This window comes from Malania oleifera, chromosome 8, assembly GCF_029873635.1.
Source record: "Malania oleifera isolate guangnan ecotype guangnan chromosome 8, ASM2987363v1, whole genome shotgun sequence".
Lineage (NCBI taxonomy): Eukaryota > Viridiplantae > Streptophyta > Magnoliopsida > Santalales > Ximeniaceae > Malania > Malania oleifera.
This window is the reverse complement of record NC_080424.1, coordinates 68,847,279-68,919,367: the sequence shown is the minus strand read 5'-3', so window position 1 is coordinate 68,919,367 and position 72,089 is coordinate 68,847,279. Positions and strand designations below refer to the sequence as shown.

The 72,089-nt window shown below is 37.2% G+C and overlaps 4 protein-coding genes across 8 annotated transcripts; 2 read left to right on the top strand and 2 right to left on the bottom strand.

The window, feature by feature from the left end:
• Positions 1 to 15,575: 15,575 nt before the first annotated feature.
• LOC131162721 (auxin-responsive protein IAA13-like) lies at positions 15,576 to 22,607 on the bottom strand. The gene is made up of 3 exons (XM_058119325.1): positions 22,486 to 22,607; positions 15,986 to 16,309; positions 15,576 to 15,708 (listed from the first exon to the last, which is right to left on the bottom strand). The coding sequence occupies exons 1-3, from the start codon at positions 22,605 to 22,607 to the stop codon at positions 15,576 to 15,578; spliced, it is 579 nt and encodes a 192-aa protein (XP_057975308.1).
• Positions 18,120 to 56,958, top strand: LOC131161274 (KH domain-containing protein HEN4-like). Of its 5 annotated transcripts, none has more exons than XM_058116920.1 (9): positions 18,120 to 18,326; positions 25,555 to 26,308; positions 36,405 to 36,872; positions 37,011 to 37,265; positions 37,504 to 37,857; positions 38,034 to 38,113; positions 38,220 to 38,331; positions 56,354 to 56,512; positions 56,652 to 56,958. In XM_058116920.1, exons 2-8 carry the CDS (start codon positions 25,592 to 25,594, stop codon positions 56,495 to 56,497), a joined length of 2,130 nt encoding a protein of 709 aa, XP_057972903.1. In that variant the 5' UTR covers positions 18,120 to 18,326; positions 25,555 to 25,591; the 3' UTR covers positions 56,498 to 56,512; positions 56,652 to 56,958. The 5 variants fall into 5 exon arrangements, with proteins under 5 accessions (XP_057972903.1, XP_057972900.1, XP_057972904.1 ...); XM_058116917.1 differs by having other exon boundaries at positions 18,149 to 18,347; XM_058116919.1 differs by having other exon boundaries at positions 18,169 to 18,347; positions 25,590 to 26,308.
• LOC131161277 (uncharacterized) lies at positions 33,953 to 34,974 on the top strand. The gene is made up of 2 exons (XM_058116923.1): positions 33,953 to 34,238; positions 34,342 to 34,974. The coding sequence occupies exon 2, from the start codon at positions 34,504 to 34,506 to the stop codon at positions 34,843 to 34,845; it is 342 nt and encodes a 113-aa protein (XP_057972906.1). The 5' UTR covers positions 33,953 to 34,238; positions 34,342 to 34,503; the 3' UTR covers positions 34,846 to 34,974.
• A 733-nt stretch (positions 56,959 to 57,691) lies between the features above and the next one.
• On the bottom strand, positions 57,692 to 63,908 carry LOC131161275 (amino acid permease 6). Its single transcript, XM_058116922.1, has 7 exons — positions 63,210 to 63,908; positions 62,580 to 62,813; positions 62,262 to 62,355; positions 61,936 to 62,150; positions 61,609 to 61,751; positions 58,461 to 58,688; positions 57,692 to 58,368 (listed from the first exon to the last, which is right to left on the bottom strand). Exons 1-7 carry the CDS (start codon positions 63,319 to 63,321, stop codon positions 57,943 to 57,945), a joined length of 1,452 nt encoding a protein of 483 aa, XP_057972905.1. The 5' UTR covers positions 63,322 to 63,908; the 3' UTR covers positions 57,692 to 57,942.
• Between the last annotated feature and the right edge of the window lie 8,181 nt (positions 63,909 to 72,089).

Below are 72,089 nucleotides of genomic sequence, written 5' to 3'. Positions count from 1 at the left end.
ATGCATCTCTTGCTCGGCTAAAAAGCGCTAACCACGCTTGTTTCGACACTCTCAACGCAACTTTTGCCGCCCTGTTTGATCGACTGGGTCGCCCTCACGAGTAGCATGCTGTCTCGCTAACCCCCCCAATTTTGATTATGGCAAAGGGGGAGAAGTAGTTTTAGATTTAGCTTTTCAGATATATGCGGATGTAATTAGAAAACAATTCTAGTTGATACGATTAGCCTTAATCACTCGTTGTAAGCACAACCTATAATTAGTAATGGAACAATCATTGCATCCTTTTGAGTGTAAATGCTTTGTCTGCGTACTTGATTGATTGATATACTAGACTGTCATGGTTTATGTAGGATTAAATGGAAACTATCGCATTTATAAATGACGTGCTGCCAAAATTTAAATGAAATACTCTTTCATAAAATGCAAACATTAAGGGGGAGAATTTTATTTAAACTCTAAACCATTCTATTTAGTAATGGGGAGCATTTATTTTTTTAAGAGACACTAATGGATTGCTATCATCAAAAAGGGGGAGAATGTTAGACCAAATAGTTAGAGGTCTTTCATTCCTACTATGTTTTGATGTTATCAACCCTTTAGCTACTCTTAAGGTCACTAACGTTCTCTAAGATATGTTTCAGGTATACAGAATGGCATCTGAACCAACAAACAGTCAAAGCAACTCATGTCATGACCAGAAGCACAAGTCTCTCATAGCATTTATGAACAATACAAAAAATGTACAAAGTCATCTGAAAAATGAGTGTGTAAACTAAGAGATATCATCTTGTAAATATCTTGTACATAGAGTGAAACTCAATATTAAGAGCAAGAAAGGGGCGTATCGCACACACACAATAAAATACTAGTAAAGTCATTTAAAAGTGTATAAAGAAACCCCCAAACAGACAAGAACCTTCTTAGAAACTTAAAGGACAAAAATTGTAAGAAAAAGGATCTCGTCGACGAACACAGGGCTTCGTCGATGAGTGTAGCATAAACTTCGTCGATGAACACAGGTTCTCGTTGACGAAAAGATACCGAGGGGCATCTGAATTCAAAGCCACAACTCGTCAACGAACACAGGGCGTCGTCGACGAATTACATGAAGGACTCGTTGACGAACACAGGTTCTCGTTGACGAAAATATACCAAGAGGTACCTGAATTCAAAACCAGCAACTCGTCGACGAACACAGGGCTTCGTCAACGAATGTCGGGCAGCAACGAACATTAAATGCTGCAAACGGCTATTTTGGAATTTTGTCTTACATTCATAAATGCCCAACGGATCTCCAGCGTTGCACTCGCCCATTGAATGTATAAATAGGAGTAAATAGCATTTACTTCCTACCGAGAGAAATTATATTGTAAGAAGATCATTCACTGGTGTTGTCATCTCTAGGGTTTATTCACAAACTCACTTGCCCTCTTCTTGCTACTCTTAGTCTTGTATATACTTTATTGAGAGAGGAGGATTTTATTGGTTTAACTAGCTCAAGGGAGTATTCAAGCGAACATTTAATTTTCATCTACCTTTTTGTAAACAAGGGCTCTTTGTGAGCTGTTTTTGGGTGTCTCTAAGTGAGCACCTTATTGAAACTCTTTGTGAGCTGATGTGTATTGGCTTCTCCGCCCAAAGGAGGATTATAGTGGATTTTGGAAATCCTTGAGTTGGTCTCAAGGCGTGGACGTAGGCGGGGTGCCGAACCACGTAAATATCTTTGTGTTAAGCCTTTCTTCTCTCATATCTCATTTATATTTTCTACATTTCTTTTTACATGGCAATTTTATACACTTGCTCTTGGTAAGATTTCTGTGGTTGTAGAAAGTGAGCACATCACGGAAGAAAGTCTATTCACCCCCCCCCCCTCTAGACATACTACCAGGCTAACAATATCTATTCCTAAAAGGGTAAAGCGTGGGTATAGGGCTCATGAAAGTATGTGTGCTCACATAAATTTAAAAGCATATCCCCTTTTTCCAACACATCATCACATCCTTTACATACTTATCTGTTCATCCACAACATATATATAAGAGCTATATACAGAGGTAAAATATTCACAAGTACACAACAATTATTCATATTTATAGGTAAAATATCATGGAGTAATCAAAAGGATCATTAAATTCTTCTTTGGGACAATTCATAATTAATTAATGGCTCGGCTCTCTAAGTCCCCAACGGAGTTACCAAGCTATCACAATGTCCCAAAGAAGAGTCCGAAATGGCTAGGAATAATAATATTAAAGCAATAGAGTCGCCACTAATCTGTTATTTTCATAGGTGCAATTAGTTCACCTAATTACTACTCGTTGATTGATTTCTAAACTAATCTTAGGTCAAATAACCATTAGTCTCGATCTACATTTACCAAATATGGGATTACGAGTTCAGCTATGCGAGGAAAAAATACTAGCACCCCTTACACCCTCCCTCATAATTAATATAGGTGAGGTTTGAAACATCTCTTTACCCTTTGTTTAATCATTAGGATGCACATACACCAAAATATAATATATATATATATATATATATATATGCTAATAAAAATTCATTAAATTTGAGTAAGAAGAGCCTTTAAAATATTCCCGGATTTTTCAAATTTTTTAAAGAATTTTCTAAAAAAATTCCAACATTTTTCCACAATTATTTGGGATTTTAAAAGATTTTTACTTCATTTTTTTTAATTTTTGGTATTTTTTATTTTTCCATTTTTTTGTTATATGAGGTAAAAAAAACTCATAAAATTATTATTTATTTTTCCTTGATTTTTTGATATTTTTTAAGGTTTTTTTAAATTTTTTTACTATTTTTCTCAATTTTTAAAAAATTTAAAATCAAATTTAAAATTAAAGAAATAAACCGGTGGTTTAGGAATGTCAAAACGGTTCAACCAGTTTGAACCGGGTCAACAAGTCAACTCATATTAACCCGAGTCAAACCGATTTGACCCGATTGAGGAAAGGACTGCCATATGTCAGCCAACAATGGCAACATGTGGCACTGATTTTTTTATTATTTTTAAATCAATATAAATACCTTTTTCTATTTTCTTTTATTTTATTTTCTCCATTTTCCCATTCTTTACCTTTTACCTCTCTCTCTCTCTCTTTCCAAACTCATTGTCTCTTCTCTCTTTCTCTCTCCCATCACTTTGTCTTTTTATCCACTCCTCATTTTCTCTTTCTCTAATTCTGTCATCTCTCTCGCACCAGTGTCGCAGTCGTCCCTAGCTGGCAAAGACCTCTGCCACTTCCCACAGGTTCTATTTCAAGTAACCTCTCCCCATTCTCTCTCTAATCTTTTTCGTTCTGATCCTTATCTCACTTTCTCGGATCTCTCTCTCTCTCTCTCTATTCTTTAAACCTTCTGATTTGTTTCTAATATATCTAATTTTTCTCCAATCTCTCTAATCTTTCTCTATTATTTCCTTTTTTTGCAAGTCTTGATTCACAAATAGGAGCAAATAGCCTCAAGCTCGAATGGTAAGCCCTGATTTAGGTTAGGATAAGGTTGGGTCAGGTTAAGGGCTCTCGTTAGGTTGGTTTGATATTGGGCTAGGTTAGGCCAGGTTTAGGGCTCTGGTTAGGTTGGTTAGATATTGTGCTAGGTTAGGTTTTAGGAGATCAGGACCAAAATTGGTTGTGGGCTTGGACGGGTTTGAGCTCAACTGGGTCTAGTCATTAGGCTCAGGCTTTAGATGGACTGGCTCAGGTTTTTGGATTGAGGGTTTAGTTTTAGGCTGGACTTGGGACTGGGCTCAGACTTGGGGGATTGGATTTGGTTAATTGGGTCAGCCTCAATTGAGTCATGGGCTATTGGGTTCAATTAGGCCCAATGGGCTGTGAGCTAGATTAATTAGAACTTGGGCTTTAAATGGGTTTGAGCCGAAATGAATTTTGAGTCTAGGTCCAAGGTTTAGATTAATGGGTCAATATACCAGGACCCAGGTCAAGTTTACCCGGGTCCTCGAGTCAGATCTGGGTATTCGAGTATGGGTATTCAGATATGGTAATTAGGCATAGGTGTTCGGATCTGGGTATTCGGATCTAGGTACTCCAAATTCGAGTCAAATACCTGAATTTTGTTTGATATATCATGGGAAAATGATTGATTTTTGTTATATTTAAATTTAAACTCTAATTATAGAATCAAAATTCAACATTGCCGAAAATTAAATTAAAATTGACCATGAAATTAACAAGTACCTACCTCTGTTCCTGAATTTTGTAATTTGCAATTTCCTCTTCTTTTTGGCCGAGCGTCTTGAATTCCTTTCTTCCAATCTTCTATTGCTTATGCAACTCAAACCTTTTGTTCTTCTTTTATTTTTCACTTCCTCAATTTCATTCATCCACTCAGCCCTCTCCTTACGATTCTGTCTTAAAAGTTTTTAGTGAGCGATTCCTCTCTTCCTTTGTCTTTGTGTCAGTGTGCCCTACCCTTCTGAAACCCACTATTTATAGGTCTAGGGGATCACTTAATTAACATTGACTAGATCAATCAGTGCCTAATTGATCAATCAAATTTAATTTGAATTGACTCGCATGTTTAATTTACAATTCCCACATGTCTAATTGCATCTCTTTTTTTTGTGCTCACATGTTTAAAGATGAAGATATTGGCCCACTAGATTTTTGCTTCATTTTTTCCTCTTCTATTTTTTATTTTCAATGTAAACATTTTCATTTTCCATGTAGTTATATTTTCATTTTTCCTATGTTGAAATTTGTTTTCTTTATATTTTCTCATTTTATTGAATTAATGAATATTTACACAATTATGCATAAATTTCAAATTTTGGACTAAGGAAAATACCCAAATGGGCACTAGAATTAGGCCAAAAAACAAATTATGCTATATAAGTCCTAGACAAAATGGGATGTCTACACTTAGTGCTTCTCCTTCTCAAATTTTCTTTAATATCTACTTAAAATGATTGTCTATCCTTTTAAATTTTTCTTCATATTTTACCTAATGGGTAACATTCGCACCCATACTAATCATATTGTATGCGACTCCATCCTCCATCCTTGCCAGTAGAGTTGTCAACTGATTTGACTTTTGGTTCTTAAGAGCTGCCACCTCCTTTCATTTTCCTAAAAAAGGTATAAATTGCACCTTATCTTGCTTGATTGGTGGGTCCTTCCTTTGTTGAAGGTCTTCCCTTGACATGACTTCAATTTGTCTTTAAAAAGCCATGAATTGTTCCATTGGGATCATTCCTTCTTATGATGATGCCTTGCCTTGTGGTGAGCATACTGATGAAGGGGAATTAGCTTTCTTTGGTTGATCATGATGAGCATTGTTGCGTGATGCTGGCATAGTCTTTAGTAAAGGAATCCTGTCCTTGATCTATTGTGGGCACTAAACTATTGCCTTTAAAAAATGAAGGACCGTGACTAAACACCTGTAAAAACACAAAAGGCAATACTTGGAGGATCTAGAGTATACAAGTGGGGAGCACTTTAATATCGAAGTTAGTGGAGAGAATAAACTTGGAGCTAGCAATAGTAAAATGAGTGTAAGAAGGTTTGTTTACATGGCTAAGCTTATTCTCCCAAGTTTTTTCCTGGATTAACTTTTTTAAAAAAAAAAATAAACATATTAAATAATACCACATTCTCGGAAGTATTTCCCAAAATGACTCTGATGTAATATCACTACTCCAAGTAGCGAGAATTCCTTTTGAGAGACAATGCTCGTGTGGACGCGTGGAAAATCTCACTGGTTCATCCAGCGAGATTTGCTTCGGATACTTAAAGGACATCCAGCCAGCGTTCGACATGTGGCAAATCTTGCTGGTTCATCTAGCGAGATTTGCTTCGCATATTTAATGCCCATCCAGTCGGCGTTCGACGCGTGGCAAATCTCGCTGGATGAAACAACGAGATTTGCTTCAGCCATTACCCAACCCTTCCTCCTTCCATTGTCTTCGCGAATAGAGGGGAATACTCACCTTTTGCAGAGAGACGGGGAGGAGTAGCAAGTTACCGTTGAAGGAGACAGGGCCGGATGAGCGCAGGTAACCGTTGTGGCTAACTATTGAGGGTGTGCATATATAAAATTGAGGAAATGGGGTAAGACACATTCTGAGATTTAAGTTTGTTCATAAATTTTAAATTAATTTATTTGATCGAATAGTTGGTTTGATAATCGGATTTGAGTTTAGTGCTGTTCAAAAGGCTTTGTTCGGAAACGCCTTTATTTAAGGTTAAGGTTTTTTTTGTATTTCAATTATATTTTTTATGATACTGCCCAAACAAAAATATGCATGGAATTTTTTTGTGCCAAATTATATAATCGTTTTTGTATTTTTATTTTCTTTAGCATGTTTGTTTGATATAGTAAAAATTAAAATTCTGAATGCATGTTGTTCATGTGATTGTGGTATTAAATACAGTAGAGGTTATTGTGTTCAAAATATAAGGCCAAAAACCAAAAGTACATTTATGAATTGTGGGTGTGTGCAAATATATTAACTCAATTTATAGTGCATTTGTATAAGCAATGAAATTAGTGGTTTTGAAAAAATATTGCAAGATAAAATTAAATTTATTATTGGAAGATATACTAATTTTATTCTCAATGTTTGTCTTTTACAACTCAAATTATTGATCATCTATATGATATTATACAGTTTAAATGACAATAATTTTAGAGAGACAATTTAAAGGTTATTTTATTATGTTGTTTTTAATAATATACTTTCTTTATTTAAAAAATTTATTATACTATTATTTTATTGGCTAAATATAAATTTGCTTTCATTCTCTAAACTCAATAGGCTTGCAAAATGCAATTTTATCTTATTTAGATTAAATTATTTTTAAAAAATATTTTTAATATTTTAAAGATGAGAATTTTTTTTTTCAATTTACAATATTTATACTTTTTTATGTGGTGCAAGTAGAAATATATATTGGTAAAAGATCTTAAAGAAATGTTTAAATTACAAAATATTAAAACTGCAATAGTTAATTGACACACACTAAGATTTAGGTAGAATTGATTTATGTATTTATTTTAAAGCATGTATATGTCTGAAGTCCTGTGACACTTTAATGATTTTTACTATACAATTCTTATATGTTTTAATTTATATTTATACTAGTAGAAATCCTGTAGTATGGATAGGGTATGATCTCAAAAATAGCTATTAAATAAAAGTATTAAATTATGATATTACAAATAATGCAAATATAAATTTTGTATTTTAAATCACAAAATTTAACTATGAAATTAGATATAAGTAAAAAAAAAATTATAATATTGTATAAATTTTACACATTTTTCTTAGTGTCAAATTTGGTAGAAACCTTAAATGGGTGTTTGGTTTGCAACGTATTTTAATGATGTATTTTAATGATATATAGTTAAAGTTGTGACCCCAAATAAGTTAATGGTGGTTATGAATTACTAAAGTATATATAATTTTAAAAATTGTTTCACTTAAAAAAAAATTCTCATAGACTTATTAGTGATGCAAGAAACCACTTGCTTTTAAATGCAGTTTATGAAGAAAATTTTTTTGTCAAAGGTATTTACTGTAGCTGTTTTGCTAGGGCATTATTTCAATGCTAGGCTGGTGGGAACTAAGGTTATATGTGTTTAGTTCACAGATTATATAGAATATTAAAATGAAAATGAAATAAAAAGGTATACGAAAATGTAATAATTCTAAAAGAAGTCATCAAGAAAAAGTTTGTGTTGTTTCAGTTAACATGAAATAGAATGAGAACTAAAAATCAATATTATTGTCATCAAAATTGAGAATAATTTTTATTAAAAAAGAAGTGAGTTTGCAGTAGATGTCTGAATGTCATTAAGGATATTTATGTTAAAAAAATTTTATTACCTTATCTTTGGAGAGACCTCAGATTTGAATGTGAATTTGCATTGGATTTAAATAAAATGTAATGAAAAATTATATTAAAAATTATTCAAATACATCCAAATCCAAATTTAAGATCCAAATTTTTTTTAACGAAATAAAGACATTCTAAAATCTATATACTAAAAAATTTAAAAGTTATAAGATACTTTAATGATCATAATATAGTTATAAGATGATTAAACTTAGTGAAATTAATTCTTGATTAATATAAGCAATACATATCACTTATACATACAATTTTGTTTTGCATAGGTCTTTTTTATTTCCCGATTGTTGATTTAAATGGTAGGAAGCTCAAGCAGTGCTCTGGTCACGGTATTGTTGTACATAAGGGGGGACATCATAACCGAAGCAGATGATGTTAGTTATAGTAGTCTGCCAGTTCAACCAATTCGAATTGGCCATAGGTGAAAATTAAATAAATTATATATGAAGATATATAAATATTTGCATATTGATCCAGATTAATATGCATTGCAGGTGACCGCAAGATACCATTTTCAAGGGTACAATAACACAATCCTCTACGAGGTTGTTCCTATATCTGATGATTATGGTCTGTGCATTGTGTTGGATGCACACTACGTAGGTGAGACATATTTAACGGTGCAATTACATGTCGAAACCATTCCTCAAATGTGTGTAATCGTGGCTAGGCCGCCAGATGCGCCTGCCGAGCATTTGGATGAAATTGAGGAAGACACCCAACAAACACATCATCTCGATGTGAGTGCGAAGGTTAGTGGTATGCATACAGTCGATTTTAACGAATATCCGGGATCGTCATTCGATTCGTCAGCATATGAAGTACCTGTTCCTGACACGTATCTGCGGGGAGGTTACGAAGACGTCTCGATAGAGGGACCAGCATCATTGTTCGCCATTGCGAATGACGCATTAGACGAGGGCATGAATATTACGAACGATATTCATCTTGAAGATGAAGACATGCACGAGCAGGGAATGGGTGAAGCGTTAAATGAGGTGCTCGATGATGTGAACCCACCCCCCCATGACACGGACAACGCAACGTTCAACGCCCAATTCATGGACGAGCCTCCGATGTACGGTCATATTGACCTAGATACTGCAGATTTAATTGTGGTGGTTGAGCTTCCTATACGCATGACTCATTGCGATGAATCCTCTAAGTTGAGTAGAGGGATGCTCTTCAGATTGAAGGATCATCTGATCGCCGCAGTGCGAATATATCACGCTTGCACCCACCATGACTTCCACTTCGTGTGATCTACCCCAGATTTATGGGTTGCTAGGTGTAAGGACCACGATTGCGGTTGGAGATTGCGTGCCATGTATCGAATGAAATACCGTTTATACGAAATCACCCAATATGGTGATCCGCACACATGTTTGAACGAACTTCTCTCATAGGACCATAACCAAATCATATCGTCCCCATTGTTAGGGAGATAGTCAATATGATAAAGGGAGATGCGTCGACGTCGATCGCCACATTGAAGGAGTTCATAGATCGTGGCTTTGGCTATTCAATCTTTTATAAGAAGGTTTGGTTGGGCAAACATAAGACAATTGACCAAGTATTCGGCAATTGGGAGAAATCCTATGAAACGTTGCCGAAGTGGATGGAAGCGATGTGTGCGTACAATCCTGGGACTATAGTAAGGTGGAGGTGGACTCCTGTTCCAGGTAGTGAGAACACCACAACCTTCGTATCCGTATTTTGGTCATTCCCAGCATCTATTCAAGGTTTTCGTCACTTGTACGGTAAGTACAAGGGCAAACTCCTTATTGTGACATGTTCGGATGCAAATAGGCAAATATTTCCCCTTGCATTCACTATTGTGCAAGAGGAAAGTCTGGACACATGAAATTGGTTTCTATGTTATCTTCGTTCCATTACCAACAGGGACGACACTTGCCTTATATCATATCGACATCCATGGATTCTCGCTGCAGTGCAGCGCAATCTTAATTGGCAACCACCACGTGCCCACCACCGATTCTGCCTTCGACATGTGGTGAGCAACTTTAATACGAAAGTGTAGAGAGTCAATTTGAAGCGAATGACTGAGCGAGCGGGAAGGGAGCATCAGGTGAGAAAATTTGAAATGTGGATGGAGAGGATATTCGATGAGGGTGGGGAGCCACCGAAGTCATTTTTCGATCAGTTCCCTCCTCCTATGTGGACTTAGTACCACGACGATGGGAAGAGGAATGGGAACATGACCACTAACTTTGTTGAATGTTTCAACGTTGTCCTAAAAGGCGCTCGTAGCCTTCCCATAACGGTCCTTGTGCAACTAACATTTTATCGCGTTGCACATTATTTCAATAGCCGACGGGAGGCTGCTCGTAACGCAATATCTGGAGGAAATGCGTTGACTCCGCATATATTACTAGCGATGGAAAGAAGGAAGCTAAAGGCGACCGAACATCGAGTCACGACGTTCAACCAGTCTAGGAGTACTTTTAGCATCACGACAGCGCAGTTGGGACCCTATAAAGGAAACAACATCCAAACTTTGAGCATCTAGAGGTGCAAATGTTCGTGCGGGAAGTAGCAAGTTTTACACTTTCCCTGCTCCCACCTTCTCGCCGCCTGTGCGGAGACACGGCTAAACGCAACCCAGTATGTTGAGCCATGTTGGAGCACTGTTGAGCACTATGCGACATATGCTGCGGATTTTTGTCCGATTATGCACGAGACATATTGTCTTACATCCTCGTTGCCGAATTTGCAGGCCAATCCAGCATATACCCGACATAAAGGTCGGCCTAGGAGCTCACGTATACACAACGAGATGGACGCACGGGAAGGTAGGAAGAATATCATATGTAGCATATGTCATTAAAAAAGACATAACCGCACGAGGTGTCCAATAAGGACACAACTCGGGGATGCAGCTAGACCTTTGCACTGACATATCACTTTTAGGTTAATGTGAAGTCCTATTATTAACTTTAATTGCCAAAAAAATGGTAAAGGAACGATTCGGGGTACTATTCGACGTCCACACTTCATGCCTTGTTGCATCTCACGTATTCACCTCATTCTAGAAAAACTAAAGATTCTGAATGTTCCAAAGAGCCCTTGTGATTAAGGCTATGTTCAATGCATACTAAATTCCTTTATTTACCCTCAACGCGGCCAAAGGGAAGTTTTAGCGTCACAGTATGGACAGTCCATAATGCCAAACTCAGTAGACTCTCTAAGTTCCCTTATGTCCTTATTATTGTTATAGTGACTACTTAACAATGCTGTCTTTTTGTAGGATTGATCCAGGGCCATCTAATTCTAGTGTATTGACGATGGGCGATCGTCACCGGTCTAGTTGGGCGTGGACCGATTTGCACGCTGACGTCTTATATTGCCGAGGGAGCACATAGGTTGTACACGATAGGATAGGCGCGGACCCCCGCATTGTTGATTGGATATGAGAGGCGGGCTTCTACGGGATATACCGGATTGGCCATATCCAGTTGGATTGGCATCTCGTGACTGCCTTGGTGGAGCGATGGAGGCTAGAGACACACACGTTCCACCAATCGCATGGGGAGGCGACTATCGCCCTCCAGGAAGTGGCAGTGTTGTTCGGGCTGCCGATTGATGGAAGGCCCGTCACTAGTCGTACTCCTGGACCAGTACCGGAGGGGAGCGCCAGTCAAGGGGAGTATTGTGCTGTATGTGTTAGAGATTGTTAGGGGTGGTGCCACCCAAGGGTGAGATGGTTGGCGCTCGCATCTGCATGCGGTTTCTTGAGGGCTAGATGTTTCGCTAGCTCCCGCTAGTTGTAGATGATCATACAGTGGCATGCCATGCATGTGCCCACTTGCTGCGATTGATATGTGGGACATTGTTCTGTAACCTCTCAGGGAGTTATGCGCACTTGATGTTCCTTCCACTTCTTGCGGAGCGAGTAGAGATATGCCAGTACAATTGGGGCTCCGCGATGTTAGCGTGGCTTTACCGGGAGATGTGTCACATTACATCTCCTACTCACAAATCGGAGGAGCACTCCACTTAGTACAGGTTTGGGCGTGGGAGAGATTCACGTCCTTAGCTCCTACCCGCCGGGGTGTCTGGCGTCTTATTGAGAGGGACCAGGACGGTCGCCCGATTGACCCAACTCCACTTACATGGAGCTTAGTAAGTTCATTCTTAATGCATTCGTCATATGAATACTACAAATATTAATTCGTAGTATGTACTAGTCATCACATCTGTTCACTTACGTATTATTTTGTACAGGTGGAGGGATCAGTTGTTGGCGCCAAATGTTGCGCAACATACGCTACCCTGGTACAGGTTCGAGTTGGACATGCACCGGGAGCATGATGTATAGTCTCATTCAAGTGTACTCACCGTATTGCATATTTATCTGATATCCATACACACCTCTTACATTTTGCATATGTTTACGTGCTGTTCATATGGGTGCCCTACACGGTTGACATTTTAGCCGACCTACCCATTGATTATGAAGTTGGGAGGGACCTCTGGGTAGCCAGAGTGCCACTCATATGTTTTCATATTATCGAGTGGCATCTCCCTGACCGAGTGATGCGTCAATTCGACTTTCGACAGGGCATTCCAGACTATTTTTTGACATTGGGGGTCGATGTACGTGGGGACGACCTACACAAGATTGATGGGCGTGGTCGAGGGAACACGGATTAGGCTGCCGAGCACGCGATGTACGTGACTATGTAGGGGCATCAGCAGGAGTACATCGTACAGGGAATGGAGGCAAAGGGTCCGATGGGTTTGAAGGACCCATATTACACGTGGTATCGGTCGATCACACAACGCTTTATAGACAAGACCGCGACGGTTTACATGAGCCTCATAATAATACTCTAATGCATACATAATTTTTTAGCGTTTACATTAAGTTGTCAATGTGGTAACCCCTTTTTTTTGTATGCTGCAAGCGGATATACTACACCAGGTCGACCAGCTCCCTTCAGATCTCGTTGTGAGCGATTTAGCGAGAGCAGGTTTAGACATTATCTACGAGGATGGGTGACGGATCCCTGCACCACGCCGGGCCCCGGCACCACGAGGAGGTCGAGCAGCTCTAGTATGAGGAGGTTATGCAGCTTTCTCCAGTCGTCCCTTGAGTCCGGCCTTCTCACCTCCCATTGTACAGGCAGAGTACGTATTCGGGTCGTCCGCACCGTATGCCCCATCGACAACTGACGATATTGCGGGCCCATCTAGTAGACAGGCGGCCGCCCCATCTGACTCCGCCTGTGATACCCCATGGATGAAAAGACTTAAAAAGATTATATGTTACTACCCATATCAACAAGGTGCACCTTTCTTTTCGGGAGCTTTCCCATAAAAACTCCACGGTTAAGCATGCTTGCCTTGGAACAATATTGGGATAGGTGACCACCTGGGAAGTTTTCTCAGGAAGTGTGTGAGTGAGGACAAAACACACTGAAAAGGACACGTGTTGGTTTGTGGGGCCAGTCATTAGTCTGATAAAGCCCGCCCCCTATTGTCTGGTCTAGGTAGAGGAGGAGAGACGTAGTGCTCCCTGGCAAACACAGGTTGGGGCGTTACACTACCGCCACCCCATCAATGACGTACCTACTAGACGACCCTCTCAATGCGGATGAGGTGGATGCACCCGCGTTGCCACATCAGACTCATCCAAAAACTTCATACAACTTAGTTCCCCGGCCGCTTCGCATGGAGATAGATGATCCACTACTTATGGGGGGAGATGACGGGCATATAGCACATTGACGAGGTCAGACGCCTGACACGGAGGAGCAGTCAAGAGAGGGTAGATGCAGACATCAACCACCCCGACATCGGAGACAACCTCCTTGCGGCACCGATTAGGAGATCATTGTCGTATTATTTCATTTGCGCAACATGTATATGTTCATTCTTTCATTTGTACATCATATATTTGTTCATTGCTTAATTTGTACATCATGTGTTTGTTCATTGTTTCATTTGTATAGTTCATTGTATTATTTGAAGTCGCAAGCATCTATTTGTTCATTTTTTAACTTGTATAGAATGTTGTATTAATTCTTTTGTACATCATGAGGATGTCCATTATTTCATTTGCATAGATGAACGGTCTATTATTTCATTTGAACGAGATTATATTTTTTTTCTTCCGATCTAAAAGGATCATTGTATTATTTATGTATAATTTCAAATATTTATTCATTCTCCATAGTAATTTGATAGCTTGGATGTGTATGTAATTGGTGGATGTAACGTTGTGAACATACTCGTATGCCAAATGGTATGTAGGATAAATGTTTTCTTTGTATAGGTGCATGGATGGATATGTTGAATGTTCCGAAGGGGACTCTGCCAAATTTTTTTATAATAATTTGATAGCTTGGATGTGTATGTAATTGGTAAATGTAACGTTGTGAACATACTAGTATCAATTGTATTTGATAAATGTTTTTTTTGAACAAGTGCGTGGATGGAAATGCTAAATTTGTAAAGGAGACTCTGCCGAAATTTTTATAGTAATTTGATACGTTCGATGTGTATGAAAGTGGTGAATGTAACGTTGTGAACATACTGGTATGCCTTGTGTAGGATAAATGTTTTATTTCAACAGGTGCGTGGATGGAAATGCTAAATTTTTAAAGGGGACTCTATCGAAATTTTTACAATAATTTGATAGGTTGGATGTGTATGAAACTGGTGAATGTAACGTTGTGAACATATTGATATGAAGTGTGTTGGATAAATGTTTTTTTTTACTTCCAATACTCAACTTACTATTATTTATATTATAAAATATTGAGTCAACAACAACTAAAGAACTTAATATAACAATCATATGTTATAAATATACACTAACTCGTTGGAAATATATCATGGTTTATGTGAAAACAATTCATGCCTATAAAGTAGGTCAATAACTGCATACTTACCACAGAAGAAAAAAAAAAATGACGTCAAACTTCATGAATTGTCAATGAAAATTGCTGCCAAATGAGCATAGCATATTAGTGGAACTGCATACATAAAGGTTGACAATAATTAGAGGGTTGAACTTTTTCCTGAAATTTGAACCCTATATTTCCCCCCCTAAACTAAACTCAACATTCATGCTCAAACATTTACCAAACGAAGTCAAATTTCAAACCAAAAGGCTATCTTTTTTAGGTAACATGCCTACACATATGAAACATTATTACAGAAATTTATGATCACGTATCTATTTCAAATTAATTCTACGAAATAGTGTATGTAACAAGTGTAAAAAAAGGACTTCGATAAGCAGAAACATCTTTATAATTTGATCAATCTTAATGTTCAAAACCTGGACGAACTGATACTTGCTAACCCCATCTCTCAATTTCCAACTACAATATTGTCTTTTCTTATGTTGCTCTATTTGATATGCACTGCCTAGGGTACCTAGGAACTTGAATGAAACAGGCCTTAAAAGCATGGTCCAAAATGTTTAATATTAGGTTACTAGTAGTGCAACTACTACTCCTACACCTAAAAATGTTGCTCGAAATAAACCAGCTAGTCTTCCACAGGGCTAGCCTTATCATTTGACATCATTCCATTTGGGGCTTAGTAGTGCATATACAAACATTATACATAAATATGTGCATATATACACACACAAAGACACATTCACACAAACATATATACATAAGTATATATATATTGCACCATTATAATCATTTAGAATGAAATGAAAGGTGCATACTCCCAAGGAACATCTTCTACGAGCATCCAGTCCGCCTCCTTATCTTCATAAGTGAGCACAAATTCGGATGATCCATTTAAAAGGTTGTAGGCCATTTTTGCTTGCTCACTTTATCCACTCGAACGTAGTTACAAAATCATAATTACATTTTAAAACTAGAACATAATTATTTATGCAACTCATTACTGTCCTAGTTCTACTAATTTGACTTTGAAGTCAAAATGTTTATGCACTCTTAAACCACTTGGTTCTAAAAGCTAGTCGTTAGATTGAAATGCAACATTGATTTAACAATAGTCGCACATCAAAACTTTTAAGATCAAATTGATAGAAAATAAGTAAATTACACATTACTGATAAAAAATATAGAAAATAAAGAATTCACTTGTGAATGGAAGTGATGCCCGTGGTTGGATTAACAAACATGTCCTCCAGTGCTTGGGCTAAAGTCTCATAGCAAGCGTGAGCATTTAGATCCACTTTCCTCCCTATTGGCAATCCATCCATGTTAACCTTAACAAACCCAAGATGTCCTTTTTCCATAGAAGCAGTATTGTTTTTATTGCTACCATTGTACACTTTTTTCTTTGAAGTATCCTTCAATTTATCATCATCGCATGTCTCATCTTCTTCAGAGGTCAGAATCTTTGCCTGGTTAGCCAAACTGTTCATCCTATAAGCCCTTATAGGCGGCCATCCCACAACTTGACTGCTCCCAAGGAACAAAATGAATTATAGTAATGACTAATGAGTAATATATTAGTTGAGACATGGAGAGAGAGAATAAACAGTGACATGAAGCAGCAATTATCCCAATATTCAGTTTCAGCCATGATCCCAATCTTTTAACAATCCAAATTAATAAAGGCAGATTCTCATGAGTTACCCTTCTCAAAGTTAACTAAATTTGAATGGTTTCACGATAGCAAGAAAGAGACGGTGTAGGAGAGAAGGACAATTTCTCAATTACACAAAACTCCAAATAAAAAATAACTCTAGAGGATTAGTTGATATATGCTTTGCCAGGTTGTCGAGAAGATTAATTTTGCAACAAAAATGGATTAATATTTTAATAAATTGGTTTTTCTTTGCAGGTTTTTAAATCCGGGAAAATTAGAAACTTTACTTCGGTATTTTACATATGAAAATAATCAATATTTTATTCTCTACTTTTCATCATTTCAAATTTCTCTGCAATTTATAAAATGACGGTTAACCCTTAACAGAAGAAAAATTGAAACACCCATATCGGCAAAATGAAAATGACATTAGAATTTATAGGGAAAATGGTGGAACAGAGAGAGAGAGAGAGAGAGAGAGAGAGAGAGAGAGAGAGAGAGAGAGAGAGAGAGAGAGAGAGAGAGGAACAAACCAAAAATAGGAAATGTCAGAAATGTGGAAATTAAAATCCTAACTCCATCAAAGGGAACAGGATCCCTAAAACTCATTGCCAGAGAAAAACAAATTAATAATGCTAAAAGAAAACACGAGAACAAAAAGAGAACCAAAAGAGAATAAAAGAAGCGTTACACTTTCTTAAATATTTATGTTGACAACGCTAGCAGCAGCAACAATTTCTTGGGCAACAAAGCTTAGGCTCTTTTTGTACTAGAGATAGCGGCAACAGAAGAAGCAGAAGCTCTGTTTGGAACATGTTAAATTATTTAAATATTAATTATTTTCAATTAATATTTAAATACTTCCTACTCAAAAAAATAATAAAAGATTTCTCAATTTAATTAAATATAATTAGTGTATATTTATAGTGTATGACTGTTATATTAATTTTTGATAAAAAAAATATTTTTAACCAAATTATGAACTGTAATTTATTATATGTCAAAATTTAAATAAATAACTAAAGATTTCCCAATTTAATTAATTATTAATAAATAATAAAGGGAAAACCTAGGTGCACAGAAAATTTCGCTACTTGGAGTAGCGAGATTTAAATGCCAGACCTAATCTGGCACAAACGCGTGACAGTCAAAGATTTGCGTATGTGGGAAATCTCGCTAGTCATTTTGAAAAGTACTTCCCAAAATGTGGTATTATTTAATATATTTAAAAAAGAAGAAGTTAAAACAGGAAAAAAACTCTTATTCTCCCCTCTCTCGTGAGCAAGGGTTTTGAAAATGAACTCACAATTGAATTCTCTTATTGATGAAGGATATATTTTCTCGATTGAATGATTTTGAACCTTAATCACACTTTCTAACTTTCAAATAAAATATTTTTATTTTTTTCTGTCCTCACCAACCACAATTCATAGATGCAGAGTTTGATATTTGGTTTTTGAATTTAATAAGATATAATGTTTATTTTTTTCCATGTTTTGAGAATCTTATTATGCGAGCTAATAAAAATGTACTCTTAATAGATATAATTCCATGATAATAATTTTAGTACCACGATGGAATGCTTCCCAAATTCCATTTTTTTAATCTTGGGCCGCATTTAATTTCCGGAACGGATTGAATCCGGGTTATACATGAACCATGGTTTTGTCAAACGGACCCATGCGAACCGGGCCTGCGGGGCTGAAGAGCGTTCGAACAACCTCAAACGTCTCCATCTATAAAAAACCTAAACATGAAGGGCTTGGTAGAGTCGTGGGCGTCTCATCGCGCGACGGAGGGCCGAAGCTTCAACTGGTCCGAGCGCTGCTATTTTCGGTGAAGGAGCTCACGAATTCCCTTGAAATCAACGCAGTCAGCTGAGAATCCGTGAGTACTTTGAATCTTTAAGTAAGCCTGGATTTTCCTTTACTCGTTAAAGAAGCAAAATATTCTGTCTCTGTCATTCACACTTTCCAATTCGTTTGGTTGCCGAAAAGAAAAGAAAAGAAAAGAAAAGAAGAGAAGAGAATATTTGAATATTTATTATTCTTTAATATTTGTTTGGAGAACATACTTCTTTTGCTGAGTTAATTTGTTGTTGCTTTGGGTACGAATGAGCGGCGATTCTCGTTGTGTTGGTCGAATTTGCTTTCACCCATTCTTCAGTTTCTCGGTAACCAAAGGTAACTTTGGTGTTCAATTAAACCCATTTATATTTCTTTCTTTCTTTCTTTCGTCTTCTTCTTTTTATAATGGGAAATGAGATTAGGAAGAGGAATGTGTTTATGGACTGAGATATGGCAGTGTGGTGTATAAGTTGTTGGGTTGATTCGGTAACCACTGCAAACACTCAGGTAGAATTAACATTTGTCACAATGTGAGTATTACATAATGCGCTGTTGTTGAAATGTGAGGGTTGTATTCATCATCATCATCATCACCACCCCCACCGTAACCTATCCTTATTTCAGGTTCTGTTCCATGTGGTTTTCCGTCCAAGGATTTTGAGTCAACCAACTTTAAAACTTGAACCTGCTTATCTGGAGGGTCAAATATGTCAACTGGGGTGATTTGGATGTGTCCTAATTACTTCAGGCATATTGTTGGTTCTGCCGACTTCATATAGTTTGTGAGCAATGTGTAAATGCAATTGTTTGCAACTTTGAATTTCTTTATTTATTAATGACACTTGATTAGCAGGTTGGTTAAGTGCCATTATTTTCACATCTCTAATTGTTCTAGTGATGTGTGTTGGTTTCTTAGGGCTGCATCTGAGTTTTTTGGTGCTGTGGCGGCCTTGTACTGATTTATTTGTGACTCGTTCATGGTGGGTCACCTTGTTCGTGGTTGTTCCAATTGTTCCAGCAAAGAATCTTATTATCATTGGTCGAAATTTGTGTGTTGGGATGGAGTTTGCAAATCCCAAAAGTCTGGTTCCTTCGTTACTCACTTGTTTGAGTGAATCACATATTGTGACTATATCAAAGGAGGTGTATTTAAGGTTTCTAAAGTATCAATCATCTCAACAAGTATCTTATCACATTGCATCTTTTGTCCATAAGGGCAATCCTATAGTTTGTATGTTGTTTGGTACATTCCCCACTAGTCGTTGGGTATAAATTCTGCTGCCACCGACCATATAACAGGTGGTCAACTTATTTTTTGCCCTCCACTATCCTGAAAATCTACCTTAAGTTACCCTTGCTGATGGGTCCACTATTGCTATAAAGGGGATAGGAGCAGTAAATCCTACTCCTATCTCTTGTTCTTATTTTTTATACATTCCTAAATCCCATTTCAATCTCATGTCGATTAGTAAGCTTACATAGGATCTGAAGACGAGGAAGATAGTTGGCCTAGCACGTGAGGCTCGTGAGCTTTACTACTTTGAATCGCTTTCTCCTCCCATTGCCTGCACAGCCACAGCTACACCACTTCAAATCCATTGTTGTGTTGGTCATCCGTCCTTGGATAAGTTGAAACAGCTAGTTCCTACATTGAGTTCTGTGTCTAATCTTGAATGTGGGTCTTGTCAATTGGGAAAACATCATCGTGTTCCCTTTGCTTTCCAGGTCGACAAATGGATGGTTAGGCCTTTCATGCTAGTCCATCCCGATATTTGGGGTCCTAGTCGTGCCTTGGGAGGTGCTCATGTGAAATTCATTTGTAACAAGCTAGGAGCATATGCTATATATGCTCCAGCTTGTATATATGTTCCGGATTGAGTGAGAGTGTTAATGATTATTTAGTCATTTAACATTATTATTATGTGTTAGAGTTATGTTAGTGAGTGTGAGTTAGTAAGGGCATTATGATCATTGGTATTGTACTTGACATATATTATAAATAGAGGGAGAGACCTATCATTGTTGTTAGGTCATCCATTTTACCCAATTATTCAATAGGCTATTGCTATTCCTCGTCTTTATCGAGTTTCTAATATTCATGACACCCCTATTTATGATTTTTTTTTTCTTTTGCAAGGGGATAATCTTTCTTGGAATTTCCATTTTAGGAGAAATGTTAATGACAAAGATTAATGAGTTGATTCTCTTAAACACTTTGCTTGATTCTTTCCATGCTCATTTGGGGAATGATAAAAGGGTGTGGAGTTTAGATCCTTTTTGGGAATGCTCTTGTAAATCTTTTTTCTTCTACTTGGCTCATGACCCTAATGTGGATCCTTTTGGTTTGTACTCTTTGATTGGAAAAGCTAAAGCTCTTTGAAAAAATAACAGCTTTTATTTGGATTGCGATACTTGAGAAAATAAATACTAATAATTTGCTTCAAAAGAGAAGGCCTAATGAGGTCTTGTCACCTAATGTTTTTGCCCTTTGTTTGAGGAGTGGAGAAACTTGTTCGCATCTGCTTCTTCATTGCTCTTATACTTGGGCTGTCTAGAATGAATTATTTGATATATTTAGCAAAAACTGGTTTACCCATTGACTTTGAAGCCGTTTTGTACTATCTTGTTTAGGTGTTTTGGCAAGGGAAAGGATAGGAAAGCCTTGTGTTGATGCACTATGCCACTATTATGGCTAGTATTTGGTGTGTTTGGTTGGAGAGGAATGCTAGAATTTTCAATGGGGTTGGCTATTGCTAATAACTTGCTTTGGAGTAGAGTGGTTTATCTTGCATCTTTGTGGGTGTTGGGCTTAATGCCTTTTTTTTTTCTTGTTTCTTTGGAAGACCTGCACCGTGATTGGTTGACTCTGTTCTATTGAGTTGGCTTTTAGTATATGATGAATTTTGTTGTAATTTATTGTTATTGATGTAAAGGAATGATTTCTTACTCTCCTCGTGCTTTCTTTACCTTTTCTTTTTTTTTTTCTTTTTTTGTTGTACATTCTTTAACCTTCTAATCAAATTCTTTGTTTATCAAAAGAAAAAGAGTGACTAATGGGTTGGCTCTTTTGACCTTAGATTTAAATAATAGTAAGTGCAATGGTGACAGTTGCGGTTGTCGCGGATGTTGTGTAAAAGGTGACGGATATCATGTCCGTGAATTCATTTTTTGCATTATCAAACATCTTAAAAACGTATAGATGCACATGTTTTGATCCCATCTTCCTTTATACTAATGCTTTAAATGAATTTTTTTTTTTGTAAATTTTATAATTTAAATATAACATATACTACATGTATTGGATGTCATCTTCGCGTAGTTGCTATTGGCGAGAAGAATAGCATATTTGCTACTTTTCACTACTTTATTGATTATATGTGAAATTTAAGCTAAGAAATCATAACTATAAAGAAATATAGAAAATATAGAATGCCATCTTTTGTACTCTTTTAATCTTTAATGGAATTTTTGTCATCCAAAAAATAAAGTATAGAAAATTCATTTGTTAAACAAGAACAAAAAAGTGCATCGCAATAGAATGTATTTTTGTCTCCAATTTAGGTGTAACAAAAACACAAAATTACAAGAACTTGGAATATGAACATATGTAACTTAATGAGAGAAAAGTTGAGTTTATTTAAATGGTAGTTATTAAAAAATGGCATGCTAAATGTCAAGGAAAATAAACCCAAAAATAAATTTTTTCTTTGCAAAAATCACAACTAAAATAAACCAACTTTAAAGTTGAGTTTAAAGAGGAAAATATGCAAAAAGAAAAAAGGGACTTAAAACCCTGCTTTAGTCATTCACGACAAGTTTGGTATTGTAAGGGTTTGTTATTGTCGTTATCGTACCGTAATGGATTATAATGACTGTTATGGTTGTGAATTAGAGGACCTTCAAGATATTGCCCTGTAATTGTCTCAAAAGGAAAATGCCCAACAACACAGGCCTGTGATGACAAGGGCCCATGGGCCCACATGGCAGCACCTCACTGGATAAAGTTATCTAGTGAGATGCTGCCATGTGGGCCCGTGTCATCATGCGCCTTTTTTATATAGCATGACTTGTCTCGAAAGTCACCAATATCATCACATAGTGGCCATTATATACCGATTTTTAGAACTATGCTTTTGATCAACTTGCTTGACCCTTCATATTCATTTAGGGAGTGATAAAAGGGTTTGGAGCTTATATGCCGTAATGGATCATAACGACTGTTATGGTTGTGAATTAGAGGACCTTCAAGATATTGCCCAGTAATTGTCTCAAACTGCCCAACAACATGAGCCTGTGATGACAAGGGCCCATGGGCCCACATGGCAGCACCTCATTGGATAATGGGCCCCACACTGCTTTATCCAGTGAGGTGCTGCCATGTGGGCCCGTGTCATCATGCGCCTTTGTTATATAGCATGACTTGTCTCGAAAGTCACCAATATCCTTACATGGTGGCCATTATATACCGATTTTTAGAACAATGCTTTTGATCAACTTGCTTGACCCTTCATGTTCATTTAGGGAGTGATAATAGGGTTTGGAGCTTATATTCTTTGGGGAAGTAAGTCCTTTTCTTTCCTATCTAACTTGTAATCCCAAATCTTCTTTTGCTTGTACTCTTTGATTTTGGAAAGCTAAGAGCTTGTTTAGTTGTACAAAACATTTTCTATTTCTCTTTTGTGATTTGTGAGTCCTTTTTTTTTCCTAACTCATGATCCTAATGTGGCTCCTTTTGCCATGTACTATTTGATTTGGAATGCTAAGGGTCTGTTTAGTAGTGGAAAACATTTTCCATTTTTCAATTTTAGTTTTCCTAAGAACTATAAAAATTTCTAATTATTTTTTAGTTTTTCAAGATTTGTATTAAAAGGGTAGAAAATAGGGAGTTTGTTTAGTTGAGCAAAATAACTGTTCATTTTTGTTTATGGATTTCAAAATAATCACAAAAAAACAACTTGTTTCCAATTTTCCAAAAATTATATAAGGTAGTATTTGAGATCATGGATTTTGGGACTTAGATTTGGAATGGTATGGATTTAGAAGAAACTTAATACAATTTTATTCTAGATTTTATCATAATCCACACAAATTGAAATCCTAGATTCAAATTTTGCTCCCAAATACAAAGTATGAAATAAAAAATCTAGAAAAGAATAAAAAAATGTTTTCCAACTTATCTATTCAAATTTAGAAAATTGGAAAACGAGGTGGCATATGTGTAATTATTTGAAAAATTAGAAATGTGGAATGGAATTATTTACACAAGCTAAATTTTTAATTATTTTTCATTTTTTGCATACAAATGCTTGATGAAAAAGTTTAGGGGAAAGAAGAGGGACTTGCATATGGTTTTTATTGACCTAGGGAAAGTCTATAATAGGGCATCTAGAGAAGTCCTTTGGTGGGTTTTGGAAAAGAAAGGAGTGTGCAGTGGATAAACAAATGTCATTAAGGACATATATGATAGAGTAATGACTAGTGTTAGGATTGCAGGAGGAGAGTGGAGAATTTCCAATCATAGTAGGGGTACATCAAGGTTCTACTTTGAGCCCTTCTTTTTGCTTTAGTGATCTATGGATTCACTAGGAATATCCAAAACGATATCCTATGGTATATGTTGTTTGCAGATGATTTTGTTCTAATTGATGAAAGTAGGAGCAGGGTAGAATATAAGTTAGAACTATGGATAACAACTTTAGATAAGACAGAATAGATAAAATGTAACTTTAGCCACGTAGGGGGGAACATTGGAGATAAGATTAAACTTGATAATCAAGAAATTAATAGTACTAACAAATGTCATTACCTTTGGATTATAATGCAAGAGGAAGGAGAGACTGAAGAGGATGTAATACAAAGTTAATGCAAGTTGGATAAAATGGGCGAAGAGTCGGGGGGGGGGGGTTTGCTTTAGGTGTGTGTTGTGTGATCGTAGAATATCTATAAAATTAGAAGGAAAGTTCTATAGAACAACTATAAGACTAGCCATGCTATATGGATCAGAATGTTTATGCGACTAAGAAACAACATATCCAAAAGTAGAAATGAATGCCAAGTAGTGCACCAGTGAGGAAGAGTGAGTTGTTGTTATTGGAAGTAGAAGGGATAGATGTGGACTTAAAATAACGGGGAATGAGATAGTGAGAAGGGATCTAATAGCTATTAAGTTAGCTGAGGAAAATGTCCTTGATTACGTGAATTGTTGGAAAAAGATACATATAGCCGAACCCTCCTAGTGGGACTTAAGGCAACTTGTTCTTCTTCTTGTATTTTTTGCATACAAATATTGTAAAACTGATTAATTAGCTAACCTTTTAGTAATTGTTTGGAACACTAAAATGGAAAATGAGAACTGTTCCCCAAAACTAAACGGGCTCTAGAGTTCCCTAAAAAATAATAGCTTTTATTTGGAGTGTAGTACTTATAAAATCAACACCAATTGCTTGCTTAAGAAGAGAAGACCTAATAAGGCCTTTTCTTGATATTTGTGTCCTTTTTTTGAGGAGTGGAGAGACTTGCTCTCATTGGTTTCATCATTGCCTTTTCACTTTGGCCATTTGGAATAATTATTTGGTATCTTTGGTTGAAACTGGGTTTGCCCCTCCACATTGAAGGTTTTTTGTACTATTATGTTTAGGGGGTTTGGCAAGGGAGAGGATGGGAAAGCTTTGCGGTAGTGCACCATTATGGCTATTAAAATCACACCTTGGTTTCTACTTCAAAAATTGCACAAGAAGTTAGAAATCTAGAAATCAATAAAAAGATGTTCTCCAACTTTCCTACACAAACTTAGAAAATTGTAAAGCGAGGTGGCTTTTTTTTTTTTGGCGGAAAAAGATTCATATAGCCAACCCCACTTAGTGGGACTAAGGCTTGGTTTTGTTGTTGTTGTTGTGGTAATTACTTGGAAAAATGTAAATGGAAAATAAAACTGTTTTCTCTAGTCAATAATGCTAATACTTTTTATTGTTTTCCGGTTTTTTCTTATGCAAATGTTGCAAAACTGAAAAATAGTCTGAATTTTTTGTAATTATTTTGAAAACTGTTTCCACAGCTAAGCAGGCCCTTAGAATTTTTCATGTTGATGTTGCTATAATATAGTTCATCAATTAATTGCATGTTCAATTAATGATGTTGTCTTTTTTCTTTATAAATTTAATTTTTTTTTGAATGCTAAAAGCATCCATTCTCATATTTGATTTTTGATCATAGCTGCATTGCTCTCTGTATTTACTTTCATGTTCTTGATTGACTTTTTAATTGTGCAGATCACATTGTCGCAGCTTTGCTATTTATTTTGTAGATATGTCGTTTTCACTGACTCCTTCCAAGAGATCATATGATCGGGGACTGGCCGAGCCTAATGGCAAAGGAAAGTGGCAAAAGATTGCTGGTTCTTATTCACATAATCTGTCATTGAAAATCTCTCCTGGTTCCATTGTTTTTCGTATACTGTGTCCTGCATCCAAAACTGGTAGTGTTATTGGAAAAGGTGGCATGATCATATCACATATACGACAAGAAACTGGTGCAAAAGTCAGAGTTGAGGAAACTGTTCCTGGATGTGAGGAGAGAATAGTTGTTATAGTAGGTTCTGATAAAGGAGCTGAGGTTAGCAATGAGGTTGGCAAAGATGATGGGGAAGAGAGTCCAGATTCAAATGCAGAAACTGAAGATGGAGTTGATGAGAAGGAGCATGGTGAGAAAGACGAGGTTAAGGAATCTGTTCCTGTGGAAGATTTGCATTCTGAAAAGGGCACTTCTTCTGTGCAGAAGGCTCTGTTACTTGTTTTTGAAAGAATGGTTGAAGGAGAATCAGAGACAGATGGAGGGGATGATGAAAACAGTAAGTCTGCTGCGTATGTTGCGAGGTTGCTTGTGCTTTCCAATCAAGTGGGTTGCTTATTGGGGAAAGGTGGCAGTGTAATCAAGCAAATGTCGGCTGAAAGTGGTGCCCAGATTCGAATTCTTCCCAGGGACAAGCTTCCTGCTTGCGCGTCGCCTTCAGATGAACTAGTTCAGGTATCGTCTGGTGATATTTTATTTCAATTACGCTCAGTTAATGACACCTGTTAGCCTCAAATTTGGTGTATTATCTAATTACTATTTGAATGTAAAAGTTGTCAGAAAATGTCTATAACGAGATTTAACTGGTAAGAAGTCATGTTTCGTATTTTTACGCATGTGTTTTTAGCTGCAAACTTCATTAGTGAACTTGTTAAATACATTATTCATGGACCATTAGTTTGCCTGCAATTTAGACATTAACTGGTGTTGCTCTTTTACTTTCTTGTTGCATTCTTAAGCATTGAATATGGAAAAGATGTATGGTCATGCTTTCACTTCATAGTACTTATTGTGTCCTAGATGTGATGTGATGATACATGATCGTGATTGTCAAAAGTGGCTACCATTTCTCAAAATGTATTCAAGTAAAATAAGAAGAAATAGAAGAAAAATTTGAGCTGCTGAGAAAATTGAATCACAAAATAGTTACAGATTAAAGAAATAGAGGAAATAAGTGGTATTATTGTAGTTATTTGCATTCCACTTGGTTGTAAAAAAAGTGGAAAGAAGATAAAAGAATCTTTCACCGGAGAGAGAAGAGAAAAGAAGACAGGAGAGAAAGTGCACTTTTCTTTCTATTTTTCCATGTTTCCCCACTTTTGTTTTTCTTGATCCCCTTATGCCAGCATCCTATTTGACTGTACATTGCTACTATTTGTAAATGGGATAATCAAGAATTCTGAGTAACTGGCCAAGCCTTTAGAGTAGCTAAAATAGCAATGTATCATTGGTTCTATCGAAAGTCCATCTATTTCTAATTTGCAGTCCTTATCTCCAGTAGAGACTAAATAATTGATCTATTTATAATTCTTTACTGATTGGATTAAAGGAGTTTTTCCCCCCCTTCTCTTTCCTCCTTATCAAAGCAAATCAATTGAGAGAAACAACTTTTTTTTCCCTTTTTTTCCTCATAAGTAGAGCATACAAAAAATGCGTAATCACAGCGATAGGTCTCTCCCTCTACTTATAATATATGTCAAGTATACACCAATGACTATAATACCCTTCCTACGCATGCTTATGAACATAACACTAGCACTCACTAATAATTCTAACTGACCAAAATAACCATTAGCATTCCCCTCCAAGCTGGAGCATATTAATATGAGCACCCCCCAAGGCTTTAGTGAATAAATCAGCAAGCTGGAAATCAGACTTCACATAAGTGGTTGTAATGAGCTTTTTCACAAGTTTCTCCCAAACAAAGTGGCAATCAACTTCAATGTGGTTTCTCCTTTTATGTAAGACCAAGTTGGAGGCAATATGAATAGCAACTTGATTATCACACAACAGCTCCATAGACAAAGGATGTGGAAACCCTGTTCTCCCAACATGTTTACCAAACAAGTTCACATTTAGTGTGAGCCATGGTGCTATACTTTGACACAAAACTTTCACCTAGCGACCACAACTTGTTTCTTACTCTTTCAAGAAACCAAATTACCTCCAACAAAGATACAACACCCTATCGTGGATCTTCTATTGGAAGGTGACTCAACCCAATCTTCATTTGTATATCACTATATCCTTGAATATAAGGGCGACCGCGATCCTGATATAAGAGACCTCTCCCAGGTGCACCTTTGAGGTATCTCAAGATGCGAATTACTGAATCCCAGTGACTTGCTTTTGGAGAATGAAGAAACTAGCTTATAACATTTGTTGTGAAAGATATATCCAATCAAGTGACTATGAGATAATTCAACGTTCCAACAAGTCTCCAATATTGTCTTGGGTTAGGCGACAAATCACCCATATTTGACAATAACTCACTGTTAGGATCCATAGGTGTATCAACAAGTTTGGATCTCAATAGCCTAATCTTATCTAAATGATAAAAAACTTATTTCTTCTTGTGACAAGATGGTCCTCATTTGAGATCTCAATACTTCTATACCCAAAAGTATTTCAATGGTCCCAAATCCTTGGTTTGAAAGTTAGTCTACAAAAAATGCTTTAGGCATTGGATGCGTTGATCATCACCAATATCACAATATCATCCACGTACGCAATAAGTAGAATTATTTCGGATTCAATATGACGTTAAAATACAAAGTGATCTACTGCAAACTATCGGAGGCCAAAATCAAGTAATACAACACTAATTCAACCAAATCATGCTTTGGGAGGCTGTTTTAAATCATACAATGATTTCTTGAGCCAACACACAAAGCTTGACTCTCTCTGAGCAACAAGCCTTGGTGGTTGTTCCATATAGACCTCCTCGTGAGGATTACCATGTAGGAAAGCATTCTTCACATCTAGCTAATGTCGAGGCCAGTGACAAGTGGTGATTAAGGAGATGAACAAACATATTATAGTAAGTTTGGTGACCTGGGAGAATGTGTTTGAATAATCCAAACTATACACATGAGTATATCCCTTAGCAATAAAGGAGGGCCATCAATTGAACCACAGACCCATTTGGATTTATCTTCATAGTGTACGCCGAACGACAACCAAACACAGACTTATTAGGAGGAAGAGGTTTCATCTCCCAAGAATCATTATCCAAATTAGTGGGACCATGCTAGTATGACTGAATATGCATTAGAATTGTCAATCCCTCCCCTACATCTCTTCCATTATTGCAATCCTTGACGTAGAATGGGACAGGGCTTCATAAATAGATTTTGGATGAGCAATGAAGACATGCGTACTAACAAATAATAAGAGGATAAAAAGAAATCATAACAAATAAAATTAGAGATTGGATGTTGGGTACAATTGCATGTACCTTTTCGAACAACAATAGGAGGATCAACATCTTGGGAAATAGGATCGTCTAACGAGGGAACTAGAGGCATGGAAGTGGAAGCTAGAGGAGGCTCTCTCGAGTCTCCTCCCTTGAGTTGTTGTGTGTACTCTTGCAAATTGGGACAATCCAAGCAACGAGAAGGACTCAAACTAGATGAAGATGTAGGAGCATTGAGTGGAGATAATATGTCCTATCTACAAGGCTAGACAGAGGAAGGGACTAATCAAGGCCAACACAACTTAAGAAATCGGAATCGTATGGTGTAGACTCAAAAAATGCGACATTAGTAGAGACAAAGAATCAATGTAAAGTAGGGCTATAATATCGGTATCCCTTTTGATTAAAAGAATAGCCCCAAAAGATACATTTGATAGCATGAGGATCCAAGTTATGTGTTCCTGGAGTTAACTAACGGACAAACGACACAAAACTGAATATATGAGGAAGTGAGAACAAAGGAGCCTTAGGCTTCATGAATATGGAATTTTACCACCAAGGATAGAGGATGGCATTTTATTGATGAAAGAGCAAGTAGTGAGTATGACATCACTTTAGAATACTCTGGGGACATTCATTTGATACAATAGGACATCTAGAAGGAAGTCTATTTCCCTCATCCCCCTTGCTGTTTTCTGGACTGTCTAAAGGGAAAGAAACAGAAGAGCTTTTGAGGGAACATCTTCCCCTTTGTGGCTTGTCAAAGATTGCTAGTTAGCTATGATTTCTAATTGGCACAATAAGATGAGTGGGAGGGACATCAATGTATTGCTTGATTTTCTTGACACCATGCAATTTCGGTTGTGTACTTCTCATTCTCTCTATTGTACTTGGGTAGCATCACCTTGATGCCTTTTTCCCTATTTAATAGTCATTTTGTTGACATTTTTTTTTGATACAATAGGGCTTGAGTCACTTTGAGAATATGTTTGTTTTCTGCTCTGCAACTCTATTTTGTTGTGGAGTGTGGGAATAAGATGACTGGTGGATCATATTAGACTTAGTCATAAATGTGAATTGAGTACAAGCATGGTAGCTAAAGGCGTGCCTAGGCGCAAGGCGCAGTGAGGCGAAGAGGCTTGCGCCTCAAATCGGGTGGGGCGAGGTGACCTGCAAGAGGCGACGCTAGGCGAGACGAGGCACAATGGGGAGACAGGTGCAGTGAGTCACACCTTGTGAATTTTTAGTCATTTAAAGGAGAGAAATAGCCACAGGCCCACAAGCCAGACCCGTAGCTCTCAATCGACTCGAACGAATAGAGCCCTAGCCCCTTTTGGCCCTTCGAAGCCCTTCGTGAGTTCGTCTTGCACGGTCGAACGACTTGAGCCAGCCTTCGCGATCCTTCTAACCAGCAGTGTGAGCTCGTCTGCGAGCCTTCGAACTAGCTGGAAGCCTTCGCGACTTCGTCTTCGTTTCAAACCAGCAGGAGCGCTCGCGAGTTCGTCTGCCTGCCTTTGAACACGACATGAGTTCGTCACGTCGTCTTCGACATTTCGAACCAGCAGCGAGCTCGTTTTTGAGCCTTTGAACCTTCGTAAGTCTTCTTTTTCTTCTTCTTCTTCTTCTGCTGCTGCTGCTTCTCTTCTTCTTTTTCTTCTTCTTCTTCTTCTTCCTGCGTCCTGCTGACTGCTGCTTGCTGCTTCTCTTTTTCTTCTTCTTCTTCTTCTTCATCTTCTTTATGTGTAAGCTTATAAATTAAATATTTAGTTTAATTAATGTGAGCTTATAAATTATAACTAATACATAATAGTTATTCTTTTTACTGAAATTTAGCTACTGTTTTTTTATTTGTAATATTTAGTATAATTAATGTAAGTTTATAAATTATAACTAATACATAATATTTATTCTTATTGAAATTTAGCTACTCTTTTTCTTCTTCTTTATATGTAATTACTAATTAAATATTTAGTTTAATTAATGTAAGTTTATAAATTATAAGTTTATAACTAATACATAATATTTATTCTTTTTATTGAAATTTAGCTACTGTTTTTTAATTTGTTTGGAAATGCATTATATAAGTCTTAAATTTTAAATGGGTTATTGCCTAGATTAGGCTATTAGCTACTAATACAAAATTAGTTATTGCCTAATTTGCCTGAAATATAGGATACATTGTTTTTTCAGTTAGGATATGAAGTCTAAAATCTTAAATGGATTCTGGTTTTGGATGTGAGGCCTCGACAAAGAAAGATCTTGCATGGAAGTATGCACATTTGGATGATCAGAAAAATGGAAATAATTTGACTTGCAATTTTTGTGGTAAAGTCACAAGGGGAGGAATATTTCGGGCAAAACAACACATTGTCGGAGGATTTTGAAATGTGAAAGAATGCTCTAAGTGCCCTGCTCATGTAAGTGAGGAGATTAAAGAGTAAATGTTGAAGAAAGATATGGAAAAAGAGGTAAATGAGCTATTGCCCATGGTTTTAAATCGCGGTAGCGGGTAGCGTAACGTAACGGTAACAGGTGTAACGGGAAGCAGGAGTAGCGGAAGTTACATAACGGGAAGCGGGTGTAACGGCTGTGAATTTTTTTTAAGCACGCACAACCTTGTGCATATTAGCGTACTTGCATGTTTTAAGCTTTTGGCCATTCTTAGAAAGGGTTTTAGTGTATTTTGGATCCTTTAGTTCGAGTAACTAAGTTATTTGGTAAGGGCAACAAGTTTACATTTGTTTTAAACCATCATTGATAGAAAATTACGTGTGTGCGCGTATTTATACTTCTCATTGCTCTTATCTGTGATAAATTCTTATGTGTGCTAAATGAATTAATAAAATAAAATACATTATACACTCCATTAATCTATTAGACACATAAGACATACGAATAATATAAATATAAAATAACTAGAAAAGAAAGAAGGTTGAAGTTGAAAAATAAAGAACATAAATATCACATTACTAATATTATTAAAAAAAAATTTCTTAACAAGTTAGTATTTTGAAATTGTTAATTAATGCATCTATTGTGAGTATTTAAAGAAAAAGTAAATTTTGTATAATTGTCATCCTCATTATAATCTTTTCCACCTCTTGCCACTTGGTATATTGAGAATGATATATGAAAGAGAGAGAAAAAGTGAGAAGAAAAAGTAAAAAATAAAATATTTTTTTGGTGTAACAGTCCTGTAGCGGTTACGTAACGGCCATAGCAGCCTTTACATAACGGTCGCGGTCCGTAACGGCCGCTACGGCCGTGATTTTTCTTCCCACCGATTTCGCGGTGTGTAACGATATCGGTAACCCAAAAAACCTTTACGTAACGGCGTTACGTAACGGTTGCGACCTTTATTTAAAACCATGCTATTGCCCTACTTTGATGATATAGATCATTATGGTGAAGATGAAGAAGATGAAGTTCAAGAAATTGACACTTGTGGCAAGAGAGTGCTTTCTGGTTATGGAAGTAAAAAATCATACCAATCGAACTTGAAGAAACCAAAACAGAAGGGGCCTATAGACTTGTTTTTTAGTCCCAATCCAAAGAAAGCGGCTCAAGCTAGGAAAGAAGGGAAGATGAAGCAAACATCAATAAATGAGGTGTGCAAGAAAGAACTAAGAAAAAAGGTAATGGGAGATTTTGTTAGGTGGATGTGTGATGCTGGAATACCATTTAATGCTGTACGTCTGAGCAGCTTTGTAGTGGCACTTGAATCGATTGGACAATATGGTCTTGGAATAAAGCCACTTAGCTATCATGAAGTGAGAGTTCCTTACCTAAAATAGGAAGTTAGTCGAATGAAAGAGTTGTTGAAGGTCCATAAGGAGGAATGGGCAAAATATGACTGCTCAATTATGTCTGATGGTTGGAGAGATTCAGTTGCTAATAAGGACATAATAAACTTCTTAGTGAACTCTCCAAGGGGATCAGTGTTCATCAAGTCTATTGATGCTTCTAATCTTGTCAAGAATGCAGATAGAATGTACAAATTACTTGATGCGATGGTAGAGGAAATTGGAGAATCAAATGTGATTCAAGTAGTAACTGACAATGCTTCAAACTGTTTTGCAGCAGTTAAGAACTTATTTCTAGAACTACTTTCTATAGTGTATATATTGTTTATTTTAATATTTTAATGGCTTCATTCCTTAATTTTGAATTGGGGGATTGTTGGAAGCAAAGATGTCACATTTATATTGGACACCATGTGCTGCTCATTGCCTCGATTTAATTTTGGAGGATATTGGGAAGATGTCTTCAATTCATGCAACTTTGAAAAGGGCAATTTTTTTGAATGGTTATATTTATAACCGTGTTGGTGTGGTGAACTTGATGAGACAGTTCACTGGGGGAAAGGAGTTACTAAGGCCTGCAATTACAAGATTTGTAACTACCTTCATCACCATTCGTTCAATCCACCTTCAAAAGAACAACTTGAGGAAAATGTTTACTTTTGAAGATTGGAATACTACTAAATGGGCAAAGGAGGCAGCTGGCAAAAGAGCAGCTAGTATTGTTTTGATGCCTACCTTTTTGGAGTACTATCGTCTATGCTCTTAAGTTAGCAGACCCACTTGTTCGTGTACTCCATTTGTTGATGGGGAAAAGAAACCTGCAATGGGATACATTTATGAAGCAATGGATAGGGCTAAAAAAGCCATAGCTAAGGCTTTCGGCGAGAGAGAGGATAAATTCAAGGAGGCATTCGAAATTATTGATACGAGGTGGGGATGCCAACTCCATCAACTGTTGCATGTAGCTGCACACTACTTGAATCCAGAATTTTTCTATTCAAACCCCAACATTTTGCAAGATGAAGAAATTATGACGGGTTTGTACAAATGTATTGCAAGGTTACTGCCAACCCTTGAAATGCAAGATATATTTTCAAATGAGCTGGAAAAATACAATGCCGCTAGTGGCATCTTTGGAATTAGTTTGGTAGTGAGACAAAGGAAGACAAATGCCCCAGGTAAAGTGGCATTTGTACTACCTCTTTCTTTTTAAAATTATTTTTGCTATTTACCTAGTTGGTATTCATTTAAAAGTTATTTTATAACAGCGCAATGGTGGATAGCATTTGGATCAACAACTCCAAACTGGCAAAAGTTTGTTGTGAAAATTCTTAGCCTTACGTGTAGTGCTACCAGTTGCGAAAGAAATTGGAGCATACTCCAACATGTAAGTCATTAGTATATCGTAGATTAATTATTAAAGAACAAGAACTTCCAGTTTACAGCTTTTTAGAATCATTATTTACCATATTACTTTAATCCTTTTGCAGTTTCATAACAAAAGGAGAAATAGGCTATCCCAGCAACGCTTGAATGATTTGGTATTTGTGAAATATAATTGAACTCTGAGGCGTTGATATGAAAAACGTGACACCATTGATCCCATCCTCCTTAAGGACATTGATGATAGTAATGAGTGGTTAATTAGTAGGATGGATGGTGATTCCGATGAGGATGATGAACTTGTGTTTGAAGATGATATTTTGACTTGGGATTCTGTTGCTAGAGCTGTTGGACTAAATAACCCCCCGCATCACACTAGATCAAGAATAAGTGCAAATATGCCATCATCGTCTAGAGGAAGAGGAAGAGCTTCATCTAGCAGTGCAACCAGTACTAGGGGCTGGACCACAATGTTGGAACTTGTAGATGAGGATGAAATCCAAGTGGATAGTGCGGAGGAGACGGAAGAGGAAAAAGATGTTGGAGAAAACAATTCTGATGATGAAGAGGAAGATGATGATATCTTCACGGACTTAGTTGATGATGAGTGATGACTGATGATTGAGGAGGATTTTTAGATTTTATACTTTGAAATCTTTTATTGTACTCTTTTCTTTTGATGTTGAATTGTTGATGCTTTTGGGCTTTGTCCTGGCAATTTTATTAAATTTCCAATTTTGTTATTGAATGTTTTGCCATTTTAAATTCTAAAATTACTAGATATTTATATGTTCATATATCAATTACCCCAAATAGACATTAGCAGGATTAATGAACCTTTTTCCCTCCCACTTCTCTTCTCTCTCTCTCTTAATTAAAGTAAACGAACTGAGAGAAATAACTTTTTACCCCCCATTTTTTCCTCATTAGTAGAGCATACAGAAAAGTGCATTTATTTTGTCTCCTCATCAGTAATGCAATCAAACAAGAGATGCGGAGACCACTTCTCTCCTCCAGCCAAAAGATGCAGTAATGTCACTTCAAATATTTAGTAAGTGACCTGAGCAAATGCTTGAAATTGAACTACAATCTCAAGTGCAAACCAACCATGGCCTGTACCACGACCTGAAATGTACAGTATTCCGGTTAGCTATGTTCCAATCATAAATCACAAATTGGAAAATAGTTTGAAAAGTTGTTTTACTCTGAAAATATTCATGTGCACCTCATTCCTTGTTGTGCTGGAACTACATTTTGTTCAAAGGTTTATTAACAAATCAACCAAGAGTTTGCTGCGGAGACCTATACGCAGTTTCTTTTTTGCATTGTTACAATGATTATTTGTGGTTTTGATAAGATTGGGCTGATGTTTTGATGGTATTTATATTTTTAAGAATATTGTTATAAAATATACTAACTCAGCCATTTCAATTGCATAATAAGCCCTAATTTTGGGTGGTTGGAGTTATTTTAATTATTTAGAATTGACTGATGATTTATTTTGCATCGAAAACTTGCATAAGTACACATGCATCATAGGTTTATTATCTATAATAAATAAAGTGAAGATTTATTTGGTAATTTTTCCTTATTCAAATAATTTTCTATTTTCACTATTTTGTAAGGTATTGCAGCAATGCTTCCTGCAAAATTTTTTGTAAGTCCTTTTCTAATTAAAAAACATTGATTTTCTAAATAAACAGGTATCTCAGTTGATGCATAATACAAGTTAATTTAATTTAATAGATTTGTATGCCCTATTTATATGTATTTCTGTTTAATGAATTTACTTAATAGTTTAATAACATGAGTGGCATATTGTTATAAATATGACTTTTATGCCTTTACAGGTGAGGATAGATATGATAAGTTTAAATTTTGTGAAAGCGTAAGTGATATTTAGCATATGGTCATGATGCTATCTTGGATTGGGGAAATAAGTGAATACTTGAATGCATTGATTGACTATGGTGAACTTCAGTTTGGTGCTTTGCATCATCATTAGGCACATACTATCATCACAAGTTCAATTAGAATGGTCAATGAAGTTGTCTTGGATGGAGGCAATGTGTGCATATTCTAAAATTGATTTGTGCTCACCTTGATATTAATTTACATATTTTTTTTTGATGCGTATGGTTTTATTTGGTCATTATTATTTCCCATACAGATAACAGGGGGCTTAGATGCAGCTAGGAAAGCTCTGCAGTTGGTTTCTCAACAGCTTTTGGAGAATGCCCCTCGGGATCATGAGTCTTTTCCTGCCAGTTCTACTGGGTCATCATCTCATTCACAGGGTCATCCTCTTCCAAGGCTAGAAGGATTCCCACCAACAAGCTTTCCCTTCCCTGCTCAAGGAGCGTCCTTTGTTGCTGGGCCTCGTGATGGTGTTGATTATCATTCTGCTGCTCCATCATTGATTCCTAAATTTCATGAGAGTGGTGTCGCTGGTCGAATGAAGCCTCCTCAGGATATCCTAATCTTTCGGTTATTATGTCCTGATGACAAGGTGGGTAGTATAATTGGAAAGGGAGGAACAATAATTAAGCAAGTTCAGCTTGATACAGGCTGTGAGATCAAAGTTCTGGAAGGAGTTGCTGATTCGGAGGATCGTATTATTGTCATATCTGGTCCAGCGGTATGGTTTCAGGCTTTTACATAGATATGATAAATTTTGTTGTTATATGTTCTTTGGGTCGGTGATTTTTTTTTTGTTTTTGTTTTTATTTTATTTGCAAGTTCTTTTAGAGTGCTGACAACAGATCAACTGATGCAGCATCCTGATGATAGGATATCTGCTGCACAAGAGGCAGTGCTGCGCATTCAGAACAGGATAGTTAGGGTTTCACCTGATAACTTTGAGAAGTCAGTGGTAGCTAGGGTTTTGGTTTCTTCCAATCAAATAGGTTGCCTCCTTGGCAAAGGTGGTGCCATCATTGCCGAAATGAGGAAGCTATCTGGGGCTCATATTCGTATATTGGGGAAGGAACAGGTTCCAAAGTGTGCTTCAGAAAATGAAGAAGTAGTTCAGGTATCTATGCTTGTTGGTATATGTATTATTGTGTGCTTCTTTAAGCATGATGAAGTGTCAAGGTTGAACTCATTTTTCTTTCCCTGCATTTTTAAGTTAACTGTGACAATGTGAATTCTGATGGAATTATGATTTTGTATGGGCACCTTTTACTTTATTATTTCTAGTGAATTTTGACCTTGATGCCTATGTGCTCTCTGCTTAATTTGTTTAATTTGTGTATGATATTTTATGACAGGTAAATGGGGAATTCGAAGCAGTACAAGAGGCTCTTTTGCAGATAACTTCTAGGCTGCGGCACCATTTCGATCGTGATGCATTTCCTTCTATCAACCATCCTTCAAACGCAGCTTTTCCAGATCAAGTACCACCATTTCCTTTATATATGGGAAGGAGGGAACTTTCACCGCCTGGAATGTATTCCAATTTAGGCCCGTCATTCCACAAATTTGATGCTTTTGGTGGCTTACCTCCACATGGTGGGTTCCACACTCATGATGAACGTTCTCCTTTTATGCCCAATATTCACAGGCCAGTCATACCTCCTCAGATAGCTGAAAGAAAACCATCTTCAGCCCCATGGGGTCCTCAGGTATCTTAGTGTTTTCTGTTCTGCTAAATTTTTCATTACAATAGTTTGTGTGGATGAACATGAGATTCTCACTTGAGTACTACATGGCCTGATTTGAGTAGGGTTGCCTTAATGTTTTCTTATTCAATTCCTTTATTCGAGCTTTGAAGTTATTTGTTTCCTGAATTGGCTTGTAGGGACTAATTGAAGGTGCTGGTCCATTAGGTTTGCCTGACTATGCAGGAATTCCTCAAAGAAGAAACACTGGATTTGGAGGGTGAATTTTAGTTTTACATTATATCTTGTTCAACTTCTTTTCTAGATATGCCATTGTTGATTGCAGGTAATATCATTGATTTATTTATTTATTTGTATCTAAACAGAGGAAACCAGCCTGCTATTATCACAAACACCACTGTAGAAGTTATTGTACCTCGATCTCTTGTTCCTGTAATTTATGGAGAGGATGGTGGATGTTTGAAGCAAATTCGTCAGGTAACCCTTTAATCTGGTAATCATTTTTAGATACACATGCATGCAGACATACTTCCACTTATTTATTTATTTATTTTTTGTTTTTGTTTTTGTTTTTTTATGCAAGTATATATTATATATATTATTTTTTGTTTTTGTTTTTGTTTTTTAATGCAAGTATATATATATATATGTATGTATGGACTAACAGTATTCTATTCTCTGTTGTTTTAATTTCTATAAGGACATTTTTTTTGTTTGATAAAAATTTGTGGCATGATATTGCTTTAAAGAGTGCTTAAATTATATCCCAATTTGAACAATCTGGCTGTCGTTCTGTTAGACTGCCTAAATATATGGATTGTGATAGAGTTGAATTTCTTTGATAATATACTACATTTCATAGTGGATTGATTTTTCAAGATGCTATTAGCCTATTACTGTTCTAATCTGTTACATTTCATAATAAAAATTCTGGAAGTGAGTTGAATTGCCCATTTTATTCTTTCTTCTTTCCATGAATTATGCTCTATTGTGATTTAACCTGTTTCCTGCCCTTCAAAAAGGTTGCTTTTGAACACATCCTAATTTCTTTTTTGTTGAAGCAATGGTAAAGCAGAGTTCATTAATGCCTATTTCCAGATGGAACCAGATGTTGGTTGCTATTAATTTTTTTCAGATATCTCATTTTTTCGATTCTGTTTTCCTTCCTGCTCCAATGGGATTTTAACTGGAATTTTTGGACAACTCTAAATTTTTGTCGAGTATGTTATGATTTTAACTTTTGTTGAAATTTGAAAACTTGTCTCATTAAGATGCTTCCACATATTTTACCAGGCAATAAATGGCTTTTTAAGAATTGAAATAGTATTGAATGCCTAAATTCTCTAAGAGTGGTTTGGTGGGATTAGGTGTGGACCCAGGCCTTTTTGCTAGGTTATCAAGCTGCAGTGTTTTGAGTTGGCTTATTACCTATTGAGGAGTTCCTTTACGGGGTAATCCTACAGCTGATTCCTTTTGGGGCTTGATATTTGAGAGAACTGCTAGGAGGTTGCATGGGGAGCTTTTTTCACTTTTGGTTGTCGCATTACTCTTATTCATACTTGTCTTTCTTCTATCCCCTCAAATCATTTATCCTTTTTAAGAATTCTGGTGAGAGTTGCCCTGAGATTAGGGAAGTTGATGAGAGATTTCTTGTGTTTGGACAATGGCAAGCGGGGAGAGATCATTTAGTAGGGTGGAACAGAGTAGGTCTAATGTTGGGGAGGCCTGGGTCTAGGTAATTTGGTGTCTAAAAATATCACCTTGGTGGGGAAGTGTTTGTGGCATTTTTTCTTAGAATCCAACTCTCTTTGGCACAAAGTATTTGCAGTAAACTTGGTCTTCCGCAAAATCAATGGGATGCTATTGCAGGAGTTAAAATCACTTGCTCACATCCTTCGAAATTTATGTCACAAATCTACTGGTCTTTCTTTTCTAACATCCGTTATAGCAATTGGTTCCCTCATTTGTTTTGTCTATCTAATCTTCATGAATCTCCTATTGCGGTCTTCTTCATTTTGCTAGAGGGTGGCCTTCTTGTGATTTTCATTTTGGGAGGAATCTCAATAAGAGAGAAACTAATGCGCCTGCTTCTTTGTCCATCATGCTTGTCTTTTTCATGTCCAGTTGGGGAGTGATAAACATGTTTGGAATCTTGATTCTTCTGGGAGCTTTTCGTGCAAATTTTTTTTTTCTCATTTGATTCTTGACCTTAATGTTGGCACCTCTGGCCTTCATGTAATCTGGATAGCTAAAAATCCTTCAAAATCAAGGCCCTTTTTGTGGACTGAGATTCTTGAGAAAATCAATACTAATGATCTACTTCAGAAGTGAAGGCCAAACAAGGTCCTATCACTTTTGATTTTTGTGTTCTTCAGGAATGGGGAAACATGCTCTCTTTTTTACATTGTCCCTTAGGGACTTTGGAATAATTTGTTTGGGGTATTTGGAGAAAATTGATGCCCATTCTCTTTGGAATGTTTTTGTACTACTATGTTTGGAGACTTTGGTAATAGAGAGGAGAGGAAAGCTTTATGGTGGTAGAGTCTGTTCTCGCTATTATTTAGTGCATTTTGTTGGAAAGAAATGCCAAAATCTTTAAAGGTGTTGTCAATTCCAGTAATATGCTTTGGAGCAGTGTGGTCTTTTTTGGCATTCCTTTGGCATTTGGAAAGTGGGTTCTCTCTGCTTGTTTCTTTTGAAGACATGCATCGGGATTGGCTGGTGTTACTTTCTTGACTTGTCTTGTGTTTAACTTATTTTTAGTTGCTTTTTTGTTGTAATGGGAGGACATCTTGTTCTCCCTAGATTTTTCTTCTTGATTATAATTCTTCTTTCTTCCTTTAGTACCATTATTTGTTTATAAAAAAAAAAAGAAAAAGAAAAATAAGTTATTGCTTTCTCGTCTGAAACATCTCTGTCTGGTCTCCAGTCATGTCAATCAGTTATTCTTTGCACTTCAATGTACTCATACTGAGCTGGAATTCTCGCACAAGATGGTTCATAGTCTAAATGGAGAAGCATTTGAATTGAACGTTTTTTTGTCTCTACTTGGAAAGCCTTAAAAATGCTTCGTTCTCAAAATATTTTTTAATATTGGGTGTAAAACTTAAGATACATCTTTGAGATCTCATATCACACTGCTTTATTGAACCATGCATTTTTATGCTGCTTTTGCTTCTTCCTACTTAGAACTCACTTCAAAACATTGGTTCTCAGAAATCTTATGTTCTATCTTTAAAATTTTAGGGTATCTGACAAGTTGAAAAATTATGAAAACAAACATCAGAAACACAAACTAACTAAAAATAAACTCCTTTGGTTATATTCCAAAAACTGAAACAAATTAAAGATGTAATTGAAAGCGTCATCATTTTTCTAATAACAATTAATTATCATACATTCCTTCAGTCACCAAGAAAATTTTCATCAATTACTAAGCAATTCAATGGCACTGCCATTAACTTTTAATAAATTAAACATTACAAATAATTTTGGAGAATGCATAAATTAAGATAAGCTCTCTTTATTACCCCAAGTACAATCCTATTTTTTATGAAATATGAATGCCGGGGAACAGTGAAAATATTTTTTGAAAATTTTAGAGATTTTAGGAATATTTTAATTTTAAGAGTACTTAATTAAAAAAATTGTTTACATAATGATTTAATGTACGAAAGTGAACTTCAGATACTAGAAGTATTGGGGGTTGCCACAGCAGGTGAAAGTTTAAAAATCTGGTTTTTTCAGTTGTTGCCACAGCTAAAAACTGAAAATTAGAAAAGAAGGAAAACATGTCCTATTTCTTCACTCTAGCACAAAAATAGAGATTATTCTAGAAAAATGATACAAAAGACTCCTTTTGCTTTAGAATGGTAAAGTCGCTCTTTTATTAAACAATGCAACAATTATTACGGAAATAAAATAACTTCATTTAACACCAAGGTCCAGTTGGGGAGTTAACCAAGGTCGAATTGGGGCAGTTGCTATAGTTTTCTTTAGGTGGATAAGTGACTAATGATTTGCAATTTTTTCTTTAAAAATTGTCTTGGGACTTGGGAGTGTTTCCAATTTATTAGGAGTCAAAAAGATAATCTGTGTGTAGATTCCAGTTTGTATTTCCCTATGCATCTTTACACCCTAGAGTAATGGATACTTGCTGCCAGTTGATAGCCTACAAATGGATTTCCTACAGGCTACAACCTAATCTGTTCTTATCCATAGAGATTGCTAGTAAGTTTTTCCATATGGAAACTTGGGGAAGAATTTTTATGCTAACAGGAAAATATTAAACAAAATAGAACATCATTTTTGTGTGGTCTTTACCAGGAAGGATCCTATCCAATCATTCCCGCTTCTTAATAATCTATCTTTTAGTCAATTCATAAAGAGAGCGCTCTTGCTCTCCCCTCCCATGAAGCTCTCATTTCCTTTTTGTTTTTGTTTAGCTATGGTGATCTCTTGCCATGGGAGACTATTGCATTTAGGTGTGTAATTGGTTCCCTAGCCTAAAACTGAACTGAAAAAATTGGTGTATCAAAATTGCAAACTGACACCGAACTAATACCGTCGGTTTTTTCGGAAATGGTTAATGCAATTATTTGGTTTGGTTCGGTGTTTAACTGAACATCACAGCTGGCAAACACCAAGGCACAAAACTTTTACTCGTGGTAAGCCCAGTGTGAAAATTTCCCACATATTGCAAGCCAGCCCACTAATGAGCAGGCCCACAGGCAAGGACCGGAGGAGTTTTGAAGGCCTTCTGAGGCAGTGGGGTTTAAAGGAAGCCCAAGGGCTGATATTTTCTGGAGCTTCCGATGTGGGACAAACATCTCCCTAGTCCCAAGTCCCAAGTCCCAAGCATGCAGCAGCAGCGCTCTCCTCTATCCCCAATTCCTGTTCCCACATTGGATGATTTGATCTGGGTCTCCTCTACAACTTTATATACCCTCTTCCCCATATAAATGCTTCCACTACAGTGCATTTAAAATCATTATTTGGAAATATAATAATTTTAAAGCAGAAAATTTACTTAATATATAAAATTATAATGTAATGTACTAATTTTTAATCAATAAATATGAATATTTACAAAACTGAAGAATAAATGCAAAGATAAAATAAAATATTTAATATATAAAATTTAAATGATACATGTGTTTTGGTTTTTGGTTTTTTTTGTTTGGTTTATTTCTAAAACTGAAACTGAAAACTGAATTTAAAAAATTAAATACCGAAACCGAAGCCGAAAACCGATACTGAAATACCGAACCAAAATGTGAAATGGTTCTTTCCGATTCTCGGTTTTTCGGTCATTTTTGTACACCCCTAATTGCATTCACCATTCTGTACTGATCAAAGGGAAATCCTTCAATTTGCACCTAGGAAAAAATGGGAAATGGTGGATTTGTGCTTCTGTTCATATGAAATCCAACATGTAGTTGTCTGGTTTGGATTTCATTAGAGGCAGCCATATGGGTTGTAGAAGGCTTGTCCTTGGTGGTTGGGAGATTAGGGAGTTTAATGTGGAAACTAGATTCTTGCTAAGTTTTTGGAAATAGGGTTGAGGTGGAACTGCAACAGATTTACTATCTTTATTCTAGTTGGCTGTCGTGGTTGTGGGTGGAGGAATTTTGCAGAAGAGCTTCGAACAGTGTCGGAACAGAGAAGGAAGTCTCCCTTCTGGTGATACTGTAGCTGCTGTGCAGTGAAGAGCTCAGTCATGGAAGGAAGTTAGGAGGTTCCAAAATGTTCTTGTTTGTTCAATGTGTGGTGAAGCTGAAGCATGTTCCAGTAGAGAACTATGGCAGCTATCTGAGGAAGACAATTGATGTGACACACAGGCGGCTAGGGTGTGACTAATCTAAGTCGGGTTGAATTGTGTTGGGCTGGGCCTGAATCCTTAACATTTGTTTCGGATTTTAGGCCCTTGACTGAGGAAGATGGCTAGCCATGGATTTCTTTGTAGCTTGAAGTGTGCCAAAGAGTTGACCTAGTTGGTAAATGTCGAGCTCTAGTGTACAAGATTTAAATGGAGAGTTAATAAAGTAGCTAATGGGGCTAAGATCCATTGTGGGTTCTGAATAACCAAGGCCAAATTAAGAATCTGGAGGGCGTCTAAATCAGGCCCACTGCTCTGATGTACTTTAGAAAACTATTGGGCCCATTATTCTAAAACATGGGTCAGGGATCCATTTTGGGAGCATACTTTCTTGCTCCTCGACTAGATCTGTCTTCCAACTGGAGAAGAAGAAGAAGACGGGTTCTTCTACTCTGCAGATTAGGGCTGAGGTCTTAAGGATAAGGTGCATGTTACAGTACAGAAGTTAGCGCGCAATATACAGGGTTCAGAAAAGCATAGGAAACTGGCTGACATCTCTGTATTGTCAGTGGAAGAGGGCTGCTTTTGTCATGAGACTGGTGAGTTTTCATTGGCTAATGATGAGTTTTTGGGTGGGGGGTTGATTAAGGATCAAGAAGGGTGCGGGGACTGGGGAGGAGTTTCAAGGTAAAGGTGATGATGCATGGGGTAAGGTCCGACGATAAGGGAAGTTCTCGTGAAAATGATATTGGCAATTAGGTTATGTGTCACGGACCCCCAAAATGGGACTCAAGTAAGGGCCGTGTGACACTCGTTGAGAACTCTCCCTCGACAAGTCAACCAAATCTCACACGTTCAAGCCTACAAGCACGAGCACCAGGTGAGTCTCAATACTTAAGAAAAACAAGGAACAATAGGATATCACACGAGCACTCTATTCTTATACACTGAATAAGACTATAACAATAAGAGGCATCACAATCCAAGGCAACAAAACACCACAATGAAAATGACTACTTGTATTATTCAACTACAAGAGAATAACCATAAAAACGATAACACAAATAATCATATATTCATTCTAAATCCCGGGAGAATACAATTATAACAGTATCTCTTTCCCCCTTTTCCCCATTACATTGTCACTCCCTAACATCCTCCTCCACTCAATTTATCGACATCTTTGTCGATGTGTTGTAGAAGGCCTTCTCACTCTTTTGATGTTGAAGTTGATGTCGTTGTTTTCGAATTTATGAAATCTTCAATCTTTTGTATGACATGTTGAAGGTTTTCTGCCTTTTCCCAACTATTCTCTTCTTCCCCTAGTCTCAGCCATTGAACTAGAAATTGTTATTGTTGGCGACCTTCTGCATTGACGACTCTGTCTGCAATGATCTTCTGGACATCTTTGTTTACAGACTGCCTTCTGGAAATTGTTGATCTCCTTATCTTTTGTCGGTGCGGATCTGCTTCATCTGTGTGGAATGACTTTAAATTGCTTACATGAAATACGGGATGGACTGGACGTCTGTGGCTTTTCATCCACTCAGGTTGTTCAAGCCGATAAGATGCATGTCCCACCTTCTCGATCACTCTGATTGGACCTTCGTAACGGCGTAACAACCTTTTATCCTTACCGCGAAGAAAGCGAAATGTCTCTGGCGGCACTTTTACAAGAGCCAGATCTCCAGCTTCAAATTGTTGTGGTTGTCTCCCTTTGTCAGCCCATTTCTTCATGCGCTTTGATGCTTTTTCTATTGAGCTCAGGTGACTTCGATGTTTTGCAACCAATTTTTCGTGAATTGGTATGCTTTCGGGCAATTTCCTTTGTATGGACCATCCAGAGTGTGCGGGAGAGTCGGTTGTTGACCTGTCACAATCTCAAAAGGGCTTTTATTAGTCGTAGAAGATTTCATAGAGTTAAAACAAAATTGTGCCGTGTCCAGTAAAGTAACCCAATTCTTCTGATTGGAGTTAACAAAATGTCGCAAGTATTCTTCCAGCATCCCATTAAAACGTTCGGTTTGACTATCTGTTTGTGGGTGATAACTGGTGGACAGATTAAGGTTTGAACCCATCAAGCGAAAGACTTCACCCCAAAATCCCTTCGTGAATCTGACATCCCTATCATTGATTAGGCTTTCTGGAACATCTCAATATTTAACCACATGCTTGAAGAATAGTTGAGCTGTCTTCTCTGCTGAACATGGCTTCGAGACTGGTACGACATTTGCATACTTTGAGAACCGGTCAATCACCACCAAAATTGTGTCATAGTCCTCTACTTTTGGCAACGAGGAAATGAAGTCCAAAGAGACACTCTCCCATGGCGTGGCAAGAAATAGCAATGGCTCCAATAAATCTGAGGTCTTCTTTCTTTCTACCTTGTCTTGTTGACAGATCAAGCAAGTTTTGGTATAACTCATCACATCATCTTGCATATTCGGCCAATAGTACCCCTGTGTAATCAATGCATGAGTTCTTCGTCATCCCAAATGACCAGCCCACAATGTATAATGACACTCTTTTAGTAAGGTTTTTCTCAAGTTTCCAGCTTTGGGCACATAGACTCTCCTGCCTTTAGTCATTATCAGTCCATCTTCTACCCAGAATTGTCATGTCTTCCCTTCTTCTATTAGTTTGCTCAGTGACTGCGCCTGCTGGTCTGTACTTAAATGTTCCTTGATAAGATTCTTCAAAGGTAACACCAGTAGTTGATAAATGACCGATGAGTTTCAATCCTGCCAATTCGGTTTTTCTACTTAAAGCATCGGCCACTTCATTTGTCTTCCCCGCTTTGTATTCAAAATCAAAATTAAATTCAGCTAGCTTCTCTTGCCAACGGGCTAGTTTTGAAGTTAGTACAAGTTGTGTGACAAGAAGTGAGTAACTGCCACATTATCGGTTTTTACCACAAATTTGGACCCCAAGAGATGGTGCCTCCACACTCGGAGACAGTGTACCACTGCAAGAAGCTTCTTTTCCTGTGCTGTATAGTTTCGTTCGGCACCCGTTAATTTTCTATTTTCAAAAGCAACTGGATGCTCTTCCTGCAAAAGAACTCCCCCTAATGCAAAGTCAGAGGCATCTGCTTGTACTTCAAATGGCTTTGTCACATCAGGAAGGATTAGCAAAGGATCTCCTACAATCTTTCCCTTTAATTCAACAAATGCTGATTGACACTCTTTTGTCCACCCCCATGGTACCCTCCTCCTCAGTAAATTTGTTAACGATACAACTCTTCTAGAGTACCCCTCTATAAACTTTTGATAGTAGTTGGCTAGGCCCAAGAAAGATCGCAGTTCTCTAACGGATGTAGGTGCTCGCCATTCATTGATGGTTTGTACTTTAGTTGAATCCATCCGTATCTAGCCCTCCTCAATGATATGCCCCAAGAATTTAATACGCTCTTGAGCGAAAACACACTTCTCCCCTTTTACATATAACTGATTTTCTTGGAGTTTTTGAAAAACCTTCCGAAGATGATCTTTTTGTTCTTCTAAGGATGCGCTGAAAACCATTATGTCATCAAGGTAAACCACCACAAATTGATCAAGGTAGTCCCGAAAAACCTGATTCATTAGAGAACAAAAGGTAGTAAGTGCATTTGTTAGCCCAAAAGGCATGACAAGGAATTCAAATGCTCCATATCGGGTGACACAAGTGGTCTTCGATTCATCTCCCTCTACAATGCGCACTTGATGATATCCCGATCTCAAAGCTAGTTTAGTGAAATATTTAACTGTACTTAACTGGTAAAAAATGTCGGCAATCAGTGGAATGGGATACTTGTTGCGAACCGTCACCTTATTAAGAGCACGATAATCTACACACAAGCGCAAACTACCATCTTGTTTCTTCTGGAATAACAATGGGGCCTTAAAAGGTGCTTTTGAAAGACGGACGAACTCTGTTGCAATTAGGTCATTCAGTTGCCTTCTAAGTTCAGCTAACTCAGGCGGTGCCATTCGATAAAGGGCACGGGCTGGCGGCTTTACCCCTGGCAAAAGCTCAATTTTGTGGTCAATCTGTCGTCGAGGTGGTAAAACCCTAGGTAGCTGTTCCGGGATTACCTCCTTGAACTCTTCTAAAACTTCCTTAATTTCAACTGGATATTTCCTTATCTCTTCATCTTCTGAGACTACTGGTAGAACTATGAAAGAAGGTTTTCTCCTTTTTACTTCCTTCTTGAATTGGAGGGCTGAAAGCAACTTCCCCTCATCGAAATTGTTGTAGGTAGCGGGGACCGCACAAGATGTACTTCCCATTATCACAAGACAATCCACAGCTGGGATCAGCATTGAGCGTGTCACTTTAAGAAAATCCATCCCCAATACCACTTCAAAGTCATCGAGGGGTGCCATGGTGAAATCAACTGTTCCAGACCATGACCCCATTTGGCATGCCACTCCCACCGTGGTTAACGCTTGAGAATTCATTGCTTTTAACTTCCCCACATCCTTATTTACTTGTAATTCTAACCGTTGGGCTTCTGAATCAGCAATGAAATTATGGGTGGCCCCTGTATCAATCATGGCCTTGATTTTCCTTCCATTCACAAGTATATCAACGTACATTAAGCCCTTCTCCTGAGACTTGTTGGTAACTACTTGGCGCTCTAATGCTCCCAAAAATCTCAATGCTCCTACCATATTCTGTTGTTCTTCTGGGGTTGCTGTCGGGGTTTTGGTTTCCCCTCGAAGGGCCTTTAAAGCATTCAAAGTCTTTCGTTTAGGGCGCTCTGCCACTCGATGCGGTCCCATGCAAAGAAAACATGAGACCGGTTGACGCTCTCCACCCCCCGTTCGTCTGCCCCTCCACTCCCTATTCATGGGCGCTCTTTTATCTTTTTAAGAACTATTTGTCTCTCTATCCCTTCCCCCATTTGTGGGTTTATACACTTTACTGGGCCTGGAATCATTATTGGTGGACGTAGGGAAATTTCGCTTCTCAGAATTGTCTGAAAATCATCCAACCATTTAGCAGCAGCAAGGGCAGAAGAGAGATCACCAGCACCTTGCCGACGCAGTTCATTCCTTGGCCATGTCTTCAAACTCCGAAGAAAATGAAACAATCTATTTGATTCGGTCATGTCTATGATGTCCAACATCAAGGCTTGGTATTCCCGTACATAACTCTTTATTGTGCCGGTCTGTTGCAATTCCATTACTTTGCACTTTGCTATGTATCCACATTTTTTGGATAGAATTGGGTCTTCAACGCCCGTTTCAACCCCTCCCAAGTGTTAATGACACATCTATTGTGCTGAATATCATTCCATTTAGTTCTTTACCACAATTTTGCATCCCCAACTGAGTATACCGTTGCCATATTTACCTGGTCCACTTTTAGATCCACTTGTGAGCACGTGAAGTAGTGCTCCATATTGAAGAAGAAATTATCTAGTTTCTTTGCATCTTGTGTACCCCTAGAACTTTTAGGTTCCGGTACCTTCAATCGAAAACCCTCACTTGGATCTGCAACCGGCTTTCGAGCAATCTGTGCCACTGCATTCACTTTCACCGTCATCTCTTGTAAATCCCTCCGAACTTGGTCCACAGCACTTTGGACATTGCCCATCTCCTTCAAATCAGAAATAGACTCCTTAACATTTTCTGCAAGGAAATCAAAATTATCCGTTAGCTCCTGTAAGGAGGCCCTCAAGCTCTATTGGCTCTCCCCGTTGGGACGAAAGAGATGGCAATATGCCCTCAATATGTTCCAGCCTACTCTTAAAGGCTTCCAATTGCTCGATACTTTTCTGGAAGGCCTCAAGCTCTCTTGTTTTTTTCTCTAGCGATTTCACACGTGGAATGAATTTTTCAAGTTTTTCAAGTCTCTCTACAAATTTTGATACCCCATAGAGATTTTCTCTGGGGTTTTCTTCAGCGGCCTCAAGCTCTGTTGGCACGCCTTTCTCCTTTATCAATGTTGCCACCAACCCTTGGAGTTCACCGCACGTTGTCTCCAGGGTTACAAGTTTTGTCTCAAGCGCCTCAATGCGCTCCACTTTTCCTGACTTGTTTCTCATATTACCACTCATGGTGCTCACACACACTGTGCTCTGATACCAATTGTCACAGACCCCCAAAATGGGACTCAAGTAAGGGCCGTGTGGCACTCGTTGAGAGCTCTCCCTCGACAAGTCAGCCAAATCTCACATGTTCAAGCCTGCAAGCACGAGCACCAGGTGAGTCTCAATACTCAAGAAAAACAAGGAACAATAGGATATCACACGAGCACTATATTCTTATACACCGAATAAGACTATAACAATCAGAGACATCACAATCCAAGGCAACAAAACACCACAATGAAAAGGACTACTTGTATTATTCAACTACAAGAGAATAACCATACAAACGATAACACAGATAATCATATATTCATTCTAAATCCCTGGAGAATACAATTATAGCAGTATCTCTCTCTCCCGTTTCCCCATTACATTGTCACTTCCTAACATTATGCTTGTGGCGGGTTGGGCAGATAGGCTTTGAGTCCAAGTGAGGCAATTCAAGTTGGAGATCGAAAAAAAATTAAGAAATGCTGGAGGTAGACTGGGCATTGTGGACTTTGAGTGATAAAAGGGGGATATAGGTGAGAAGGCTAGCAAAGAAAAAGAGAAGAAAACATGGGGTTATGTGTCGGATGGCAAAAGTGATGACACTAATCAGTTTGATCATGATGGGAATGGTTTAAAGAGGGGCTTTCTTATCTAGTTCTTTTTCTTTTGTTTTGTTGTTTTTCTATTATTATTATTTTTTTTATGCTCTGTTTTTATTTTTTTTATTTTTTTGGGAATTTCTTGCCCTTTCGTTTAGATTGTAGTCTCTTCTCCTTAATCCATTTTTTTTTTCTTATCTAAAAAATGGTGGTCTACTGGTCTGCATGTGGATGAGTCTTGGGAACAATATGGCCATGGTTCTGATTCATTTTTTACTTGGGGATTTATTGTATGTTCATCCACCTCTGGTGGAAGGTTTGGAGGGTGTTCCTATATTTGAAATTGATGGCATGGGTAAGGCGCAACAGGGAAAAATGGGATTTCTGCCTTCTCCTGTGGAGGAGCTATATGGGAAGGACTTAGAAGCTTGACAATTGCTGGATAGGATGGGTTTGTGGTTGTCCGATCTTGGAGGTAATGAAGTCTCTTTGGATGGGGGTAAAATGAAGATGATGAAGGGACAATGGGAATTTGCTAACCTGCAGTGTTCAGTGTATTATAGTGGGAAAGGTTTAAAGAGGGGCTTTCTGTTTTGGTTCTTTTAATTAGTTTTTCTTTTTGGTTGCTTCCTTTTTTGAGAACGTAATCTTTTTTCTGTAATACAATTCTTTTTAATCTAAGAAAAGAATTAGATAAATAAGTTATCCTTTCTTAATACAATTTTTATCTAAAAATATCCTTTTTACTTGCCATAAGAATTTTTATAGGCCCCTCTTTCAACTCCTATGCTCAACATCTCACATGATCATGGGTGTTGGGCTTTTGTGGAGCCTAGTTGTGTTTTAATTTGGATGACGACTCGACCCCTATTTAATTAGAGATTTCTATCCTAAGGCTTAGTCCATGGAACCCTAGGCGCAACATATAAAAGGGATGCTTTCGGGTGATTAGGGCGGTGTGTGTGGTTGTATCCGCGAGAGAGCGAGAGCGAGAGAATTGTATCGCCGCACTCTCTGTGCTTTCTTTCTGATAATATTGAAATCCCTGCAACTCCGTGGACGTAGGCAAAATTGCCGAACCACGTAAATATTGTCTTGTGCGTGTGATTGAATTTTTCTTTGGCGTTATTCTTTCTCTATTTGTTTCTCACAGGTTTCGGGAATTTGTTCGTTTATTCCCAACACATGGGTGGACCCAACTAACATGCCATGCATCATGAACTAATTTTCTTGGTGCTCTGAAAAAGTGTGTGCAGAATAAGGTTTGAGCATGCGCCTAGCATGGATATGGATATGGGTTGTGATACATAAAATCTTGAAAAATTAGGATCTTGTGCAAGGATACACTGATATATATTGGATAGCTAAATAAAATTTCATTAAAGAGTACCAAGGGGATGCAAAAACAGAAGCAGAGATGCAAGGCTTTCAAAATAAAAAAGCTAAAGCCAAGTCATGAGGTATGGAAAAAGAAGACCGGAATTCTGAAAATAAAAAAAGGAGCATGAGGATATGCTTGCAAATTAATAAATATTTTTTACTTGTATATTTTTAATTAAATTATTCTGTATCTATTTGAAAATTATGAAACATCAGTGGGATCCACAATAAAACCTATCATACTGTTGTGTCTGACGATGGTTTCTCACTATATTGTGTTTCTTTTCCACTAAAAGATGATCGCATGCTAATGCTTTGAAAAACAAAAGGAAAAAAGTGGTCACTTGAATATTTTTGACTTAAAAAATGTTTCAAATATCCAATGTACATAGGGGTGGTAACCACGTATACCTATAATGTTCTTATTATTTTATTTTAAGCCTTCTAATAAATATAAAGGTAAATTATCTGGTGGTTTTGGTTGAGAAGGATGTTGGATCTGTACTTCTGTAGCAAGCCAAACACACCAATCCCATTAATTGCTCATATTTTGAATTCTTTTAAATGTTATTTTCTTAATATGTTTGAACCATTTTTAGACTTCATTTCTGTTTTTATTGGATGGAAGGTTTGGTTGTTTCAAGGCAACCAATTCAAAATCTGCTGATTGCTGAAAGCCTAAACCCATCTACATCCTATTTTGACCATGGTTTTCTATAGTTTTTTAATGGATGATAAAATGGCTTGTAAGATTTAAGCAACCGGCATTTGTTGCAAACTCTTGGAAATAAAGTGATGGAGTGTTGGGTCTGGGTGAGCATATTGTGGTCATGGCAGGAACTGACTGATGATGTAGGATGAGAAATGGGTATTTGGATGGATCAATTTGACCGAATTTGGAGGCCTATGTTGAAGAATAGGGTCAATGGTTTATTGGATCCTAAACTTGAATGTGCTTAGTTGTTTAATTATGTGTGGAGTTTGCTTGTATTAGGATTATGTATGTCGAGGGCTTATTTCTAGCATTTGTGTATTCTAGGGTTTTGTTTGTAATGTGATGTAATTTTAGGGGTTTATATGTAATTTCATGTGAAGAGGCTTTCTAGTAAATAGTGTGTGGAAGCCATATTGTAAACAGTTATTGTTGAATTTGAATTTGAGAAGTGAGCCTTAGTTCCTCCTCGTATCTTGTCTCTACTCCCTATCCCTTCCTTTTCTCAACTTCTTCTAATCTCTCCCTTGGCTGCAGATTCTTGATGCTGCCCCTGCATCATTTGGTATTGGAGCCCAACGATGATCCCATTCTTCCATTTCAATTCCCATCTTTCCCTTTCACTCTTCTTCTTCCCCCTCTTTGTTTTTTCTTCCTTCTCTCCACTTCTGTAATCTCCCTCTGCCTCTGCTGTTTCTTCTTCTTTGTCTCTCTTCCTTCGTTCTTTCTCTCTGATTCTTCTCTGCCTTGAAATTAAAAAAAAAAAATACGTCTTGAACTTTCTATGAAATTCCATCTTCATCCCCATTTGTTTGAACACCACTTTCCAGACACCATTGTGCAACACCATCCACCCCATTGAAATCAGAACCCCTTGAAATCCTTCCCCTCAAAATTTCATCATCATCAGACCAGATGTGGCTCCACATGCCACCACTAGGTTACCCGGCCGCCAGCCCCTTCAAAGTCCAGCCTTGCTGGAGTTATTTTGACACATCGCCATCACCACTGTATTTTAACCCTCTTATCTACCTTATCTTGAAAAATCATTGCTGGGGGATCCTTGCGGCAGCGCATGCGCCCCACGTGCCGGTGACTGTTAGTGAGATTCTGACAGATTCTTCTCCTGCTTTCAGAATTGCAAGAAATTGGTTCCAGTTATGATATTTTGGTTTTTGTCTGCAATATTTTGACCTGCTGATGATATTTTGGTTGTGGACACAATATATTGCTAGCAAGCACAATAATTTGGCATGAAACACTAGAAATTGCTGCCGCCAGCACCAAAAATCAAGTTTTATTGCTGCATTTTTTAGTTTCTTCTGTGAATTTGTTTAATTCGTGGTTTGCAGGAATAGATTGGGCAACTTTTTAATGATCTTGGGTGATATATATAATTGCATCATGGTGACCAATGTTGACTTGTCCGCAAAGGTGGAAGTGTTTTCTGATAGGGTGTAAAACATGGAAAATGCCTTGGAGACCATTACCAATGCTTTGAATAGGCTAACAAAAGTTTCTGCCCTAGGTAAAAGGCCCATGGATTTTCCAACGAACAAAATGGTGGAATATCTGCTGCCCGTCACACTTTTGAGATGTGTGAAGGCCAAAATACTAATTTGAGTAGTGAAATTAAACTAGAAGTTTCAGATTTTAATGGTGAGGTTCTCTTGATGAATTTGATGACTGGGTGTATTCTTTGGAGTACTATTTCGGTATTTCCTATGGTCTGACATGAATGTGGCTAGAAAGTGTACTTGGCTGAATCAAAAATTGAAGGGAACTGCTCGAATTTGGTGGAATAAACTACAGAAGATCTTTAGAAGAAGGAGATTTGGTGAGGTTACAACGTGGGATGAGATGAAAGTGAGCCATGTAGGAGCAATTTGTGCCTCCCAATTATCAGCAGTGTGTTCATCTCCAACTCTTTGATTTGAAGCAAGAAGGAAAGATAGTGATGGGATTCTATCATTTGGTTGCTCGTGCCGTTATAGAATAGAAGAGGATGTGATGAAAGCTTTGCCCAAAAAAGGATCAGAGCCAGCTAGTGCCTCCAAACTTGCTGCATGTCGTCTCATTATGGTTGGGAATGTAGTACAGGTTGCCACTCAGATTAAGGAGATATGCAACACAATCCTCCCTATTACATCAGCCCTTTGGTCTGAGAAGAGTACTAGTGGAGTTGTATGAGAGAAGGCCATTGATCAATTGGGTAAATGTGTTTAGTTTAATACCCCTTGGAAGACTCCTGAGCTTTCCGAAACAACTTCTAAGAACCAACCATCATTCAAATACTTTAAATGTTGAGTTTTTACACATCAAGTTGCACAATGTCCTAACCAAGTCATGGCTGTTGTGCAAAAAGAAGATGATGATGATGACGGCAGTCAGGTATTTGAAGCTGAAACAAAAATCCCAAGTGACTAGGATGGTGATGGCAATGTGAAATCTGTTTTGTGCATCAACATATGCTCTCATCCTGCTAGGTTAAAGAAAAAAGAGGATTGGAGGCAGACCAACATCTTTCATACTCAGGTGATATGCCAAAAGCAGCTTTGTACTTTGTTTGTTGATCTTGGTAGTTGCACAGATGTAGTTTCTGAAGAATCTGTGAAGTTAAATTTGGAAGTTGAGCCTCATCCCAAACCATACAAAATTGCTTTGGTGAATAATGCCAACTTGAAGTTCCATGATCGTTGCTTGCTTGCCTTCAAGTTTGGTTTCATTGAGGAGACAAATGCAGTGTAATATCTTTCCTCTCAAAATTTGAGAGGAAGGTTAAGCATGATGGAAACGAGAATTCTTATTCCCTCTCCATTGACAACAAGAAGTATAAGTTGATGCCATCATGAATTCTCCCACTCACCAAGTTGAAGTCTACTGCTGGCTCCTTCCTTATGAAATGGGATGATTCTATTCATGGTGACGGGCTCCTTGGTACTTTCCTTGACTGGACGGAGTTAAGTTCTTTTCAAAAGGAGGGAATTGATGTAGGATGAGAAGAGGGTATTTGGATGGATCGATTTGACCAAAGCAAAGAATAGGGTCAATGGTTTAATGGGTCCTAAACCCATATGTGTCTAGCTAGTTGTTCAATTATGTGTGTTTAGTTTGCATGTATTAGGATTATGTATATTGGGGGTTTGTAGTATTTTTGTATTCGAGGGGTATGTTTGTAGTTTTAGGGGTTTATATGTAATTTTATGTGAAGAGGCTTTCTTATAAATAGTGTGTGGAAGCTATATTGGAAGGAAGCAGTTATTGTTGAATTTGAATTTGAGAAGTGCACGTGAGTTCCCCCTTGTATCTCCTCTCCCCTCCCTTCCCCTTCATATTCCTCATCAATTTCTTTTAATCTCTCCCATGGCCGCAGATCCTTTGAGTTCTGAGCTTTAACACTGGTGACATAAGCAATTGCGGTTGTTACCTTAAATCTAATTGCCCCATTGCCATAATAATCTGAATCACTTGGAAAATCCTCTTTATGTTGGTGCTGTTTAGTAGAAGTTAACCAGAAATAGCTTGTATATAATGAATCTGACCCTTATAATTTACTTTCTATGTATATATTTTTTAGTTAAATTTTGAATCTAACTTCTTTTAGTAATGCCACGTTTATGCCATTTGTTGAGAAATTTTGTTCATCTGTTTCTTTTTCCCTGCCATTAGAATTTTTAACTAGTTTTGTATATTTGGCAGCTGTAAATATGCTTTCTTTTATTGCTTTCTGTTGCTATTCCACTTTCAGATTTTTCCCTTGGTTCTTTTAGAGTCTAGACAACACACGTACACGCCTACTTGCATGTACTGAGTATCTGTGATCAATGCTCATTGCAAACTTCAATTCCTCTTATTTTATTTTATTTTATTTTTCAATTATTACTGCTGATTTTTGGTGGTGCAATGTGACCAACACAATTCAGATTTCTGATGCAAAAATTACTATTACTGAGCCAAAGCCCGGAGCAACAGAAACTGTGATTATAATATCTGGAACGCCTGAGCAAACCCATGCTGCACAGAGTCTTATTCAAGCATTTGTAATCAGTGAGACGGGAACTCCTTGATAATTTGGTTTTGAGGTAAAGTGCAGAGCTGCTTCTTTATTTGCCCCTTATAATGGAGGACGTCCATGTAGCCTGCATGCACAATGTACAGAACATCTTATTATTCTTCTTTACTATTATTTGATTACTTTTAACTGAAATAATTTTTATATAGGTTCTTAAAGTCTGCTTGAAACTTAATACCTCAACTGAAGATCATGAAGATTGGAGAATGCCAATAGTCTAATTCTGCAGTTTTGTGAGTAATTGTGCAACTTGAACCTTTACCAGGAAGTAGTTTCAGACTTTAAACTTTGCTGATTCATCTGACAAGTTGTGGAAAATTTGCCTTTCAATTTCATTTGAAGGGTTATCTGAATGATTAAGCCGTGTAATTGTTTTTCACTGACACTGTAGGAAAGAAATATTTCTTTTCAATTCTATGTATATGTATGGATTGGAAGAAACTATTTTTGTTTCAAGGCTTTTTGGTGTCACATAGTACCATGTCAGATATGCGCACATTGAGCCTTTTTGCTGCATTAGATGACATTATGGCATTAGTTATCTTCTTGTCCCTTCCATCTATTTTCAAATGAAAATTTTGGCTCGAAGCATTGCAAATCCAAAGGCATGCTGTCCATGTTATGCTACAATGGTATATAATGTTTTTAATTTCCTGTGGATTCAAGTTCCTCCCAACTTTCCAAAAAAAAAGGAAAAAAATACAGTAAAAATAACTAGTGAAGGAATGACATGTTTAAAGCTTTCCTTTGTAAGGAGTCTGAAAATCATACACAGTTGAAACACATAAATGGTAGTTGTAATTTGTACCGTGGCTGAACTATTTATTGCTATTTATTGTATCTTGAACGAGGCTGTTTCTTCTCCTGAAGATATGGTTTAACACTTGGGTGTAGAGTTTTGGAGATGTTCAAAACAAATGCTGGTTTATCCTGAACCAAACTTGAGCCTGACCTGGGATAACAAATGCAGGCTTAGCATGTTTAATGCACTTTGTATCTGCTCTGTATTGCACTTGAACTGATTTATGTGTTTGTGAAATCCAATAGTTTTAAGTCATAGGTTGACCTTGATGTTAGTGATTAGTTAACAGGAACTTGTAGGCAACAAGAAGAAAGTAAGTTCCATTAATAAGAATTGCTACTAGCATTGTGCGGTAGCCGCTAGCCAGTTGGGTTTTGGGAGAGCACATTGCAAGCAGGAACAGGGCCTGATGTATTCCTATGTGGTAAACTGTAGCACAATACATTCGTAGTGGCAGGAACAGGTCCTGATGTGTTCCTATGTGGTAAACTGTAGCACAATACATTCGTAGTGGCATCATTGGGACCGAGATCGGGAAACATATTTCGAGGAAATGTTAAATACGCTCAGACAGGCTGACTAGTTAATGCTGTCTTATTAAAAAATATTACATATTTTGGCAGGTAACAAAAATAGAGCTATTGCTGGTTTTGAAATGGTTTGTAGGCCTGTAGATCCTTGGCCAGGCCTTGAATGGCTCCAGCAGCAGCAATCAGTGAGACGATGAAGCAAGCCCAGCACAATATCTTTAACCAAATCCATGTCATAGAATACTTGGGCATTTTGGCCTGTGCAATATGCATTTCTATGGGGAAGTACACTGTCAGTGGCCAAAATGACGCTGCGCCGAGGAGGCCTACGAAGCTATTGAAGAATGGAAAGATCATAGCCAGTACTGTAGTGGCTATGACGTATGCTGTTCTCCACACCACCCTGAAGAAGTTGACGTAGTAAACCCCCAGTAATGGAACTTGAACGGCGTATTCACTTGTTATGAACTTGTTTTCTGGCCAGTGTTTTCTGCACAGGTTCTCGATGAACCCGAACACAGGCTGGCAAAACACCTGTGTATGGACGCATATATAAGATCCTTTGGTGTGCAGGTGAGTCACAAAAGTGCAGTAGCCCCTTTGGAAGAGATTGGGGTTTATTTTACCTGATAGGCACCGATGAGATGAATAGCAATGCATGCATTAGCAAAGTCGATGAGCCAGAAGGGTTCGTAGAAACCGAATCCTGTGAGGAAGTTCCCTGGTGCGTCGTTCCCGAATGCTGCATAGCCAACGCAGCCGCAGAGGACATAGAAAAAGGTGGTGGTGGTGATGCCAACCAAAGAAGCCTTTTTCATGGCCTTGTTTTCCGGAGGGCTCGATTGCAGAGTGTCCTGAAATTTATGGATTGAAACCGCCACTCATCAGGCTCATTACTCTCAAGACATTACACTATTGATTAGAGCATGTTAAGAAAAGGTTTATGAAAGCCAAACCGAACACCAAGTGATTCTAGATTAAGATGCTTTTGAGTCTCAGCCCAATTGATATAATGAAATATTTGATTTTTCCACGATTTAAAATTTTTTTCGAATTTGATTGATCTTAAAATTGTAAAATTGGAGCCTTGTTCAATTATGAGTTCTTTTAAAACTCGAACTTCACTTGATTGAGCTCCATTTGATTGTAAAATAATATTAAGTATATGGAACATAAAATGATATAAGTTAAACAAATACTCAGCAAGTTCAATTAGCCCACCGAGTATGGGCTGGATCACATGATCCGAGCAAGCTAGTGGGGCTCTGGAGCAGGTCCTTTAGAACCCGGAACGGGTAAAGCCCATGGAATATGGTACGATCCGAGTACCGTTATCCCTTTTTGGTCGTGCTTATGGGCCATGTGAGGTTATGAATCGGGGAGGATGGCAACTTGGCCTTGGGGGATGGTCCCTGTCCACAGGGCTCGACCCAACCCGATCCGTTGAAGTGAACCTCTCAGATGTGATTTCTGGCATAGGACAATTACACCACATCGGACTATCCACCAAAACTTTCAATAATTATTTTATAACGATAAAGGTATAAGAATATGAAGGTGGTCCTGTCACTTTACTTATTCTGTGGTCCAAAATCAATTTGCCGTGGTACCATGGGAATCTGTTTTTGTTTGTTTTTTCCGTAGCCGACAATGATGATGATTGGGACAAAAAAAGTATTAATTTCCCTTAAAAATTTGATAAAAAAAAAAAATAATGTTCTTCTTGAAAAGTTTCAAAAGTTTTAGGAGGATTTAAAAAATCTTTTATGAGGTCTGTCAATCCTTTTGTACTTTGTAAAAAAATAAATTTTTGAGGGAAGATTTATATTTTTTTGACAAATTTTAAGAGAAGTTTATGATATTTTTAAAATCTTCGGAGATATTAATCCTTTTGTCAAATTTTATGAAAGGTGAGTATCTTTTAGCGTTGTCGTCGTCGTGGTTGTTATTATTATTATTATTTAGAATGAATGGAAGAGAAATAGTTAGAAAATTATATATTATCAGACATGTTGAAGGAAGAAAGGAAAGGTCCAAGAGATAATATTGCTTTTTAAAATGTGGAGTACCATAGTTTAAGAAAGAATATGTGATAATCGAAGAAAAACAATCAATAAGTAAAAGCATGTGTTAATTAAATGTTGAAGTGCTAAAGATAAACTCATTCTATTTTTATATTATGTCATACATTTGAGATACGCTGTAGAACCAATGGCTCAACAGTCATGTATCATTTTATAATTGAGGAAGCTTTATATGTAATCTACACCTCAAAATCTTCTTTTGTCATAAGAAAAATGGATGGAGAGAGACTTATCACTCAAAAGAGACAAAAAGAAAAATCTTTATCTTTTTATCAAACTTTAAAAAGATTAATATTTTACACTAAAAATAATAATAATAATAATAATAATAATAATAATAATATATATATATATATATAATATATATATATACATGCTTTCAAATTGCACTTTAATTTGATTCGCCAATTGAGGTGATTAATGCAGTCCATGCATTCAGTTTGCACTTTAATTTGATTCGCCAATTAGGGTGGCCAAGTGGGGTGATTAATGCAGTCCCCAGCAGTTGGGAAAGGGCGAGGGACAGAGTGATGAATCAAATTGAAGTGCTGACTGAATGTATATATATTGCCTGCCGCGGCATTTAATCAGCCAGGCACACATCTCAATGTTATAATATATATATATATAACCAGAAACTAATCACACGGCATGCATGCATGCATGCACGCAACAATCATTCTAAAACATTGGCATATATATATAATTAGTACCCACCATGTGAGTGGAGAAGAAATATTTGTCTTTAGCTAAATGCCCACATAGATATTAGATATATAAGAGAAGGGTTAGGCTAATAGTCATACATACAGAGACTTTCTGTAGCTCAAGATTAGCCCATTACATGAGGCTCACACAACTGAAAATACAGATTACATCACGCACCATGTTTAATTATAAGTCATTTTTACGCCTGAAATTTGAATTCTAAATTCTTAAATTGGATAAAATTTTTTATTTTTTATTTTTTGTAGTAAAAAAGAAGTTTCTGCTTTGAGTTATGCAAAGACCATAATATGATATCTCTCATTAATATTTTAAATTTTTTATTTTAAACTTAAAATTCAAGACCTTGAAATTAATGGATTAATTTAAGTATAATAAGCAAGAAATGAAGAATACATTCAAATAGGACGTTCAACCTTTCATAAAACCTTTTTATGAAGATTCACCCATCTGATCATCAAAATGGTAGGAAAAATTAAATCAATCCCCACGAAACGAAAAATTTGTAATTAAGTTAGAGGTTTTATATGAAAACTGAATGACTTGAAGGAAGGACTTTGAGTGGCGATGAAATTGTCTAGTCTGTGATGCCTCCATTTTAAAAGGTGCAAGATTTTTTGACGAGCGAGATATATAGAGGTATTAAATTGTTGTTACGGGATAGTCTATAGTTATATATATAAAGATTAGAATACCTAGACATGTATCATGTCATTATCCATAATAAAAAAGAGTATTTTTCCATTAATGAATGGCCTATGGAGAATTTGCACCTACTCAAAATTTCTAAAGTCATGAGTAAACTATTAAAGGCAAATATTACTGTGTTTTTCTAGTTTGTTCTTTTATTTTAATGTTTTTTTTTTCCAAAAAAAAAAACCTTATGGCATATTTCGCAAAATTAAGAAGGAAAGCATGAATATATAAAGAGAAAAAGGAGTAAGCAAAGGTGCAGTGAAATTGCCTGTATCTCAATAAGGACGGTGGAGTAGGCATAGGCAAAGGCGATGTCGCCTATCGCTTGGAAAGACCTCCATACTTTCTCTGAGCTTGACACGTCCGTCCCTATCGTCACTCCCGTCAACGATGTCCTTACATGCCCCCCTCCTAATTCAATTCATCACGTTATATATATATACACGGTTTCATCAGCTCACAGTAAGGAAGGATCAGATTCCATATCACAACCAATATAATTAAGAGTATTTAACTAATTAGGATTATTCACATAATTAACATGTATTTGATGTAATTAATAGTATTAGGTAGGTAGGTAGGTAAGCAGGGGTACCTGCAGTTTTGGCAATGGAGAGACCAAGGCCAATGGAGGAATAGGCAAAAGACATGATGGCAGCGAGAATGGAGAGCCAGGAGAGCTTGTGGAAGTTTGGTATTTGGCTCAGAACCACTTGGATGCATGCAAATATTATCATGAATGGGTAGTTTGATGTCGAACACTTCACATCGTGCCCATGCTTGTGGAAACAATTTGACCTTTTCACCGCCCTGCATCCCCATCCATCCATTAATTCAAAATCACCATTTTATCATATATATATGTATATATATATATATATATATATATATATCTATATCTATCTATGTATGCGTACATACACCATACTAATTGAAGAAGTGATGGTATATCCAATTGTTACGCCGACGAGGTTTGCATACTGAGCTAACCCACACAGCAGAACTTTCACACCTCCTGAAAAAAGGATTAAAGCCAAAAAAAAAAAAAAAAAAAAGAAAGCATTAGAGTTCCAAACTTTGATTGGTTTCCGGGGAACCGTCCTAAAGTTTTGAGCCAAAGAATTGAAATGCTAATTAATTTACGAGGAGAATTGAAATGGGTTTGGCTTTGGAGAATTTGTACCATCTCTTAATTCGTTGTTAGATTTGTCGTTTTGCATGAATAATTAATTAGTGTACCTAGATTGGCTCTGACGACCTCCATGTAGGTGTAGTTTCGCTTTCCGGTGACGGGGTCCGGCGCCCGGTAACAGTCGGCGAGCAGGGTGGAGGTGAAGTAAGTGATGAAGGAGAAGGCCATGAGCACAGCCGGTCCGGCCACCCACCCCAACTGGGCTATTGCCCATGCCAGAGACAGCACTCCCGACCCAATCACCGCAGTTATGATATGCGCACTTGCCGTAAGCCACGTCCCTTCAAATTTCAAACCCACAAAACTCAATTCATCAGATTAATGAAGAAAAATGTACATGCCTATGTATATGATGTATAACCTTGATACAGCCAAAATTAGTATCGGGCCTTGTGTGACGTTGGTGTCTCGCTTAACTCCCACTAAATAATCAATAATTCTTAGAACGATTATAGAGACTACGCTTACATAACTGTCATGAGTTACTGTTGCTTATTCTCACTCGTTTTCATTTATTGTTGGAATTTAGCTTCCTCTTCTCTGAATTAGGTATGGAAGTGATTTCTGGAGTATATTGGGGTTCTCCAAGTCATTTTATTTGTTTTTTAGAAACAGATGAGATAGTGTGATTCCTGCAGCAACAAAGCTAAAGAGTTTGTGTGATAAATAATGTGTACCTGTTCTTTTGGCACGGCCATCTTCGTCAAAGTTCTTGCTAGCATCACCATGCTCGAATGCAGAGGGGCCCTGTTCTAAGGACAAGCTGTTCTTTTGTAGCTCTCCTGCCATTTCACTCTCTCTCTCTCTGGGCGTGTGTATGTGTGTGTCTCTTTGTTCGGTTACAGAGAAGGGTAGTGGAATTTAATTATATGCGCGAGAAGTGAGGAGAATGGAGCATTAAAATCAGAAAAAGGGGGAAACATTAATCATGGGGGCGATGGTGGTGAGAATGGAAGTCAAAGAGGAGAGCAGTGGCATGTGTAGCACACAGAGTGGGGGAGGACTACCAGAGCCGTCTATGAAATATATTATATAAACAAAACAAAAGAAAATAAAAGAAAAAAGAAGAAAAGAAAGCTAAAGCAGGACCGTGACCAAATTATGCAAGTATAACAAATAATATTATATTATATTATAATGCGAGAGAGAGAGAGAGAGAGAGAGAGAGAGAGGGTTAATTTGGAGGAGGGAGAGGCGCCTTACAGGTTGGGCCGTTGAGTGATTGACAGGGTTCTCCCATCTCTGCACCATTAATGGTGGTGGGCTGCGGAGTGGTCTTCTCTTCTGATCAGAGGGTCCCTCACTTCCCCTCCTCTGCTGCCTCTGGTCCATCCATTGAGCTTCTTTTCATTTATGGTACAAATGAGCCAACCCCAAGAAAAGAATTAAAAGCACGGAGATAGAATTAAAAAGAAAAAAGACTGACGTCAAAATTTGATATACATTATTAGTAAACAACTTAATAATTTAAGCAACAATTTAATATTATATTAGAGCAAATTATTAAGAGGTGCTGTATTCTAATTTTGTGATATGTTATTATTTTTTTGGATTATACACTAGGTTTTCACGTGTCCGTTTTACGGTCCACGTAACTAATCCCGCGCCCCTTGAAGTCGATCCTACAACTCCAAAGGGAAGTAAATTTCAGGAATCTAAGGACAAAAACAAATCCAGGAGGGTTTGAACACCTGATCTCGTGAGAGACACTCCCGCAGCTCGCACTACCATCTGAATCACACCCTCGGGGTTATCATAGATATTATTTATTATGATGTTGAATTGCTTGAAATTTGATATATATATATTATTGACCTAATAATTTAACTTTTTAAGTAAATTAATAATCTAAGAAATTTTTGGACGTGGTGGTTCATATGTAAATATATTTGTAAGGAGATATATTGGGATAGAGAGACGACCAGCCGTTAAATTTTGAAAGCTGGCTCAGCTAGCTCCCAGACAAATATAGACCTTGCTGACTCCTGTGGTCTTATCATATCAGTCCTAGCTAGCCACCTTCATTCACACACATTTCACAGTTCACAGTTCACAGTTCACGTCTGCCATGTCTCGTGTCGCCCTGTGCTCCATTAGTCGGTTGGCTCTTTCCGGCTTTCCGCCCCTGCCAGAAACTTATCCAGATCCTCGCGGTCATCGAAACCATCACGCAACTATATATATATATAAATATATTAGATGTTACGGCACATAGGAAGAAACAAGATGGTGATCGGATTGGCTAAGGATCTTTAATTAAATTATATTTTACAGTGTCCAAAAATATAGATAAATTAATTTTTAAAAGATAGTGTAACCTAATCTTCTACTCTAACTTTGTAAAATCTGTTTTAATACAACATAAAAAGGAGTTATTTTTTGAACTTTTCTTCACTTTAGACTTTTGTATAATTGTTGATGTGATGAATACTCTATTCTTACACTGTTGCTAATCAAAAGTTCTCATATTCTATTGAAAGTAAAAAAGAAAAAAAATTTACACTAAAGTGTCATGATTAAAATTAGGATTACAAGTTAAACATGATTTTCGTGAGGAAAAAGATGAATGAGTTCAGCCATGAGCACCATTAGGCCCGAAATGGAAGCAAATCAGCAATAATGAAAGGGAGGAGAAGAGGCGGGTGTTTGTTGACTTGGGAACATTCCGAGGCAGGCGGGTTTAATTACCACATTTGACGTAAATGGGGAAGTAAAAGTGACGTTTACCTGCAACAACATAGGGTGACGCAGTCAACCTGCAGGGGTCGGTGACACTTCAATTATATATTCCTAAAACCCTAAACCCTTGGTGTGGACGCATCCCCATGGCTTCCAAAACATCTCATCCACAGGACCACAGCTTGTTTTTGCCTTCATATAACTTACAAACAGCCAATAATTAATGTCCATTGATAAACAGGATCACGCATCCCAATAATTAATGTATACTGTACTCGCTTATTATTATTATTATTATTTTTTTGGTGGGTAATCATGCAATTCAATTTAGACTGTACAGTGCATCTATCTGATGATGCAAGCAAAAATTTAACTAAAACTAATTAACCCGCTCTGGTCTGGCCTGCAGGCTGCAGGTGCCATCTCTATGACGATAGCTTGCTCATGAATATTTTGGATATGGTTTTTCCACTGGTGGTATATATGCAGATCACTGGCAACACATGTGTGTCTGCGACATTTCAAAACAATTTTAAAAACAACTGATAAGTTCATGGTTGTGGAGCATTAATGTAAAATTCGGTGAAGTTATCAGATTGGTGGATCGAATCGGGCTAATCAAATCGATAATTGAGCAAATAATATTGTTACCTATGTATGTGTTCTATTTGGATCAATAAATTTGTTTGAGAAAAGAAAATAAAAAGAAAATGAAAGAAGAAAATTTATTTTTTATTATATTTCTCTTTAATTGAAAAAGAAAATTTTTTCTAATGATTAAAAACTAAAAATAGAAATAAATTGTTACTAATATATAAAATCAAAATTTTGGTGTGTGTGTGTGTGTATGTATATATATGAATAATATATATATATATATATATTGATTGTAGGGGTGACAAGCACTAACCTTAACTAAGATGCCCAAGCATGTGTGACACATGTGTTGCGCTGACCTCAACTGAAGTGTACCAATCTTAATCCAAGTGCCCTAAGCACGTGCAATGTACGTGATGCGTAGACCTCCAGCCAAGTGCGCAAAGCATGTGAAACACATGTGGTGCGCTGACCTCAATTGAGGTGCATCAAAGTCAATCTAGGTGCCCCCAATCACATAAAATGCACCTGGTTATTGCACGTGATGTGTTGATCACAATCAAGGTTGCATTGAACTTAACTTAGGTGCCCCAAGCACATGGTGCGCTAACCTCAACTTGGGTGTAACCTCAACCAGGAGTCCCAAGCACGTGGTGCACTGACGTCAACCAGCTGCCCAAATAGGTGCAACTCACATGGTGCGTTGACCTCAACTGAAATTACGATTGAATAATAAAACAGGATATAAGGATAAAATAGGATATGATTGAATAATATAATATATAAGGATAAAGATAAAAAATATATAATATTATATTATTCAATCCTATCCTATTTTATATATATATATATATATATATATATATATAAGGATACAAATAAAAGATATAATAATATAATATATTTATTTATTTATTCAATTATTTCATTTCTTAATCCTTTAATAATCTATGAAATTACGAAAATGCACCTACTCCAATTTCCTATAAATAGGAAAGATCTTAGTTCATTTTTCATAAAAAGTTTCAAAGGAGTAGTTGAAGGAAATGTGAGAGAAGGATTCTGTGAGGGGGGAGGAGAATTTTTATCTACTTAAAGTTCTCACTCTTCTACTCTTTTCAATCTCACTTCTAAAGATAAAAGTTCAGCGTTAGCTTGTTAGAGGAAGAGTTTAATGTAAGTAAACTTGATTATGTCAACTTTTTATTAATATATTTTCAAGTTTATTTATCTTGGGATAATTTATAGCATTATTATATTGTGTTAAAAATAAATACTTTTAGCATGAAAATCGTATGACATGAGCTTATTTTTATTTAATTACGTTGCATGTTAGGTATGGTAAAATTATACGATATTATTTTAATTATATATATAAGGGATATGTTTGGTGATATCAAGGCAAAGGGGGACGACGATGTCACGCTCCGAACTTGGTAATGGGACCCAGGGGTGAATTAGTAACCTAATTTGTTTTTGTATCATAAAAAACATCCATACACAGGACAATGAATGAGGGTTCGACCCCGTGGGGTTCCAAGGCACCCTATACACATTCATATACAAAAGAACATACATAGCGGAAAAAGGTTATTCTATACATAATTTGTACCATACCAGAGTTAATACACAAGGAATTTCAGGTCCATAATACAAACACAACCCGGGTGTCAGCCAAAACCACAAAAGACCACCCGATACAGTCCTAGTACTTACCCAAGTACCTCTCGCAGTACACCGATCACTACATTCCCAACTCAAAGGACACTAGTTCCAGTTACTCGAAGGACTTGAAAAATATGTACGTACAGTAGGGGTGAGACACCTCTCAGTAAGGAAGAATACAGGTTATATTGGTGTGTGGCATATGAATGTTATCATGGCATACTAAAATGCATAGTTCAATAGTCAAAACAATCAAAAACCAGTTCCAATATTTTCACAAAACAAGCAATACAATCTGGTGTCGTCACACCCTTCGGCTTGAAGCCGGACTGTCTGGTGGTATTTCACACCCTTCGGTAAAAATCGGTAATCTGGTGATATTTCACACACTTTGGCAAACGCCGACAGTCTGGTGATGTTTCACACCCTTCAGCAAACGCCGGTGCCCCTGGTAACCTGGCATAGCATCAGCATTGAACCGGTGCAGATCTGGTGTTCGCACACCCTTCGGCTCGAAAGCCGGCCAATCTAGTGGTATTGCGCACTCTTCGGCAAAAGCCGAATTTTCAAACTTGGAACAATTCGGAACCCCGTTCCTATTTCACCAAAATACAACTCATGCATGCTCATATAACCAAACAAAACCACACTTATTTGGTAATCTAAAATCATGATTTTCCAAACATATACAGTTTAAATAAAGTCAAGGCATGAACATCCCTATTACACAGTATAAATCATCATATACATATGGTTTTTCAACAAAACTAGGGATGCAGCCCGTCGCCCCCTTTTTCCTAAAATTGTAACATGAAAAACCCATAATTTTACCCGTCAGATTTCCCTAAATGAGTAATCAAAGCACACATAGGACCGTGGACCACAGCTCCATCGAATCTAATTTCAATAATAACCGATATAAACACAATTCCCCTTACCTTTCCCCAAACGGTAAATCCCGAACTCCAAGAACCCTAAACAGTATGTTGTAGGTTTTGGAACTCCAGTACGTTGTAGGTTTTGGAACTCGGTTCGTTGTTTGGGGTTCTTGGAGTTCAGGATTTACTGTTTGGGGAAAGGTAAGGGGAATATAAACACAATTCCCCTTACCTTTCCCCAAACGGTAAATCTTGAACTCCAAGAACCCTAAATAGCGAACCGAGTTCCAAAACCTACAATGTACTGTACAAAATATACTCACAACTCCATTCTCTACAAAACTACTGGAACAGAAATGAAAACCGAGTCTTACCTCGATTTTGGGCTAAAACCCAAAAACACCTGAAATGAAGATCCGATCCATAGATATTGTAGAGAATCCTTTCACGATTCTCGTGGTAACTTCTGATCAACGATTCCCACCACGAATAGTGAAGAAATCTAGAGAGATGGAGAGTAGGTTGAGTTTCTAGAGAGATAGAGAGAGAAAATGAGATTTCTTAGCTGAGAAGTAATGAAAATATCTATTTATAGTACTTCTGACTCAGCCGTCCTCGTCGACGAATGGCATCCTTGTCCACGAGCCTGAAATTTTTGATTTTCTGAAACCCCTTGGCTTCCCCTCATTGACGAGCCTTTGAATTCTCCGCACTCGAAAAAGCTCTCAGCCTCTTCTCGTCGATGAACCCCTACACCTCGTCGACAAAGCCTGCTTAATTACCATTTTGCCCCTCTCTTAATTAATTAAACCCATATATCACGGTTCAGGTTCTTACAAACGATATGTAATGCCCCTATTCTCAGGACTTTAATCTGAGAACTTGTTGAATGGGGGGAGGGGGTAAACGACCCAAAATTTCATACCATTTTTTTTAAATAAATAAATACTGTAAAATCATACTACTCTAAAAATCTATTATTACATCTCGGCCCCAAAGTGGGCACCAAGGAATTCCTATTTAAAAGATAACATACCTATGCAGCGGAAAATATAAAATCATTTAACCATAATTACAATACTAGAATTTAATATTTCCCAAAACATATATATACATACATATCTCTCTAGTATTCTCCACTAGATCATCTAGGATCTACACAAAAATACATCTCCCAGCATTCACTTACCCTACAGACAGGGCAGTACAAAATCTCCTCTATCTCTGAGCCTGATCTGCTCGTCTAACTGGTTCACCTAAAATATTCACATTACTGCGATGAGACAACTCTTAGTACTATGAAATATGCTATTACCAATGTGTGACAAATGAGTTTACATAAACAGTATACTTCCAATTAATTGAAACTGAGATAACCTGTAAAATAAAATACAATACAACTCACACCTATGTGGCTAACTTAAAATACAACTGTTTCTGAACTTTTTATTTAATCATACTTTTAGTATCTATAGGTATATATATAACGGTGAAAGCTTCCCTGGATGGATAACTGTATGTCATGATTTGACCCCTCATGACAAGGTTGTGCGGCCTGTAGGCGAGACTTAACACTGGTTGGCCTATCAGGATAAGTTAATTGAAACCTCTGTCATTAGATCGGCCGCCTCAACCCAGACTACCGAGGAGCCTACAATCTCTCCCAAGGCATGATCGATTACTTATAAAATCCACGCACTATCTAAGATATGTGGTTGCACTCTATACTGTAATAGCTGCGGTATCGTGCTCTGTAATCTAATCTTGTCCATCTGGGTCTGATACTATATAATATTGTTATATATATGGTTTACCATGATTTTGTTCAATTGTAATAACCATGATTCTGTAAAACTTTGTTAACCATAACCCTGTAATAAACTGATCTGTATAAACTGTAATATCTGTATGTTATGGTTCTGTGATATCTATATATCATGGTTCTGTAATCTGTATATCATGGTACTATGAAAATTGTATATCTGAATAAACTGTAATATCTGAATAAACCGTGTAAATCATTGTTCTGTAAAACACTAAATAGCCATAACTTTGTAACTAAAACTGCATAATCTGTGTATCATAATTCTATAAAACTATACAATCATAATTCTGTAAAAGCTGTGTAGAATCTTTACTATACTAATATTTCTCATGCCACACAAATAAATAGAATTCATTAACTATAATCTGTAAAGTGTATAATTTCTTACTCTGAAAACCCATAAACATAAACTATGTCACGCCCCAAACCTACGATGGGTCCCAGGTGTGAATATAGTAACCTAACTTGTCTCTATATCAATTAAACATACATGATATACACTGAATAAGGGTCTGACCTTGAGGGGTACATGTAAACCCTATACACATTCACATACATATCCATACTCATTAAATACGCATCAGAAATGTTCTTTCTATACATACATCATCCCATACCAGAGTCTATACAGAACTAGAAAATAGGTTCCCAAAATTATAGTACATATTCCGGGTGTCAAAAAAACCCAACAATGACACCCCGGTTACAAAACTCGTACTTACACAGGTACTAAATGCAGCTAACCGACACCCCCGCTTTCGGACGCTAGGATGCTAGTTTCGGCTACCCGAAGGACTTGAAAAATATTTGAATATTCGGGGTGGGACACCTCTCAGTAAGGAAGAAAGCAGGTTATATCAGTGTGTGGCATACGAGTGTTATTTTGGCGTAAAACATAACAAAATACAATACAGTACAACAAAGTTCAATATAGTTCTAGTATTTTTCACCATCCAGTTCTAGTACATACAATACCTAAATATACGATTAGTGTTATTAAACTAAGAACCCAATTACCCTGTGATAACTGAAGCCTTACAGCGATAATGTTGCCAATACGAGCACCCGATAACTTGCGATAACCGAAGTCTCATAGCGATATCGTTGCCACTATGGTGTAGCTCACACCCATTGATGACCAGCCGGAAAGAACAAACGATATTTCACACCCTCAGATATAGAGCTGGACACTCTCGCCCATGGAAATTAGCCGAGACATGGCGTTAGCGTATGATAATTAGGCACTCCTAGTTGATTCAACGTACAGTAATTAGTTGCCCCTAGCTGTTTTTACAAAACTTGGAACATTTTACATACAACAGTTCATTCCACGCTTATTTGGTATACAACAATTCCTATCGTTTTCAGTTCAAGAATACAGTTTAATACAAATATGGGTATGGTCATATCAATACTACATTTTTAATACAACATACGGTTTCTCCAACAAAATAGAGATGATACCCGAAACCCCCAAATTTTCCCAAAAACTGTAACCCGAAAATCTCACATTTTCACCCGATAGATTTTCCTAACTAAGAACATACATATGATCGTAAATTACAGGTTTGCCGATCCCGATTTCAAAAATAAACTGATATAAATAGAATCCCCTTACCTTTTCTCAAATATCAAAATACGAACTCTACGACTCCAAAACTACGAACTAAGACACCAAAACCTAAATATCCAATAACTATACTTCACTATAATTCTTACTACTACATATATACCAAAACAAAACTGAAATCGGACCCTTACCTCGGTTTTAGGTCAAAACCTGAAAATACTTGAAACGAAATTCTGATCCACTATACTCGAAGAGATTCCTCCCCTGATCCACAAAGTAATGTTAGATCGTCGAATCAGGCGATGAATAACGAAGAATCGAAGAGAGAGAGAGATCCCGCTGG

What these genes read in the sequence shown, in the direction of transcription:
- LOC131162721 (XM_058119325.1), bottom strand. Translation starts at nt 22,607, where the DNA reads ATGTGGGCCCATGGGCCCTTGTCATCACAGGCTCATGTTGTTGGGCAG. An exon ending in AGTCGTTATGATCCATTACG is followed by an intron (nt 16,310 to 22,485) that starts GCATATAAGCTC and finishes CCTTGGGAGCAG; the next exon opens with TCAAGTTGTGGGATGGCCGC. An exon ending in GGCATCACTTCCATTCACAA is followed by an intron (nt 15,709 to 15,985) that starts GTGAATTCTTTA and finishes GAGTGGATAAAG; the next exon opens with TGAGCAAGCAAAAATGGCCT.
- LOC131161274 (XM_058116920.1), top strand. Translation starts at nt 25,592, where the DNA reads ATGTCGTTTTCACTGACTCCTTCCAAGAGATCATATGATCGGGGACTG. An exon ending in CAGCCCCATGGGGTCCTCAG is followed by an intron (nt 37,858 to 38,033) that starts GTATCTTAGTGT and finishes ATTGGCTTGTAG; the next exon opens with GGACTAATTGAAGGTGCTGG. An exon ending in AGAAACACTGGATTTGGAGG is followed by an intron (nt 38,114 to 38,219) that starts GTGAATTTTAGT and finishes GTATCTAAACAG; the next exon opens with AGGAAACCAGCCTGCTATTA.
- LOC131161277 (XM_058116923.1), top strand. Translation starts at nt 34,504, where the DNA reads ATGGATGGTGATTCCGATGAGGATGATGAACTTGTGTTTGAAGATGAT.
- LOC131161275 (XM_058116922.1), bottom strand. Translation starts at nt 63,321, where the DNA reads ATGGCAGGAGAGCTACAAAAGAACAGCTTGTCCTTAGAACAGGGCCCC. An exon ending in GGTCGTCAGAGCCAATCTAG is followed by an intron (nt 62,356 to 62,579) that starts GTACACTAATTA and finishes TCCTTTTTTCAG; the next exon opens with GAGGTGTGAAAGTTCTGCTG. An exon ending in ATCTCATCGGTGCCTATCAG is followed by an intron (nt 58,369 to 58,460) that starts GTAAAATAAACC and finishes GTCCATACACAG; the next exon opens with GTGTTTTGCCAGCCTGTGTT.